The 72,089-nt window shown below is 40.5% G+C and overlaps 3 protein-coding genes across 13 annotated transcripts; all 3 read right to left on the reverse strand.

The window, feature by feature from the left end:
* Window positions 1-3,022: 3,022 nt before the first annotated feature.
* ccdc51 (coiled-coil domain containing 51) lies at window positions 3,023-33,201 on the reverse strand. Of its 8 annotated transcripts, XM_012960634.3 has the most exons (6): window positions 32,765-32,894; window positions 32,372-32,457; window positions 22,148-22,224; window positions 10,095-10,435; window positions 9,127-9,291; window positions 3,023-4,572 (listed from the first exon to the last, which is right to left on the reverse strand). In XM_012960634.3, exons 4-6 carry the CDS (start codon window positions 10,407-10,409, stop codon window positions 3,811-3,813), a joined length of 1,242 nt encoding a protein of 413 aa, XP_012816088.1. In that variant the 5' UTR covers window positions 10,410-10,435; window positions 22,148-22,224; window positions 32,372-32,457; window positions 32,765-32,894; the 3' UTR covers window positions 3,023-3,810.
* A 2,496-nt stretch (window positions 33,202-35,697) lies between these two features.
* On the reverse strand, window positions 35,698-53,043 carry LOC100497175 (deoxyribonuclease gamma). Of its 4 annotated transcripts, none has more exons than XM_004914143.4 (10): window positions 52,938-53,037; window positions 49,985-50,177; window positions 48,001-48,094; window positions 46,645-46,733; window positions 44,257-44,340; window positions 42,573-42,685; window positions 40,848-40,960; window positions 37,952-38,109; window positions 37,132-37,225; window positions 35,698-35,840 (listed from the first exon to the last, which is right to left on the reverse strand). In XM_004914143.4, the coding sequence occupies exons 3-10, from the start codon at window positions 48,079-48,081 to the stop codon at window positions 35,763-35,765; spliced, it is 810 nt and encodes a 269-aa protein (XP_004914200.1). In that variant the 5' UTR covers window positions 48,082-48,094; window positions 49,985-50,177; window positions 52,938-53,037; the 3' UTR covers window positions 35,698-35,762. The 4 variants fall into 4 exon arrangements, with proteins under 4 accessions (XP_004914200.1, XP_004914201.1, XP_002938432.1 ...); XM_004914144.4 differs by having other exon boundaries at window positions 49,985-50,144; window positions 52,938-53,024; XM_002938386.5 differs by lacking the exon at window positions 49,985-50,177 and having other exon boundaries at window positions 52,938-53,043.
* A 9,569-nt stretch (window positions 53,044-62,612) lies between these two features.
* LOC105947023 (tubulin monoglycylase TTLL3) lies at window positions 62,613-71,921 on the reverse strand. Its single transcript, XM_012961739.3, has 15 exons — window positions 71,842-71,921; window positions 71,058-71,081; window positions 70,195-70,236; window positions 68,820-69,672; window positions 68,507-68,587; window positions 67,997-68,090; window positions 67,439-67,488; window positions 66,571-66,693; window positions 66,249-66,363; window positions 65,652-65,729; window positions 65,330-65,507; window positions 64,504-64,652; window positions 63,951-64,194; window positions 63,401-63,836; window positions 62,613-62,968 (listed from the first exon to the last, which is right to left on the reverse strand). The coding sequence occupies exons 6-15, from the start codon at window positions 68,070-68,072 to the stop codon at window positions 62,963-62,965; spliced, it is 1,455 nt and encodes a 484-aa protein (XP_012817193.3). The 5' UTR covers window positions 68,073-68,090; window positions 68,507-68,587; window positions 68,820-69,672; window positions 70,195-70,236; window positions 71,058-71,081; window positions 71,842-71,921; the 3' UTR covers window positions 62,613-62,962.
* Window positions 71,922-72,089: the final 168 nt, after the last annotated feature.

The raw sequence follows: 72,089 nt of genomic DNA on the forward strand, positions 1-72,089 counted from the left end.
AACATACAGGCAAGTTAATTGGCTCCTGATAAAAGTGTGTGTGAGACTGTGATTGGGGCCTTAGATTGTAAGCGGAATTGGTGTGGTCGGCCATGCCATTGGGTCTTAAAGGAAAACTATAATTAAGATCTATATAAAAATATATTGCATAAACAGCTCATATGTAAAACCCTGCTTCATCTAAATAAACCATTTTCATACAAATATACTTTTTTAGTAGTATGTGCCATTGGGTAATCCTAAATAGAAAACTGCCATTTTAAGAACTAAGGGCCTCCCCCTGGGATCATAGGATTCACGGTGCACACAAACAAGCCAAGGCACACATACATGCTAGGCCCCATCAGCCAATGAATGGACAGAGTTCTTCCTTTTGCTCCCACACTACTTCCTGTTACAGTTAGAGCTGCATCACTTCCTGTCAGCTGATCTCTGAGGGAGCACACAGCCCATCACTAAATGGCGGCTCAAGGGAAAGGATGTAAAAGAGCAATATTTACGGATATATATATTCCAGTTTGGGAGATTCTTTAATAGGCCACTTAACATAATATAAACTATCTGTTACATATTCATTCTGGGGGTATAGTTTTCCTCTTACCCCCTAAGGGTTGTGGGGGGCTCACTGTCTCCCCCCCAGCTGTGTTCTGCCCATTGTAGCATGGAAATAACTCTCCGTGAATTGCAGGCTGATGGCGATGAGATCCCAGAGCATTAAATCTATAAAGAGCTTAATCATATGGAGGAGTTTGTTTGCCTCATTGTTTCACTATTCTAAATATTAAAGAGCAGAGAATTAAAGTGATACCAAGGCTAGAATGACACGGGGAGAATTAGGGCTCCCAAAGATTCTCCGTAGCGGTCGCTCCAGCTGGAAGCTATGTAAGTTAGAATGTAAGAAGCATACTGCCCAATAGTCATCCTATTTAGTAAAAACGCCCCACTTTTGGCTCACCTAATCAAATATTTACTCAGTCACACTTACTTCACATTTTCTAGAACAGGCAGCCATCTCTAAAAAGGTATTCTCCCTTCCTTTCCCTCCTTGCTTCATACTGTACATGTGTTTCATTCCCTCCCCCCCCCCTCTGCCAGATCTGCTTCTGATTGGCTGGTGGGCATGTGTAGCTCAGAACAGCAGACAGGATTAAGTTACACACATGCTCAGAGAATAGGAAGGCTGCCGCTGGCACCTACAGGAAGGGGAGAGAGATTTCAGTGATGTCACTGTAGGCTTCACACTGCTGTAGGCTGCCAGCACCATATCTCAGAGAAGCAAGCAGGGATCTGGGAATTTAGATATGCAGTAAGTACTTAAAAAGAATGCCTTTAGATTTACTTTTAATTTATATTAACCTTTCATTGTCCTTTAAAGTAAACTGTTGTAAATATAATTGCTCTTACAATTTGTAACAACAGTCTTTTAGGCTCTCCTCCCCTGCCTGGTAGCTAGGGTATGTAAGTCCTGAGCAACTAGATGCTTTTAACATGGAGAGCGCCTGGACAAAAAGCAAATTGTCCCAGAATATCAATGTCTACATCATATTAAAAGCTAAATTATAGTGAACTACCCCTTTAACTGGCGCTATAGCAATAAGTAATGACGGGCTTCATCTCGTTCTTGAGCTCTCTGCCATGGTGGGTTTTTAGAATGTAGCTGTTTTTGGAAGGATTTTACCCTTCAAAATGATACCCTCAGTTTCCTGTGGGAAAGGCACAGACTAACGACTGTCAGGGGAAAATGGCAGCCAATGACGAGTTCCATAAATATTCTGGGTAAGAAGGAATAACATGGTGCGTGATGTAGGTCGGTGAGACTTGCCGACAACCCAGCAGTTTGGCTTAGAAAAGTGACAGTTTGGCTCAATGTCTGTATTTCTACCCTATCAGCTGTCCCAGCAAACAAATCCCAGCGGATCCAGCTCTCTATAGAAATGGCAAAGCTCCAGCTCTTTGTCATAAGAATAATAAGCTCAGACCTAAGAGACGTTTAAGAGCTGAGATAAGATTTTAACCCTTTAGGTTAGTAATGTTCTGTAATATTGTGTGTTATAAGAGGGCGATGGTTGTGAGGGCAATGTGCTGCGCTCCACAAATACTTGCCCCCAATGCATGCATTAGACAGTCACGGTCAGTCACGGAAACAGTCTCCCATTAATACCCAACAGAAGTTACCATCCAGTGACAGACTGGGCCTCCTAGGGCCCCCAAGAGAACCTAATATACTATCAATGGGACACAGTGGTACAGAGGTTATATGGCTTTATAGTGGAAATAGGAGCTATTAAAAATGTTTCCAAACTGGAACCCACCAGTAGATACTCGGACCAAACCGGTTACTACCTTGTCTCTTTCTTTTATTCAGTTCTCTACTCAGCCCTCCCAAGTGAATGAAGGAAAATGGACAAGGGCTGAGAACCAATAGTGGAGGCCATATTTCTACATAAGTACCCAGGGGTCTGTACCTAGAGGGGCTGTTTATTACCTCCAGCCTACTGCCACACACTAGAGTCTTAATCCAGGGCAGAGTAAGGGGAGAAGGAGCTAGCCCTCTATTCTGTGAGACTGCCCTGTGCGTGAAACAAAGAGAGGGGGGGGGCAACCGAAATACAATCATGTCACTGTGCAGCAATAATTATGTCAGCTTTAGGTCATTTGATTTTGCATGTAGTAAACACTGGTCGACTATAAACTATTGATATCATGGGTGGATGTAAACATGGCCTTATAAAGGTCAAAAAAATCTGTCAACATGGGCATTGAATCAGCAGCTTATGAGCCTCTGTATGGGGCCCTTCTAACAACCTGTTTGACCAATATCTGGCTGCAAAACAGACAATTATCTAGAAAATACGATTAGGCGAGGAGCTTATTGGCAACTCTGCACAGACCTACAGTAAGACCTGATCCAAAGTTTCAGGGACAAATGATTAGATCGGCCCAAGTAGATGGGAGGCCAATTCTTTGGTCTATGGCCAGCTTAACTGCATTCCCCCATTAAAACAACTACCCATCAACAGCAGATTTTTCAAATAGTTTTTACTATGACTTAATTTGCTTGGCATGACCAGAATCACAAATTACTTACAGAGAAGCTGCAACTTAGTACAATTACTGGAGAGCTCTATGTTGTCCTTGTCTTGTTCATGTTTATTTTCCTATAAATTTTCAGTCGGATGTATCGGCATAACTTGCTGTTCCCAGGGAGCTTGATGAATCTGCATATTTGTTTATCAGGAAAGCAAAGCATGCTGGGATTACTTTCCTCAAACACAGGAGTACCCTTGTTTTACCCAGCAATTAATATTATAATATTATTTATTTCCATAGTGTCAACATATTCCACAGGGCTTTACAGAGATTGTTAATCATTCCCATCAATTTCTGCCTGAGCGGAGCTTACAATCTAAAGTTCATATCACAGTCACACACACTAGGGCCAATATTATTATCAGTCAACCTGTCTGTATGTTTTGGAGTGTTGAAGGAACCCAGATACGAGGAGAACAAATGATGTATTGTTCATGTGAAACATAGCAAAATCGTCTTCAATCTTCCTCCAATCAATGTGAGCCATATCAGCTACATTCCTCCTCAATAACTACCTTGCAGCTGGTTTGGAATGGTTCCAGAACAGAACTGTGCCTGTTAGTGTGATTACATCAGAGGTGGGGCAATAATAATTATAAAATTAGATCTTCTGTAGAGGCAGTTGCAACTAAATTCTAAGCATTTAAAATTTAAGAGTTCCAAATTAAGAATAACGCACACTATTTCCTTTATTATTATTCCGGCTCTCTAGAGTGAAGTCTAATTTCCTTTCAGTAAAACATACAGAACAGGCAGCGTTAAAGCAACCACGGTACAAGTGACAGCAGTGCTGTAAAGCGAGTTCCTGTTGATGTGACTGCCCAACCTCTGTTCTGCCTCGGCCAATTCTATCATCACGCCCTGCAGGTTGTCTCCCTGCCCGTCATTCTCTCGCACAGCTGAGGAGAGGATTCGCTCAGCGGGCGGGGTGGAAACCCTGGACTTTACATTCTGCAGGTCAGTAGAAATTCTATTAATGCTGTTTTCTAAGCTGCCGAATTTCTGCTGGATGCTCGCTAGGTGTTTCCCAGTTTCCTGCGAGTATGCCATATGCTCCCTCACAGCATTCAGCACTGGGTCCAATCTAATGGCGGATCCGGGTTTTGCCTGGGGTTCCTGAGACAGCTGGGAAGCTGAAGGCACCATATTCCTCAAAGTGGCTATAAGTTCACCGAGGTCCTTTTGTTGGCCTTTGTGCACCGACGCGTGCTCGTGGATAGCTTCCTGCAAGCTTACCGGTCCCTTCTGCGCTTCTAGCAGCAGCGACTTTAATTCCTGCAACCTTATTCTGTTAATATAGGTGGAACCCATCACCCCGATGAGTGCACCCAACACTGAGCCAATGATGGACCAGTTCTTAGTCCGCTCGGCTCTGGTCCTTTCCTTTTCGTGGCTCGCCCTCACCGAGGCAGAGAACAGTGAAAATTTCTCCCGCTCGCTCTCCTCTGCATTGACATATAAAGCTCTCAGTCGCTTCTCCTCCTGGAAAAATAAAGAATAACATAATGCTTAGCCTTTGGGCTGACTGTTATAGTTCTTACCCAGAGTTCCACTGATTATGAAGTCCACGGTTATCATGTATATAATATATACACACACAGGGACTCAATGCAAAGAAAAAGGTGTTTATTAAAAAGAAATGCAACATTTCGAGCATGGTCTGCATAGGCGGAGGATGACTTTTTTGTTTGGGGAGGCTAAAGATGGCCCAGACACAGACTGACCTACAGCTAATGTGACACTTAGTGGATTCGCTGCTGGTGTAAAAAATTAACCTCCCAACTACCTCTGGCAGTTCCCACTGACTCCCAGGGATACTGTGCAAAAGTGCGGGTGGGGGGGATTTTTTTAACCCTAAAATGCTTAGGATGTAAAAGCATTCATACGTGCACTTCTGTTAGGGGTTCTCTATACATTTGTGTTCAGTTAGGTTAAAGGGGTAGTTCACCTTTAAATTAACTTTTAATATGATGTAGACACTGATATTCTGAGACAATTTGCAATTGGTCCTCTTTTATTTTTAATGGTTTTTTGGTTATTTAGCTTTTTGTTCAGCAGCTCTCCATTTGGTATTTCAGCAGCTATCTGGTTGCTAGGGTCTTATATACCAGGTAGTGGTTTAAACAAGAGATGGGAATATGAATAGTTAAGGGGCCTGCATGGAAAAATAAAACTGTAGCCTCACAGAGCAATACGTTTTGGTCAGTGACCCTCATTTGAAAGCTGGAAAGAGGCAGAAGCAAAAGGCAAATAATTCAAAAACTATATAAAATGAACTAGGAAGACCAATTGCAAAATTGCTAGGAATAGGCCATTCTATAATATACTACAAGTTAACTTAAAAGTGAACCTCCCCATTAGATGTGTTTAAGTTAGCTTTATAGAAAGTGAGGCAGCGGGTACTGACATCCCAGGCACGTTATATACAGCGAGACATAGTCTTTATATACAAACCCAGCAGATTATATACAGTGAGAAGCAGTGGGTACTGAGGGCAGATATTCAGGCCCTGGCACTATAACACTGGCACTGATACACAGCATTGGCCCCACTGTAACTTACTATAAATGAAAAAAACAATGACAAAAGTAAAAAAAAATAGAATGTGTAAAAAACCATAACAAATATATAAAAGCACAATGAGCTTTGTCAGGGGGAAAAATTAACTTACCCTCCATCTGTTAGGGTAGGGGATATTATAGATGTCAGGTGACAAAAATCAATATAATTCCAGCTAGTGGGTCAGCCTTTAGAACATATACAGTATAGTACCTGTGTATAGTACCTGGGTATAGTACCTGTGTATAGTACCTGGGTATAGTACCTGTGGGATGAAAACTGCAGCAAAGTTCAAAGCTGGTTCATGGGTAAACTTACAGTCTGCAGATTCTTCTTTTTTTAAGTCTTCATTTCTGCAGTTTGCAAAATTTCCCGATCCCTGTCTGCATCTGTGTCTTGATTGGTCAATTTTACTGTCTGTCAAGAAAGCTGTGCTCTGATTGGAGAATATACAAGAAGAAAGATCCAATCAGAGCACAGCTGATTAGAGCAGAACCCGGAGCTTGCAGGGACATTAAGAAGATTTGCAGGACAGCGCAGAAACAGAGCCAGGTTTTTTTATTTTATTTTTTTATTTTTAGGGTGCCAGAGCAGGTTTGGGGAGGCTTAGCCTCCCCTAGCCTTATTGAAAATCCGCCTATGATGGTCTGTGCTTCTTCCTCAGGGACAAACCAAAAAAAAACCTGGTTTGTCCCTGAGGAAGAGCACAGACTGTGGTCAAAACGTTGGAACGTTGAATTCTTTTCAATAAACACCTTTTTTCTTTGCATTAGTTCCCTGTGTGCGCCTTACCCTTTCTTGACATTTTATGTTTTACCTGCACCCAGGGAATTTGGTTTTGTGAAGGGCGTACTCCTCTCTGTTCATTATAATATATATATATATATATATATATATATATATAGCTATATATATCTATATACTGTATATCTATAGATATATATAGCTATATATACAGTGGTGTGAAAAACTATTTGCCCCCTTCCTGATTTCTTATTCTTTTGCATGTTTGTCACACAAAATGTTTCTGATCATCAAACACATTTAACTATTAGTCAAAGATCACACAAGTAAACACAAAATGCAGTTTTTAAATGAGGGTTTTTATTATTTAAGGAGAAAAAAAATCCAAACCTACATGGCCCTGTGTGAAAAAGTAATTGCCCCCTGAACCTAATAACTGGTTGGGCCACCCTTAGCAGCAATAACTGCAATCAAGCGTTTGCGATAACTTGCAATGAGTCTTTTACAGCGCGCTGGAGGAATTTTGGCCCACTCATCTTTGCAGAATTGTTGTAATTCAGCTTTATTTGAGGGTTTTCTAGCATGAACCGCCTTTTTAAGGTCATGCCACAACATCTCAATAGGATTCAGGTCAGGACTTTGACTAGGCCACTCCAAAGTCTTCATTTTGTTTTTCTTCAGCCATTCAGAGATGGATTTGTTGGTGTGTTTTGGGTCATTGTCCTGCTGCAGCACCCAAGATCGCTTCAGCTTGAGTTGACGAACAGATGGCCGGACATTCTCCTTCAGGAATTTTTGGTAGACAGTAGAATTCATGGTTCCATCTATCACAGCAAGCCTTCCAGGTCCTGAAGCAGCAAAACAACCCCCGACCATCACACTACCACCACCATATTTTACTGTTGGTATGATGTTCTTTTTCTGAAATGCTGTGTTACTTTTACGCCAGATGTAACGGGACACGCACCTTCCAAAAAGTTCAACTTTTGTCTCGTCGGTCCACAAGATATTTTCCCAAAAGTCTTGGCAATCATTGAGATGTTTTTTAGCAAAATTGAGACGAGCCATAATGTTCTTTTTGCTTAAAAGTGGTTTGCGCCTTGGAAATCTGCCATGCAGGCCGTTTTTGCCCAGTCTCTTTCTTATGGTGGAGTCGTGAACACTGACCTTAATTGAGGCAAGTGAGGCCTGCAGTTCTTTAGATGTTGTCCTGGGGTCTTTTGTGGCCTCTCGGATGAGTTGTCTCTGCGCTCTTGGGGTAATTTTGGTCGGCCGGCCACTCCTGGGAAGGTTCACCACTGTTCCATGTTTTTGCCATTTGTGGATAATGGCTCTCACTGTGGTTCGCTGGAGTCCCAAAGCTTTAGAAATGGCTTTATAACCTTTACCAGACTGATAGATCTTAATTACTTTTGTTCTCATTTGTTCCTCAATTTCTTTGGATCTTGGCATGATGTGTAGCTTTTGAGGTGCTTTTGGTCTACTTCTCTGTGTCAGGTAGCTCCTATTTAAGTGATTTCTTGATTGAAACAGGTGTGGCAGTAATCAGGCCTGGGGGTGACTGCAGAAATTGATATTGAAATTGAAAATTGAAATTGATAAACCACAGTTAAGTTATTTTTTAATAATCACTTTTTCACACAGGGCCATGTAGATTTGGAGTTTTTTTTCTCCCTTAATAACGTAAACCTTCATTTAAAAACTGCATTTTGTGTTCAATTATGTTATCTTTGACTAATAGTTAACGGTTTTTGATGAGCAGAAACATTTAAGTGCGACAAACATGCAAAAGAATAAGAAATCAGGAAGGGGGCAAATAGTTTTTCACACCACTGTATATATCTCTACACACACGCATATATAAAACCAACATATACATACGGATATTCCTGCAAGAGAAGACACTATCCATAGGTGTATGTTGCCTCTCAGCTGTGACTATGACTTATTACCTTTTTTTCTCACCAAGGCCCGGTTTCACGCCACTGCTCTCTAGGATTTGCCCTTGGGCAGGGGTGTGATACGGAGCCTTGGTAAGAAACTAATGCACTATTGTAACTTACTCAATTAAAAGGAGAGGTTTGGAAAATAAAAAAAAAAATTACTATTAAAGAAGACTCAGAGGCTGATTGGTTTTCAGAAAGGACAGATTAGACTCTTTATATAAGATGGCATCAATGAAGAGTTGCCCTTTATATGCTGGCAATATTCTCAAACAAAAGCCTCATGAGAGACCATTAACTAAGAAATGTAAGGACATGTAGAAACCCCACAAGAAAAATAATCAGTTAACAGCCATTCTCTGACCCACTTGCCCCCACCTCTCTTAGGAACTGATATTGGCTCTTGGCTTACTGAGCATGCTCAGTTCACCCCCTCCAGTCTAGCAGCCAATGAAGAGATGGCACTGCTGGTTTCCATAAAATCTCTGCTCTAGCTCAGCACTCTGCTGGAGAAACATGTTTATTCTTCTAAACTTCCTCTCCTGAGCTCAGCTTAACCATTACAGTGCTCAATCCAAGCAGAACATTTTATCAAAGTAAGTTCTGCCTGTGTAAGCCTGCATTCTTCATTGTATTAACTTTTCAAAGTTGCCAAAAACCTCCAGGTGCTACACAAGAGACCACTGACTAAGAAACTTAAGGTGGTCAAATACAATGTTTTATCCTCCTTCTATGCTTTGTTAAATTACTGAGAATTTTCCATATACAGATCAATGGCCTTACTCCATACCTGCAGCAACTTGTGCTCCAAAGTTGCCAATTCCAAATACTGAATGTCCTCGCGGGAAACCCGGTCCAGACGATCTCGTACCTCCTTTAGTTTTATCTGCTGGGCTTCCACATTTTCCCTGGATTCTCGTACTATGCCACGGGCCACCATGAAATCTCTCTCAGCCTGGCGTATAGAGCAGAAGGCAACATTACAGCTATTGCAAATACTTATTCTGTGATGCATTACAGGTCAATCTAAAAGCAGGTGACCAGGGGTATGACAGTGGGGGGAAGTGTACCCTATGCCTGCTGGGGGGCCAGGAGTGTAGAGGGTTTGCTAAATGCTGTGTAATTTCAATACATAAACACAACATAAATAAACTTCTGTAAAGTGCTTTAGGCCCCAAAATGATTTTACTGTGGAGTCTAGTTAAAGGGGAACTCTGGGAGCCCCACACAACACAGAAACCACTTATATACCTAAATATATATATCCAGCTGCAAAACAGTTCTTCTCTTTCTGCATCATTTGAAATCCTGGCAGGGGAGGAGGGACTAAAACACTGATGTCACACTACTTCTCCACAGTTTAGACAGCATGCAGGAACTACATAACCCACAATGCATTGCACTTTGATGTCCCTTTCCTTATTGAAATCACATGTGCAGGGAATTGTGGGATTGGGAAGATACAGGCTGAAGGCAGGCTGAGGGCAGTTGACTTCTGTTACATTTTGAGTCTCAAAGTAGTCAGCCAGATCCGCTGACTATAAATATAGGTGCCTTGCCAGGTATAGTCTGGGAGCTGGCAGGTTAGGGTCAGGTCAACAAAATGTCAACCTGCACATCACTAGTTACTGGCCCTTTTGACGCGTGGTCCTTGGGGAAAAAACAGCACAGCAGCAGCAAAATATTTACACATTGCTCCTTGTTTTCTGGCACATTTTCTTTTGGAATGAGACCACCCCGAGGCCTGAGGAACATTACCTCCGTCACTTTCCCTTGGGCATCTCTGACTTCCACTAGGCCCACAAACTCTTCGTATCGGTCCCACCAGTTCTTCGCAGTGGCGGAGACGCTCTTCATGGTATTTCTTCCTATGGTTCTCCCTGCTGCTTGCCATCTTTCCAACGGACTCACAACTGGATTCTGGGCTTGGAGTTTTGAATCTGGCTGTTTATTAGCAGGGGCGCAGTATGTTCTGATTCTCAGCTGGTTCAGGCCAAAGTGTTGCACAAAACGGCAGTGAGGATTTGCTTTGAGGCATCCATTCAAAATGTAAACAGTACAAATGGGCCTCATCGTACTCCTGCCTGTGAGCTTGTTGGCTGTCGCAAAGAGAGAGAGAGAGAGAAAGCTGTTCATTTAAACATAAACTGGTAGTTTTCCATTAATAAATGTGTATTATTCTGAGTACACACAGAAGGAAAAGTCAGCCTGCTGGCATCATAAACATCCTGCTATGCTATTTCATCAACCCCCTAAATCACCTAATGGTGACATGGGCAACCCAAAGTATAGTACTAGCAGTGCTGTAACCCTGTATTGAGAAGTCCCTAAACATATGATTCCCAGCCCATTGTCTGAGGTTTTGCCAAAATTGAAGCTATTAAACATTAACACAGAAAAATCATTAATGAGGTTGACACACCGTTCAAGTTCAACCTTTTAATTAATGACCAGCTGAGGTGGAGGAAAGCAGTAAAGAAACTCGCGATATGATGCTGAGCATGTTAGGTGGTAGATTTTATCTTTGGGTTTTTACTATACCCATGGTATTAGTGCTGCCTGCCCTGCAGGATTTACAATAATGATTTATGATATATATGCCATTAGGGATGGAAGGGTCTCCATATACACATATTCCTTACAGCAGTGGTTTCCAAACTGTGGGGCTGCACCCTTGGGAGGGGGGGCTTGAGCAGTACTGGGCAGGTGTGGCTCAAGATGACCATGATACACAAAATACTGCTTAGCACCAGCAGGCACTTAGTTCCGGAATGCCATATAAGCCTGCATTTTTCAGCAAGAAATTTATATATTATATTATATATTATATTTATATATTATAAAATGTGCATTGGTGCAAAACTGTCCCCATCGGGCACATTTTATTCCTGGTAACACCTTTACTTTATCCCCCCCTCATGGTTTACTAATAGCTGATGATGGGATATGTATATAGCATTATATGGTGGGACATCTTGCTGAAGAAATATACCAGTCACTAGCTGAAGGAGTCAGGAGCAGAGAAATGTGTTCTTCAGAATGAAATGTGCTTCACCTACTGGAAGTCTGATGGATGAGTCTGGGTTTAGCGGACGCCACTTTTGTGGCAAAGTAATAATTGTCTTGGGCCCCAGGGTGTCAATAAAAGTAACCATTAATACTACACAATGCAACGGCATTCTTGATAATTCTGTGCTTCCTTCTTTGTAGAGTCAGTTTGGGAAAGGTTCTTCCCTGTTCCAGCACAAATCAAGGTCTGTACAGAATGGGAGTAGAAAAACTTGACTGGTTTCACAGAGCCCTGATATCAGCCAATCTGAGGCACCAGCTGCTAGCCTGACCTCCCTAGTGCGCATCTAGTGCAAGCCCATCCCAGAGAAGTGAAGGCTGTTGCAGCAGTAAAGGGAGGCCCAACTCAATTAAGTCCCTTGGTTTGGAATGAGCAGGTAGGGATGAACCAAATCCACTATCTTTGGGTTTGACTGAACCCCAAATCCTTCAAAACATTCTTCCGAACACTAAACCAAATTCAACTTTGCATATGCAATTTAGGCAACTGAAGGGTTAAATAGAAGAAATAAATAGAACATTTTTTTACGTCCGTGTTCACATGACCAATTGTCATGTGATTTTAAGGATTTGGCTCGGCCATGCACTTGGATTCAGCCAGATCCTAATCCTGCCGAAAAAGGCTGAATCCTGGATAGCATACTGTAGCACAGGGATCCCCAACCTTTCTTACTCGTGAGCCACAGTCAAATGAAAAAAGACTTGGAGAGCAACACAAGCACCATAAAAGTTAATGGAGGAGCCAAATAAGGGCTGTGATTGGCTATTAGGGGCCTCTATGCACCCTATCAGCTTACAGGGGCTTTATTTGGTAGGAAATCTTGTTTTTATTCAACCAAAACTTGCCCCCAAGTCAGGAATTCAAAAATAACTACCTGGTTTGGGGCACTGAGAGCAACACCCAAGGGGTTGGGGAGCAACATGTTGCCCCTGAGCTGCTGGTTGGGGATCACTGCTGTAGCATATATTTCAAGGGAGACATATGGTTGGTAGTATGTAATGCTGGTGGGACATACTGCTGCAGTAGCGCCCTTGCTGGAGTGATATATACTGTAGCTTTTGCTGTAATCTACAGCCTATTGGACACACTGCAGGAGAAACACAAGTTACTGTAACATTCTGCTTGTGGCAGAGTTGTGGAGTCGGAAGCAATTTTGGGTACCTGGAGTTGATGTCAGCAAAAATAAAATTAAATTGTCATAAAAAAAAATACAATATGTTACAATATCCTATTTCCCAGATAATAGCCCTAATAAAACCCAGTGTGTAGTTGTTTCACTAGTGTGTAATTCAGTTTAAACTGTAGGTTTAGGGAATGTTTGTAGTTTCTTTAATAATAAATAAAAAGCCACAAGGACATAGTTATAGATTTAGAGCCAAACTTGAACAGTATCCTCATTCCTGTTGGCAGTGCCAGGCTTGGGTGGCCAATAGGGCAGTGTGCCAGCTCCCTAGCCAGTAGTTCCTTGGTTTGTTCCCAAAAGCAGGCACCATCTTCATACAGCTTTAACATTGCTGAGCTGCGGCTCAATGAAATGCCCTGTATGCTGTGTTCAACGTGGAAAATACATTAGTATATTAAAAACATCTATATATATATATATTATATAGTATATCAAAACCGAAGGATTTATGTACTGACTCCACGGCCTTGGCTGATGGGACATGCTTCTAAAAACTCTGGTATGAAATCTCTTGGTGTTGTACTGGGTATACGTTATGGGCAGCATTCAAACAGGGTTTGGCCTCAGTTTGGGGGCAAATCTCCAAAATTTGGCTCCTAAATTTCTTTTAACCCTTCCCAAAACACAGTGTGTAGAATATAGTATTAGTATAGTATTATCCAGAAGGTTTAAACCCCAAAGTACACAAGGAAATATAAGCAAGTTGTCAGTGCAGTGCTTTGAATCATACTTAAATCTGTGTATTTTTTACAAAAATAAGTACTTCCAAGTAAAAACTTGCAGATTTAATTCAACAATGGGTGCCTTTTGGCTTTCCTCATTGAACTAACCTTTTCTTGTCCTTTAACCTCACACACAAGCAAACATACACATGAGGTCAATGCAATTAGAAAAGACCACCGATTGCCTAAGAGGTAAGACTAAGGACAAATGACCTGTATGGTTCTATATTTGCCTCCATCCTCTCAGGGTGAACTGTGCCGATCATACCTACTATTCTTCTGAATGGGAATCCTGATACAGTAGGCAAAGACTAATAGAGAGTTAATCTCAAGCTGCAGGCATACCTTCAGTTCTATCAAAAGCGTCCTTAAGTCTCCCCATATTTCTCCCATTCAGATGATCAGAAGCCTCATAGGAAAAAAAAATGCTGTGCTCTGTAAAGAAAGTTCCCATAATGCCTCGCTCCTGCACCAAGACCAAGACCCGTGTACATGCTCAGTGTGTAAGACTATGAGGAAGCTTCCTGCTGATTGGCTCAGATCACACATTCCTAAGGGGGGGGAGCAGGAGGGAGGAGAGAGCTGCGCAGACTCTGGCACAGGAAAACAGAGACAACAAATCCTGTTTCTTTTGACAGAGAAGTCAGTGCAGCGTTTCTGTGAGTGCTTATGGCTGTATTTACATAGACCTTTCTGGTAAAGCTTACTTAGTTTCTTTACTTCTCCTTTAACCTGTAGCAACCAATCAGTGATAAACCTTTTTCATCCAGTTGCAGGTTGAGTAATGAAAGCAAATACCTGATTGGTTGCCAAGAGTTACTGGCCAGGTGCAGATTTGCCCAGTTTTTATATGACGCTCTTTGAATATTCACTCACATTTCTACATATGTTTCATTTCTTATTGTTATAGAGATCTACTGTATCCAACTCTTTTCCGTTTGGAATATATTGCTGGTGAGACATGATGAAAAGGTGAAGGTATAAAGCACACATAGCATAAAGGTCAAAAATATAATTCTGTGTGCTGCTAGGGTTGACTATAGATAAACTGCATCATGGAAAACAATGAAACATCTTTCTATAAATCTACATATTGCCCTTACTGACAGAAGCCTAAGGGCCTAGTGCATTGGCTCTCAACATTCCTAATGCCGCAACCCTTTAATACAGTTCCTCGTGTTGTGGTGACCCCCAACCATAAAATTATTCCTAAGACCATCGGAAATATGTGTTTTCTAATGGCCTTAGGTGACTCCTGTGAAAGGGTCGTATGATCCCCAAATGCGTCCCGACCCATAGGTTGAGAACCGCTGGCATAGTGTCTTACTCCATGCACAATGTGAAAGAAATGGAACATCCCATGTTATTGCATAATAATCATTAATGTGTGCCATAAACTAGGTTTTTCCCAAAGATTGATAAAAAACAACTGCTTGTAGATCCAGGTAGGCTGTCTAGGTCAGACCGCTCCAACCCTGTGTGGCCCTACCCTAACAGATATGGGGGTACATAACTATTTGGATATAATATTATCACAATATGGAATCAATTTATGGTTAAAATGAAGGTAAAGAAGGTTTCTGTTGAATACCAAACTGCTCACAGTAGATTTGGTTTATACTGAACCTGATCTAAATCCAAACTTCATTGAAAAAAGACAAACAAAAAAGCCAAGAACAAGCCTGTTAACAAGAAATTCAAATCTCTTGCATTAATTAGCATGTCTCAATTATACGGAAATACAACCAAATGTAGAAATAATTCCAGAATTTAGTGAAGCCTCAGCTTTGTTCCAACATTTGTGAACCAGCTATTACTTGGCAATAATGTTACCAATACATATAAATAAATAGGTTTTGGTCCAAAAAATTTTTTGCACGTAAGTTAGTTACATTTTTTTATTTGGAAGTTTTGTTTATGTAACTACACATAGGTGCAGATATTTACATTTCGTATTTCGTATATGGACAGTTCCCACTGACTTCTACATTACCTCGCCAGCTGTTAGGGCTCTGGCACATGGGGAGATAAGTCGCCCGCGACAAATCTCCCTTGTCACGGGCGACTAATCTCCCCGAACTACCATCCCACCAGCGAAAATGTAAGTCGCCGGTGGGATGGCAATTTACCCGGCCCCCCGCTGTGTCCTCACCCCTGGCAGCGAGAGGACTCAGTGGGGAGCAGGACGGGGGAGCTGCGAGGGAGGACGGACAGCGCGAGGACTCAGCGTTAAGTAGGAGGGAGGAGTTGGGAAGACGGACGGAGTGGGGGGGGAGCTGGAAAAGGTAGGACAGAGGGAGGACTCACCAGGCAGCCGGGGGAGGGCACTTGCGGAAGAAAATGCAGGAGTGGGTCATAGTTTGACGGGGGGGGTGGTTGTGGTCCGACCCCCAAACAGTCTGAGGGGCCATTGAACTGGCCCCTTGGTAAAGAAGTTTGAGGACCCCTAGTCTTGTGTATACCACTTAGATAATATACAACTATTTACAACATAGTTATAAAAATGAAATCTAACAAAACATATTTTCAATGAGTATTAACACATTCACTATATGCCAACATGAGCTCACAAAATACAGGTATCGGACCCCTTATCTGGAAACCCATTATCCAGAAAGTTCTGAAATACAGAAAGGCCGTCTCCCATAGACTCCATTGTAATCAAGTAATTCACGTTTTTAGAAAAGATTTCCTTTTTCTCCGTAATAATAAAACAGTACTTGTACTTGATCCCAACTAAGATATAATTACCCCTTATTGGGGGCAGAACAGCCCTATTGGGTTTATTTAATGGTTAAATGATTCCCTTTTCCCTGTAATAATAAAACAGTACCTGTACTTGATCCCAACTAAGATATAATTACCCCTTATTGGGGGCAGAACAGCCCTATTGGGTTTATTTAATGGTTAAAGGATTCCCTTTTCTCTGTAATAATAAAACAGTACCTGTACTTGATCCCAACTAAGATATAATTACCCCTTATTGGGGGCAAAACAATCCTATTGGGTTTAAATAATCTTTTTTAGTAGACTTAAGGTAGGAGATCCGAATTACGGAAGGACCCCTTATCCGGGAAACCCCAGGTCCCAAGCATTCTGGATAACGGGTCCCATACCTGTACTGTATTTTTTATTCTTGTACTATAGGAGTTTTTCTGTGCTTTCCATATAGCCTTTAGACCTCCGCTTTGCAGCGTACCACTGTTTGAGGGAGAAAGGTCGGCACCGAGATCCAATTATATTGCAGACCGCCAAACAAGATTTTCACAGAGTCCGACATTATATCTAAGAGGTAGCTTTCACGATCCTCAGATTTGGGCACCCATTCGCTCTCTTCTACTTTGTTAAAGGTATCCCCAGTGTTCAAATTGGATAATTCTGGCCATATTACAGAGGTCTGCTCTCTGGGCACATTGCGATTGTATGAAAGAGCCGCCAGTATAGTACGCGCATATAGTTCATCAATACTCAAAGGTAAATGTTCCGACTGGCATTTCTCAATTGTCCTGTAAAAAGCCTCCAAATCTCTGGTGTGACAGAAGGTTTCTGTCTTTGAAATATCATCCAGCAGAAGGGGATCGTTGATTATTTCAGCCAGGGCTGCATGGGCAGGGTGATCTGAATGGATCCACTCTGTGTTCTTTTCTTCCATTTTTGAAATCCTTTCATGCTGGCACTTTTGGTAAAGTTTAAGGGACGGAAAATGGTGCACATTTGCAACATGGAAGAGAACCGACTTCCATTTATCAATCAAAAGATTAACATTCTGTTTGCAGGTTTGGGCGGACCACCAGAGATGGTTTGTGATGGCAGGAATCCATCTGGCTATGCTCCCACATTTCCTTTTCTTGCTCGTCTCCTCTAGTCTTTGAGCAACGATCTTGCAAAGCTGCCAAACATCCAGCTGGTGTTCAATATGTGGATATTTTATCTCCATAAGTTTTCTGATTCCGACATGCTGATCGGTGGCAATTATTTTCACGTTAACCTTGCCATAAATTAGTTGATCAAGACAAATTTGCAATGCTTCTTTGCCAATATCTCCTAATATACTTTCTGGACCAAAGTGTTCAGGTTTGAAAGAGACAATTTTTTTGGACATTACATCCATCATGGAATACATACAGTACTTATTGAAATGCCCAAGATTGATGACCTGCCTACCTGTTGCTAGCGCAACTGGATTTTCTGCCAATTCCGCTTTTATTTTACCTTCTTCCAGCCTCCACTGAGAGTCCACTGCTGGAAAAAGATACGCCTTTTGATATTCATGGTATGTCTTAGGTGAGCTTGCTGGTATTCCAAAAATATGAAACATTTCTAGAACTTTCTTTAATGAAACACTGCTTAGTAGAATCGTAGAGGCCATTAAAACATTGCCAATGGATATATTTCCAAACACTGGTTGTGCACTCCATACTAGTGAATTGTGACCACTGAGGCAAGTTAAATGCACAGTTAGCAAGCTTCCATCTACTTTTTTTTCAATGTGACTAACTGGTGCTTGACAAGGTGGCAATTGTGAGTGCTGGCAACGAACAAGAGAAAGTAATATATCCAAGGAGTCTTCAAACACTATAAATTTTTTCTGTTTTACAAAGTCTCTTTGCACAACAATTGCACTGGGCTCCTGAAATAGCCTACTCGGACAAACACCAAGAAATCTACCTGCTTGCTCCTGTACTGTTGGTCTAACCACATTCGATATGAAAGATTTGTTAATGGTTTTTTTAGTTGATTTTTTATGGTACAAATGGTCCATCTCAGCAGCCCAACCCTTTACTTCTTGAGATTCATTTTTAGTTTCAGTTTTTAAAACCTTTGTCTCTACTTGTGGATCAGTCTGTGTAGCAACATCTACTTGCATTGGCCAGTTGTATGTGTTGACTGAAGCGTCTCTTCGGAAAACCCTATCATCAGTTTGCGTATGCACGGTGACGAGTTTTGAAACTATACGTACAACAGCGGCAGAGGTAGATGGTACTTCATCTTCTACTCTCAGTCTCTTAGCTGGCGGTAATGATATCTGACTGCAAACAACAGCAGGTGGCAGTATTATTGGAAAAATTGTTGGGACGGCATTTGGTTTTAAGGTGGTTTTCGAACCCCTAGCCATATAGCTATCCCTTGTAAAGTGACACGAGCACATTCGGTAATTTGCTGTTTTCTTTCCTTTTAGAATTTTATCTGCAAGGACATCAATATCCCCCAAGTCCTGACCAGTCTGTAACAGCCAGTTCTTTATCAGATTTATATTATTTGGAAAAGGGTGAAGGACGACATCTGGGTATTGGATCTTTTGTCCACTTTTGTGGCGACAACCCTTCACTATGCAATTTGGCATTTTAACAGCACCTAAAATATGAAAGTAAACATTTTAAAATGTTTCAGTTTATGGTACAGGTATAGGACCCATTATCCAGAATGCTCAGGACCAAGGGTATTCTGGATAAGGGGTCTTTCCGTAATTTGGATCTCAATACCTTAAGTCTACTAAAAAATCAATAAAACATTAATTAAACCCAATAGGATTGTTTTGCATCCAATAAGGATTATTTATATCTTAGTTGGGATCAATTACAAGGTACTGTTTTATTTTCACATAGAAAAAGGAAATCAGTTTTAAAATTCTGAATTATTTGATTAAAATGGAGTCTATGGGAGACGGGCTTTCCGTAATTCGGAGCTTTCTGGATAACGGGTTTCCGGATAAGGGGTCCGATACCTGTATTTTAATTAACCCATGGCTAGTTCAAATGAGCCAGTCGTTTTCAAGTGTAAAATAAACAATTATATTTGGTAATGGTTTACTAATAATGACTTTACTAACAGTACTAGCTTTATAAAAGCCAACTGGAAGACATTTTGGTAACATGGTTCAGAAATAACTTCCTATTTACATTCAGTGGAGTCACCAGAAATATGACATTACTTGAAAACAAGGGAAAGCCATGTTTTACGGTAATAATTGACTTAAGTAATGGGGTGGCCGACAGGTTTGTAAATACACTAAATGATACCTTTTTATTTCAGGTAGTTCAGGAACCTACTAGAAAAGATACTCTTTTAGATATGCTAATAATTAATAATACCGAATTTATCTCTAGCATTTGCGTGGGTGAGCATTTAGGGAACAGTGATCATAACATGAAAATCCTTTAGGATTATATTGCAGAGACAATTGTGTAAGAGAGTAACGAAAACACTCATTTTCCTTTTAAGCGCGCAAACGTTGGCAGTATTCCTACAATATATTAAATGGGAACAACTCTTCAAGAGGTTAAACACAGAATGAAAATGGAAGGTGTTTAAAAATGCTGCTTAACAAATATAATGTTTAGGTTAGTATATTCCCCTAGCAAGCAAGGAAAGGATAGAAGCATTAGCGTTGAGGTTTTTAAGGAAAAACAAACATTTAAGGCAGTGGTTCTCAACCTTCCTAATGCCACAACCCTTTAAAACAGTTCCTCATGTTGCGGTGACCCCCCAACCATAAAATTATTTTCGTTGCTACTTCATAACTTACCTCCAAAACTGCTGCTTTTAACAGAGTAGCAGCTTTCTACACAGTAGCTGCTCTCTACACGTGTGACTGGTCCGCATAAATACATTATGGTGCCAACACTGTCACATACACTTGTATTTGTACGGGGTGTATGTGATGGGGTTGGCGCGATGATGTCATCACCCAGGGTATATGGGCGGACCCGCCTGGACACGGATAGAGGAGCGGTGTCTCAGTTCCTAAGACCATGAGAAATAAGTGTTTTCTGATGGTCTTAGGCGACCCCTGTGAAAGGGTCGTTCGACCTCCAAAGGGGTCCTGACCCACAGGTTGAGGACCCCTGATTTAGGGCATTCGAGTTAGCAGGGACATCTATGACGTTATAGATTAAGAAAGCCAATAAAGCAATCAGACATGCTAAAACAGGGAATGAAAAGGGCATTGTAGCGAGTGGTAAAATAAATTCAAAATTGTTTTTAAATATGTAAATAGTAAAAAAAATTAAGCAGGAAGGGATGGAACCCTTAGTAATAGAGGAAGGTAGGAGGAACTGGTAGATGAGCACAAAGAAAAGCAGAAATTTTGAACATTTCTGAGTAATCAGTTAATAAAGGCTTTCCTTTTTAATAGATACGATTATAATAATATAACTATTGACGGACGGTGACTCAGGAGGAAACAAGAGAGATTAATGTTAAAGTAAACAAAGGTCCAGGACTGGATACTATTTGTCCCTGGGAACTAAATAAGCTTAGCTCTGTGATTGTCAAACCTCTACTTTATTTACCAGGACTCATTGAGGTCTGGCATAGCCCCAAGAGACTGGTGAATTGCTAATGTAGTTCCGTTATATAAAAAAGGATCTCAGCCTGAAAGCAATAGGCCTGTTGAGCTAAGGCCACACAGTGCAGATCCTCAGCCTGCGGATGAGCACAGGATAAGAATCTGACATCAGTGGTAGGAAAGCAAGTGTAGTAATAAGGGATAGGATAGTTGAGTACATTGCAAATCACAATACTATTGGTTTATGCCAGCATGATTTTTTTATGTAACAGATCTTGCCAGACAAATTAAATTTCCTTCTAAGGGCCGTGACAGACGGGAAGATTAGTCGCCCGCGACAAATCTCCCTTGTCACGGGCGACTAATCTCCCCGTCCAACACGGCCCTTAGATGTTGTAAATAGAGATATAGACACTGCTGTGGCAGTTGACTTCATTTACACAGAAGGGTACTGTTTAAATGAATGATAACTGGCTTGGAAATTAATATTTGTAACTGGATAGAAAACTGTCTGAAGGAGAGATTACAAAGAGTGGTGGTAAATGGATTACTTTCTATTTGCACCAGTGTTGTTAGTGACCCTTTGCTTTTTAATTTGTTTATTCTTTAGGTTGGAATTGTAAGTACTCTCTTATTTTTTATGATTAATTGTACCAAATTCAAGATGTTGCCGGTTTGCAGTGCAATTTGACTAAATTAAAAACTGGGTAGCAATGAAGTTCAATGTGTCTAAATGCAAGGTTATGCACTTTGGTAGAAAGAACATAAATGTAAATTATGCACTAAATGGTAGTGTGTTGGGGGCTTATCAAAGAGGGATTTGGGGATTTTTATGAATAAACTAACTCTAGCCAGAGACACTAAAGAATAAAAGGGATGAGAACATAATTCTTCCTCTTTATAGGTCCCTGGTAAGGCCTCACCGTGAGTATGGGGGGCAGTTTTGGGCTCCAGTCCTTAAGAAGGATATTAATGAGCTGGAGAGAGTGCAGAGACTGCAACTAAACTGGTAAAGGGAATGGAAGGGTTAAACTATGAGGTTACACCGTCAGGGTTGGGGTTGTATTCACTTGAAAAAAAGGTGCTTGCGAGGGGACATGATTACTCTGTACAAGTACATTAGAGGACACCCCTTTAGACTAAAGGAACTGAATTCACATTTGAAACAGGTAGCTGAATGCCCTGCCAAGTGATGCTGTAATGGCAGATTCTGTTATTGCCTATAAGAGGGGCCTGGATGAGTTCTTGAACAAGCAGAGTATCCAAGGCTATTGTGATACTAATATCTACATATAGGCATTGGTATACGTAGTTATATATTTGAGTGTATAGATAGGTTGGTATAAGTGTGTGGATATATTGAAGTTAAACTTGATGGCCCGGTCTTTTTTTCAACTCAAATAAAACTATATAATTGCAGCCTTCTGTTGTGATCATTTTTATCCTTGTGATAATTTCCACTGGATTTAATTGGAAGCAATCTGCAACAGCTTCAGGCCTTTTAATGGAATTAAATTGCCATTAAAAAAATACTCATACAATACTTACTTTAGTAGATTTTAGTGCAGTAGAATTTCTTTTTAGATTGAGTATTTCAGAGAATTTTTTCCACAAAGGCATCCATGCTGTAATCAAACAACGTTAGACAATTTTAGTATCTATTTCAAACAAAAAAATAAAACATGCAGCACTGCTTTTAAAAACACAGGCAGATTTCGTTCAGTTTTTACATTTTATTTTGAAAAGGAAGAGTAAAAGGGGGGACATAAAAATACTACATACTTTCATTGTTACTGTTATTATTACAGTTCCTGCGGTACAAAGTATTATATCCCCAACACCATCCTTTATATTTCCCCCATGCCTTTTACCCAACTAATCGAAGCTTAAACCTTTCTACAAAACATAAAACTACTAAATCTACTGAACACACACACGTTACTTTGAGCTCACAAAACACCTGATATTTTTTTCATTCTGAATCCTACAACACAATCCATTAAGGCACACATCTGGCTAAAAAGTGCTTACATTTGCTTCAATGGAAAATGTCACGAAGGGAAGGCTATTTTTTATTAGCTCAAAAATGCCCTGTTGACAATTGTGAAGCCAAAACCAGCTCACACTTACACTTCCTGGCATTTCCATTCAAGCAAATGGGTGAGAGAAAAGCATCCTTGGTGTAACATTATCCCTGCAGCAGAGCCTCAAGCAATGTAAGAGAGTTAGTTGTGCCACCCACCCTTTAGCCCTAAGGGTCGGACTGGGCCAGTGGGACCCCGGAACAAATCCCGCTAAAGGCCTGTTTCATGCTCAGGATATTCTTTGCTGTGATGGTAAGGACCTCCTCAGCCGGGGTGGTCCTTTGGTGACAGCCCTCAGTGTGCCCCAATACTGGCCTTAGTGAAACTCAAACAAGATAGAGTAGAACCAGTATGTGTCAGCCTGAGGCTAACTTAAAAATTAGAGGTCAAAAGTTAACTCCAGTTAGAGAACTCATTATTAGTTTCTGCAAAAATAATTACATTATCTATATAGATGTCATCACTCAGTATGGTAGTGTATAATCTAGAGTTGTGGCTAGAATTGTGTGGGTACAGTAAGAAAGGGTTTATATGTATGCAGTCATGGGCAAGAATGCTTAAGAATAAAATTTTATGAATGAATGAGTGGAATGAGAATGTGGAAGATAAGTAAAGTGTGTGTAGGATAGGGATTGTGAGCCTGAAGGGAAAGTGTGGGATGGGGAATCCAATGAGCTTACTTTGATAGTGTTTGTGTGTGCATCTATTGTATGCTCAAATGTAAGAGTAAGCATGAAAAACATGTACGTTTTCAAAGACCTCCCTTATGTAGTTATGTACAGTATATATGAAAACAAAATGACATTCTTTAAAAATATATTTTATAGCCGAGTCTAGAGGTAATACTTCCCTTAATAGAGCTACATACTGACTAAGTAATACTTACAGGCAAAGCCCTGTTCTGACTAATAAAACTAAAAGGCCTTGGAGCCCTTACAGTACAACCCCAACCCTTTGTGTTATTGCCCTTATGGGCTGCCCTGGTTCCGCAGAATTTGGGTGGCTGTATATTTACGGGAACCCGTACATATGAGATATTATTCTCTTCAGAAGTATTTGGTCTTAAAGTATAAGGAAACTTAAAATAACTGGTGGGTGCTAAAATGTTAGACAGACAGAAGAAAGAAGAGGATCACTCCCTCGCGGCTACCCTGGGCTGGTGAAAATGTCTAAATATGATGATGTATGGGCAAACTGGGTTTCTAACATCTCTACTAATCTCACCTAATTAACTTAGCTCCAAATGGGCCGAGTCTCCACATGGAATGAGAATCAGTGCAACGAGTAGCCCCGCAGTAAACTATGTAAATAGAGGTTGCCTTGAGACCTAACCCCCTTTCGAACCCAGATCTTTGTTGCATATTTGGCGAGGGGACGGAATTGGGGATTGTTTTTAATGCCATGAAATGCATATGTGACCCTACTGTACATGTCCCTCTGCTGTGAAATGATCATTTGAACTTTGTAACCCTACCTCATAACTCATTCCACTATGTGTTGTTATTTTATTTGGCTGTTTTTTTTTAACTTTTTATTTTCATTTACTGCTTTGTATTTATAAAAAATAAATCAATAAGAAGTGTGTTTAAAAAAAAAAAAAAAAAAGAACAAATAATGGCAAATGGGGCACTTTGGATGTTTTGAGCTCCACTTTTTCACAGCCCAAAATACTGCTCCCGCTGGCTTGCACAGCTGTTGCAGGAATTAAGTGCTTCTAGGTAACCATCACCTGAAAAGGGCAATTATCATGCACCAAATAGAGAATGCTACGGCACACTGCTTAGAACCCTGGTATAAGTAAAAGGGGTGTAAAGGTAAAAAGCCATACTGCATGTACTGCTTGTAAACCTAAACCTGCAATTATACTTCTTTTTAGGTTTAGAAGCAATACATGCAATATTGTTTTTGCCTTTATATCCCCTTTAAAGAATGTAACACAACTACTTTTTTAGTAAAAAAACAAACTTTCAGCCATTTCTCTGTGCCTGTACAAGCAGCACCACCAATGCCAACAAAATTAAGTTTAGAAAGCAAACATCAGCCATGTCTTAAGATTATCACATCTTTGTGCCACAAGCCATGTGATTCCCATAATCAGGATGTGATACAAATCAGGATTTTTGAGATGCACTTTGTGTAGCACTACCTTTAAAGGCATGAAAATAAAATACTTAAGAAAGGTGGTTCAAATAACTTAGTATGACCCATTCCTGGCAACCTGCAATTAGTTTTCATAATTTATTTTTTACAGTTTTTTTTTATTATTTGCCTTTCTTTTCTACATTTTTTTCCACATTTCAAATGGGGGTCACTGACCCCGGCAGAAACCATTGCTCTACGAGGCGAAGATGAAATTGTTATTGTAAAGTTCCCCATACACGGGCTGATTCTAGCTACCGATATTGGTCCCTTAGAGCGATTCGGCAGCTAATTGGCCCGTGTATGGGCACTACAGACGGGCCTTCCCAACCCATATCTGGCCTGAAATCATCCGGATATCGATTGGGCAGGTTAAAAAATCTAGTCGGATCGGGGACCGCATCGGCTCATTGATGCGGCCCCCGAACCGACTTTGCCTATACCCGTCGTTATAATCTGATCGTTTTGGCCCCAGGGCCAAACGATCTAATCAGCCTGGATTCTCCCGATATCGCCCACCCGTAGGTGGGGATATTGGGAGAAGATCTGCTCGCTTGGCAGATCTGAAGGTGTATGGGGACCTTTACTTTTTATTCCTTATCTTTCTTTCAGCCATTTATTCAACCCACTGCCTGGTTGCTAAGGTAAACAGGACCTTAGCAACCAGACAGCTGCTGAAATTCCAAACTGGAAAGCTGCTGAATGAAAAGCTAATTAACTGAAAAAACACAAAAAAATTTAAAATGAAAACCAACTGCAACATACAAAGGTCAACGTGCAAAGTTGCAGAGGTTTCACAATCAAAAACATTGTAATGCTGCTTAGGATATGGATTAAGATTAGCATTTGCTTAAAACAACCATGGTATTTTGGGATTTTTGTTGAATACTGACCAGGAACAAATGAACAAAAAATGCTTGACCTATAACCCCCAATGCCGCCATTTTGAGTCAAAGTATTGTTTAGAATATGCTATTATTGGATAACATTTGCAACAAGTAAAGTAAGTTTTGCTCCAAAAGTATTTGCAAATAATTTGCAATGGAATTTTTATTTGATTGTTTTGTTGTAGTCATCATGGCACATATTCAGTGTTGGTGTGCGCTGTTGTGTACAACATAATAAAACAATTACAAAACAAATCTAAATACAACTTTTTTTAAAAAAATGAAACTGTCAAACAACAATGGAACATTTTTTTCCAGTCTGGTTTCCATCTTGAAAAAACATTCTGAAGTCAGAATTTAACTCCCTTTATGTTCCAGTTCACCAAGCAAGATTTTCACAATTTGTGACGACATATCTAAAAAGTGACTTTCCGCAGCGTCTTCCTGTATGGTATCGAGAACCAGATCTCTTCTTTCCTCGGGGAAAACAATTTTGTGGGGGTTTTCTGCGTCCAATGGTGATTTCAATGGCCCCACTGAGGGCTGACCTCTGTCCAGATCCCGATTATAAGACAAAGCAGCCAGAGCAGTGCGCACATGTAAATCATCAGTAACGGATGATAAATGTCCTGACTGGTATTTCTCAATTTTGCTGTAAAATGCCTCCAAATATCTGGTGTGGCAGAATTTTTCTGCCTTGGCAATGTCATCCAGGAGAATGGGATCACTGATTATTTCGACCAGGGCTTCGTGAGCTGGATGGTTAAAAGGAATCCAGTTTGTTTCCTGTTGCTCCGTCTCTGAAATCCTTGCATGCTGACATTTTTTGTAAAATTTTAGCGACGGAAAACTATGTACGTTTGCAATATGAAAGAGAGCCGACTTCCATCTCTCCATGAAAACATCGACGTTTTGATTGCAGGTTTGGGAAGACCACCAGAGATGGTTTGTGATGGCAGGAATCCAATCGGCTATGATACTGCAATTCTTTTTCTTGCTAGCCTCCTCTAGTTTTCGACCAAGACATTTGCAAAGCTGCCAAATATCCAGCTGGTGTTCGATATGTGGATATTTTATCTCCATAAGTTTCCTGATTCCAACATGCTGATTGGTGGCAATTATTCTGATATCCAGTTTCTCATTAATTAGTTGATCAAGGCAGTCTTGGAATGTTTGTTTTTCAGTTTCCCATAATGTGTCTTCTGGACCAAAGTGTTTAATTTTGAAAGAGACAATTTTTTCAGAAATCACATCCATCATGGAATACATACAGTACTTACTGGAATGCCCAAGATTGATGACCTGCCTACCTGCTGCCAGTGCAACTGATTTTCCTGCAAATGTCTTTTTTATTCTGCCCTCTTCAAGCCTCCACTGAGAGTCCACTGCTGGAAAAACATAAGCCTTTTGATATTCGTGATATGTCTTGGACGAGATTGCTGGTATTCCAAAAACATTTAAGGTTTGTAGAGCTTTGTCTAATGCAGAACCACTTTGAAAAATTGCAGAGGCCATTAAAACATTGCCGATGGATACATTTCCAAACACTGGTTGGGCATTCCATACTAGTGATTTGTGACCCTTTAAGCAAGTTAAATGCACAGTTAGCAAGCTTCCATCTACTTTTTTTTCAATGTGACTAACTGGTGCTTCACAAGGTGGCGACTGTGAATGTTGGCAACGAACCAGAGTAAGCAGACTGTTCAATGAGTCTTCAAACACAAGATATTTTTTCTGTTTTACCAAGTGTCCTTGTTCTGTGTTTGTATTTAAACTACCTGACTCCTGAAATGGCCTACCTGGACAAAGACCAAATGATGCACCCCTTGGGTCAAGAGCATCGCCTGCTTCCTCCTGTTTTGTTGGCTCTTTGGTGGTTTGTTTAACTGATGTTTTCATGCTTGTTTTTATCGGTGCATCATATACTGGATACAAATAGTCTTTATCAGCATGCCAAATCTTTACCTCTTGAGATCTGCTGCTAGTTTCAGTTTTCATATCGTCGGTCTCTGCTGGAGCATCGGTCTGCGTAGCAACGCTGACAGTCACTGGGCAGTTGTATCTATTGACCCAGGGGTCATTTTTGAGAATTCTGTCATCAGTTTGTGTTTGTACTGTGACAAGTTTAGAAACTATACGTACAATAGTGGCAGAGGTAGATGGTGCTTCATCTTCTACTCTCATTCTCTTAGCTGTTGGCAATGATATCAGACTAGGAACAGAAGCAGCCGGTGGTAATGTATCAAAAATTGTTGGAACAGCATTTGGTTTTAAGGTGATTTTGGAGCCCTTAGCCATATAGCTATCTCTTGTAAAGTGACGTGAGCACATACGGAAGCTGGCGGTTTTATTTCCTTTCAGAATTTTCTCTGCAAAGGCATCAATATCCCCAAAGTCCTGACCAGTTTGTAACATCCAGTTCTTTATCATATGTATATTATTTGGAAAAGAATGAAGAACAACATCTGGATACAGGATCTTCTGTCCACTTTTGTGGCGACAACCTTTCACTATGCAACTGGGCATTTTCACAGCACCTAAAATAAGAAGAAAAAAAAGCAATTATTAAAAATTATGTTTATGATTATTAACAAGTGAGTTATTATTTGCATGCATTTAGAAATCACCAATATATTCAGCAAATATGCCAGCACCTTGTACTCCATAGGTTCACTGGAGATGCCAGAATGCCCAGTCCCTTGGAGTACAGAAAGCTGAAGAGTCGTTTATCTCTTGTATTGGTTAACAAATGTATTTTTGTATATAATCTGTATATTTAATGTATACACCCAGCTACTGTACAGTACTGCAAAGCATGTTGCTGACTTATAAATACATAAGGAGAGAAACCAATAGGGCATTAGCATCTCCCAGCTGGACCGGGGGGATTATGCAAGTTTAAGAGTGGCCAACGATGTATTTCTATAGGCTAGAAACATGTTGGTGTATCCTTCTGGACAATGACCATCTTAGGGACTGTATACAATAATAAGCTCAATGGAGAACACAGCTCAGCTTCACGATCCAGTAATTTGGAAAACTACCAAAAAAAGCCTTGGTCCCTATAAGGCAACTTGGCTTTTTTGTAACCAAAAGTTCCCAGTTGTTATCCCATTTAGGGGAACAGGAAGATCCAGGGGCGCTGCTGCCATAAGGCAAGTTGAGAAACTTGCCTCAGACAACAGTGCCACCAAAATTACCAGGGGTGGCAAAAATCCACTCCAGGTAAGTTTAAAAGCGAAATTTCTGAGGTGGTGCAGCATTAAAGGAGTCGTGTTAGGGCAACTCCGGTGTGAGAATCGCCCCGGGCAGATTTTCTCATACATGTATAAGTCTAAAACTCAAATGAAATGTAATGGTGGTAAAAGTGGTCCAGTACAATACTTACTCAATAGATATCAGTGAAGGGCAATCTTCTTGTTTATATTCATCAGATGATTTGTTTCACAAAACAGTTAATACTGTAATCAAGCAACATTAGGCTTTTCTCTGCCTGCGTATAAACAGGCTGAGAAAAGGCTGGTCCACGGAAATGAGAAATGATTCATTTTTGCACTGTGATCCAATCCATGTGCGGGCTGATGGGACGTCGTTGTGCACTGAGATCATGAAGCATATTGGCCTTTTCTCTGCCTGTGTAGCAACGCAGGTGGAAAAAAAGTCTAGTGGGCCATTGGCCTAAAATTGTAAAGTTACATTTATTAAAAAAAAAAAAAAAACAGTATATCAATATCAATACACCTGGTTCTTCTGCAGTCTGAATGCAACAACTTCATACTTCAGAGCTGAATTGTGACCCAGGCATCACACAAGGGCTAGTAGTAGGATCGTTTCTTAATAGAGGAAAATGAACTCCCAGGCTTGTCTTAAGACCAGTCTCAATTTTGAAACAACAACCCAAGTTGGAGTAAGAAATACTTGAGCTTAAGTTGGTATTTCTAAAGCTAGATGAGACCCTATGAACCAGCAACAGTTTAATGAATATGTGGGTAACGGAGTATTTTATGAAATATTGGGCATTATTTTTCCAGGGTGTGTGTATGAGATGTCACTGTGTGTGCAAAAGTGCAAGGTATAATTGTGTAATTGTGCAAGAATGTATCAGCATTAATGTAAATGTTTTTGTGCAAGTATACACTTCGATTTATTTGGCGATCGATTGGGATCATAAGGCTAATGCCACACGATGCGTATGGCGTATATCAGAATACCTGAGAATACCTATGCCTGCACCCGAATGAATGGAATACACTCGGGTGCAGGCACACGTAGGCGAAATCCGCAAAAAAGCGCAAGACTGCATTTTCTCGCGTTTTTATGCGGATATCGGCTACATGTGCCCACACGCCAGTGTATTCCGTTCATTCGGGTGCAGGCACAGGTAGGAGGAAATGGGGCGTATGGCGCATATTTTCAGCAAGCATTTTTTGGCTTGCGCATGTTATGGCAATAGCCTAATGCTGGTCTATGCAGACATGTAGGTAGAGAATTGCATCAACACAGTGACTGGATTTTCTTACCAGCCACATCAATTGGGCAGGCTGTTGGGAAATCCCCACACACACAGGTTTGGCTAACAATCTGGAGGAGACAATATCAGCCCACGAATGGCCAATTTACTTGCTCTATTTACTGTGCAGATAGATAATAAGATAGATAGATAGACAGACAGACAAATAATAAGATATGTAATACACATATTTGCTAATATATTTGACCCTTGATGCCAGAAAATGTTTTAAATTCCAAAAGAGAGCTGCCGAACAAAACAACAAATTTAAAAATCACACAAAAAAAGTTGTTAAAAAAAAAAAATATCACTGGCGTATATCAAGTGTGTCAAACAGAAGTAGTCATACAGAATGCATGACAAACATGGTATAAACATGGTTTTCTTTTAGTGCAAAATGTGAAAGAGAAATTAGAGCATGTTTATCAAAAGGCCATAGCATTCATATTGCTGTTCAACTCCTGCGGCCCCAAAGAAAGCCCTCTACCCACATTGTAATTCCCCTACTGTCCTCATCATATCCCACCAAGGTTACTACCCACCTCTCCCCCTTCAATCAATTAAGCTCTGCGAGAGAAAATAAAACAAACACTGTATAGTGAATAGGAGTCCCTATTAATTTTTTAGGGCTCTGGCACACGGGGAGATTAGTCGCCCGCGACAAATCTCCCTGTTCGCGGGCGACTAATCTCCCCGAAATGCCATCCCACCGGCGAAAATGTAAATCGCCAGTGGGATGGCATATGCCTTGAGAGGAAACTTCCACGATATCACTGAAATCGCGCGCCGCGTATGCCATCCCACCGGCGATTTACATTTTCGCCGGTAGGATGGCATTTCGGGGAGATTAGTCGTCCGCGAACAGGGAGATTTGTCGTGGGCGACTGATCTCCCCGTGTGCCAGAGCCCTAAAAAATGAATCCCCTTCAATTGTCCCTAATACTTAAGGGCAAAGACAACATATGGGGGGGGAAGGGGTGGAGACAACATTTCAGGCACCCTCAGTTGTATACCATTATTAACTTTTCCCTGCAACATAAATATCAGGAAATGTAATATATTGTGTATGTGACCCTGGAAAAACATCTTACACAGGGGGACCACTAGCTGGGTGCAATGGTTAGTCCTGCTGCCTCGCAGTGCTGGGCTCAAGTCCAACCATGCCATTATATGCTTCTCGTAATTCGGAGATTTCCGGATAACAGATCCCATTCCTGGGTTCACCGTTACCAACCCTGGATGCTTCAACAAAGCAACATTCTATTCATTTACACATACTTTTCCAAAGGGGGACGCTCCCTTAAATGATTATGAAAGACGAGGCACCCGTATCTAGCCGTACATTTCTAGCCAGCAACATTTGCAGGGACAGAGTAGGGCTGGGCGATATACCGTTTAATACCGAATACCGGTGTTTTTTTTTTTTTTAAACTATATTCATTTTTCAGATACCGCAATACCGGGGTGTCAGGGTACTCACCCGTGCGGCCCGGTCTCGCGCGCCTCCTTGCGTGCACGTCCCGTTGTCCGCGGGACGTTGCGCATGCACGTGCGTCAAAGTGCGTGTACATGTCAAAGCGTGCACGTCCGCGACGCGCCGGTTCTGCGCATGTGTGGGGGGTATTTAAAGCTATCAAACGCCTCCTCCTGTGCTATGTTGTCTGCGGCCTTGCCTGGGAAACTAAGCCTGCCTGATTTACCTTACGACGTTCTGTTGCCGATCCTTCGCTTGCCTGACTCTGATTTTCAATACTGCAGTAATTATTCTCTAATTTATTAGGAAATGGGGTTAACACCTAATCATGCATGGAAAAAAAAAAATACCGTCAAATACCGCGACACCGATATCATTTTGAAAAATACAGTGATATCAATTTTTGGTCATACCGCCCAGCTCTAGGACAGAGTGAAAACCAGGCACATCCCTGGAAGTGCTAAACAGTTTAACCCTTTCCCTGCCAATGATGTAACGCATATTCCTGGGTTCAAGGTTACATTATAGGAAAAGTGCATTGCCTGCCAACAAGCTTTTCCCAAAACACCCAGACTTGCCCCAGTCGCTGGCAGGGTAAGGGTTAAAAGCTGTGCCCACCCTATGTCAGCTTAAAACTCTCTTTGGGCATCACTTTTCGGCCATGCAGTGCTCACTCACCTTGGAGCCTGGACCATAAACGTGGTTTGATCTCTTACTTCAGTCCGGCAGCAGCGCTTTCCCACACTTCAGCCTCTCCCAGACTCCTGACAAATGAGATCAAACACTGGCCGTAAGAAACATGAAGTCTCTGAATGGAATGACCGACTGAATAACACTCCCTAATAGGAAGTGTAACAAGATGGCTTCCAGAGAGTTATAAGCAGGTCTAAAAAATGAGAGTAGCAATATGAACGCTGTGTAAAGGGGCATGAGAGCACCAAAATGGCTGCGGAGTACAAACATGGCTACCAGAGCTAAACCTTTTACCATCGTTTACCTCCCAGTATTATAAGCCCCATACCCTTGGATGCATTATGTCCGAGAAGCAATATAGTTTTAATTGTGTTTTACCTCAAAAAAATGCTGCACGGAGACTGCCTCACTGTCCGTGCAGCAATGAGGGATGGGCGTGTCCTTTCAGTCTCTCACAGGATTGGTCATAGTTGTGAGTGACAAGCCGAACTGTACAATAGCAGCCTAGCCTCATTCCTGTCACCTTCCTTCTGCTCTTAGCTCCCAGCCCAGCAAGCTGTGTCAAATTGTTGCTCCTCATGGTGTATAGTGGAGCTGCAGTGCAGTGCTATTGTATTCTCATTCCCATTGCTTTTATATCCACTTCTGCTGTGTATAACAGCCTCCTGTGGGACATTCCCTCTCCCCTAAAATAGCAATAGCTGTTCCTAGGGCAATGGCAGAGCTCTCAGCTTCTAATTGTAGTAGTGATTGGAGAATACAGAGCTGTTGACCCCTCCAATGTTGTTGGGAGTTAGCCTATTTTCACCGCCAGCTCCAAATTTTCTTTTTATTACACTTTTAATTCCCCTGGTTTTACAAACTGACCATTTTTCCAGAAAGCATGTGCAATAAGCATTCAATGGCGTGATAATTGCTGTGTGCGGCAATATGTGGCACATTTTTTCAATCAAGAATCAATTGAAGTCATAGTCCCCACACTGTGTGTGCACCCCTTGCTCCATGTTTCTCCGTTGATGTCACCCTCGACGGCATTGAGTGACATGGGCACATCGGATTTTACACGCAGATAGTGGAAAATCGGGGAAATTCTTTATAGCAGGGGTCTCCGACCTTTATTACCCATGAGCCACATTGAATTGTAAAAAGAGTTAGGGAGCAACACAAATGAAAAAAGTTCCTAGGGGTGCCAAATGAGGGCTTTGATTGGATATTTGGTAGCCCTATGTGGCAACCAAAACTTGCCCCATAGCCAGGAATTCAAAAATAAGCACCTGCTTTGAGGCCACTGGGAGTAATATCAAAGGGTGTGGTGATACAACATGTTCGAGTCGCTGGTTGAAAATCTCTGCTTTATAGTGACGCAAGGCCGGGGGAGGGAGACCAAAATCAGATAACTTCTTGGAAAATAGGGAGAGCTAATAGGTTTGCAATAGCGCACACTGGAATCATATTGTGCAATTTCCTGTGGGTGACAAAGCCATTGCACTAAAGTTGACCATACACAAATAGGTCCACTGTTTTGGCGAGGTCACTGAATGAGCAGATCTATTCCCACATTGGCCACCTGTGTGCAGGGCCATATTGGGCTGATTCAATTGTTGGACCAGGGCCAATGGTCACATCCAAAGACGGGTCTCTGTCAGGGGCACCAATTTGTTCCTTGTCCACGGGGATATTCAAGCCAGCCTAATAGGTATCTGGTTGATGTTCTGATGTATGTGGCCCATATATTGAGCTTGTATATAGGAAGAATAATGATTTGTGGTCCTCCTTCTGTCAGTTAATCACAATTACCTTTAACTGTAAAGGAAAAGGAAAGGCATTTTGGCATTTTTTTGCCAACAGATTGTCACAATAGTGCAAGAACACTATATTTATTCTGCAGAAAGCTTTACTATACCTGAGTAAACAGCCTAAGGAACTCTCTCTGTTAGTTTAAGATAACAGCTGCAGTTTTAGCTTGGTCTCCATAGCTTCAGTGCTGCATCTCTAGCTGCTGGTAGTCACACAGCACAGTTGGGAGAGGGAGAGATGGGAGGAGGAGGAGAAGGGAAGAGGAGAGAGGAGCAAACTGAGCAGACTCGTGCTGTGCCCTGAAGGATTTTTTCTGAGAGTCTGACAAAGAAGAACATGTGAACCCAAAAGAAAAAAATAAATCCTTTGATAGAGGACTCAGCTTTTCAGTGCAGCATTTCTGTGTGAGTGTTTATGGCTTTATTTAAATAGACCTTTCTGATAAAGCTTACTTTACCTTTCCTTCAGTGTAACGGAGAGGTTGAATCTGCTTTATAATGAATGTTTGTGTGAGCCTTTATATAGCTGTGCTCAGCACTGCTGTTCTCCTCTTTTTTATTCGCTATGCAATGTATATATAATTATTCCTAATTAAATGCTTTAAAAGACCCAGAGTGCAGAGTCCAAAGGAGGTTGCAGAGAGAGCTATTGCGATCTTTGCACTAGTAAAGTAGAATTTGTGATTAAAAAAACAAAAATTCAGCTCTTAAGGTCCCCATACATGGGACGATTATAGTTGCCGATATCGGTCCATTGGAGCAACACGGCAGCTTATCGGCCCACGTTGGGACAGAAGCGAGGGGCCTGGCCAGATATCGATCGGCCAGGTTAAAAAAATCCAGTCGGATCGGGGACCGCATCGGCTCGTTGATGCGGTCCCCGAACCGACTGCCCCATTACCGCGTGTAGAATTCGATCGTTTGGCCCCAGGGCCAAACGATCAAACTCGCCTACATGCCTCCCCGATATCGCTAACCTGTAGGTGGGGATAATGGGTGAATATCTGCTCGCTTGGCAACATCGCCAAGCGAGCGGATCTGCCCGTGATATGGCCAGCTTTAGGGTGAAGACACACAGAGCTACTAGTAGCAGCTATTTGTCACAGCTACAAAAATAGACAATGCTGATCATTTACTGATAATTGTCTCTACGTGTGTTTTAGTATTGTATTGTATTATAGTATTGTCTATGGCAGGGTAATTTCTGGCGTTTAGTAGCCATGACAAGTAGCTGCTACTAAGTAGCTCCATGTGTATTTACCCTTAAAGTTAATTTCTCACCTTGCCTCGTGGCAGGAGCAGCCCTGGGAAAAATGTAGGTTCTTTTGTAGCTATTGAAAGGAGATCAGGAGGTCTGCTAGTGAGGTCTGATGTGCCCAGTGTATTTGCCAAGGTGTTAAAGTTGGGCCACAGCTGTGGAGCAGTGCAGCTGCATTTTTTTAGGCTTTTTCAGAAAAAAAAACTTTGCCTTCAAATGACTTTCGTAACCCAGTTCATATCCACCTACAGAGATGATTCACATTTTTTATAAAATCTGTTTTATTAGACATACAGTATAAACAGAGACATATACTTTAATGTCAGTTCTTCTTTCGTTTTATTCCTTTTGCAGGATTAAATTCTACTTCCACAGGATAGTGATCGCTCACTGCGACAGCCTGAAAATGTAATACAGTGTATTAAATACAGGTGGTTTTGCATGGAGACTACCAAACCCTTTTGAGAGGGATAGACCCAGAGGTGGAACAAATTGGCGTTGGGCCCTCCTGCAAAGAATCTTGTGATGGGCCTAGGACTTGAGCAGGCAATGGGTGCACAATTTCCTCCATCGATAAAATGGCTATAGAGGTAGCTGACCCCACGGTTATATATATGAGATGTTCATATTTAATGTACTTATATAGTACTAAGTACTATGTTTCTGGTTACTCCCATTGTTTAACAAACATTCCAAGCAGAAGTGTAGTAGTTCTTTGGGAGCCATAAGAATAAAGTGTATCTGATCTTGTTTTGTCCCATAGGACACAGGCTCTGATCCTGAGTGTATAACTAAAACCCCTGCCATAAAGCAAAATAGGTTTCTGTTTACCAGAAAGGAAATAGGATTAGTTTGTTGTGTACCAGGATATAAGTCCCTTGGTTCAAGCACAAAAAGTGCCTAGAACCTTAAAAGCAGTATATTAAAATACTCATTTCAAAAATTACACAGCTTAACACAGTATTTCACATTGTTAGCAGCAGCCAAGAAGCAATAACATTATCCCATATTCAGCATAGTCGGTTCTCTTTGTAAAAGGCTAATGTCAAACCTTGTGCAAATATAACTCAAACCCACACATTGGCATATTCAGATTCTATTAGCATTTTTTCCAGCAGAGAAAACACCAGGTGAGACATTAGCTTAAAGATAAAATCACAAGTCCTTTTCAATACATTTCTAGTTTTTTCTAGAAAATGCCAAATTGGCATACAGTGTTCTACAGAAAACTATACTGTAGCTACACAATTCATGTAATAAGGGTTTACTTTACTTACATTACTATTGTGTGAATGTGATAGGGACCTTAGATTGTAAGGTCCATTGGGGGGACTGATGGGAATAATGTATAATCTCAGTAAAGTGGGATATGTCTGCACTATATAAATAGGTAATCATATTAATACTAGCCAGAGCACTAACCAGTCCTAACGTAGGTAACCTGCAATTGCAGTCTCTAGATTTCTAAATCCCGGGCTGATAGTATAACCCCAGGCCCGGACTGGCAATCTGTGGGTTCTGGCAAATGCCAGAGGGGCTGCTGTAAGATGCCACAGTCAGTCACTATTTATTGGGCAGGTGGGGCTGTTTGGGCCTCTGTGTACTTGCAATGCCAGGGCCTATTTTAAACCCCAGTCTGCATCTGATAACCTTTATATAAAAAGCTGCTTATTCAATAAGGTTATACCAACCTCCTCATAGGACATTTTATATTCCTCTTGAAAGTTGAAGGGTTTGGCTGAGTTGGGAACCACGTGTTTGAGTATTGAGCTGTGAACAACAATTCTGAAAAAGTACAAAGATAAATGTCAAGTTTTATATCTAAGCACTGATATTTACAATAGTCATGTTGGAACCATCAGCAGAACATATGTAGCAATTCATGGGGACACATTTATGATTACTCAAGAATTTTTGTCTTAGCATTTTGGGTCTGAGCGTCTGTGAACACAGTTCCCAGCAGGGGGAGCGCTGGCACATACAATTCCTGGCGGGGGAAGCTGGAGGAGCGGGCTGGGTCAGCAGGGGGCTACAGGGCCCCACCTAGGCCAAGGCCCACTGGGTTTTTTCCCCTATGTCCTACTGGCCCAGTCCGACCCTAAGTGCCATTTTATTTTAGCTTTGCACACTGCATTCGGCAGCGTCAATGAATCTTTCAGCATGTTTCTCTGTGGGCTCAGAACAGCCAATCGTCAATTGTAATCTAGGGGTCCCTGCCCAAACGGCTTCCAGGCCCTTTCAATTCAAGTTAATGTAAGTGATCTGTAACATTTTGTTCCCCGCCCACAAAGCTACAAAATGCTGGAATGACAAAACTATTTAAAAAGTCCTGTGTACATTAGACCGATTCCTTTGTATTTCATAGGGGCACAGAAATACATGAACCAACTTGATTGCAATTTTCTGTATAAGGCCTGTGTGACATTTGTTATTCAGCAGCTTCCGTTTATCCACTGAAACAAAATTGCAGAATTTTTGTTTATACATGTCCCAACAGACACACTAACATACCGATCATAGGAGAAGTCTGTTGTGTTGATAGCTGTTGTGTCTGTATCATCGTCAATGAGCCAGTGTAAATCAGGATCTGTCCTCAACCGGATCGTCTTCATTTTTTTGTTTGAAACATAGGCTCCATCTGCATTGAAGTCTCCAAGTAATATTATATTCTTTGTGTGGAAAAATGACAAAATATGTTTTAGTTATCAAAATAGAAATACAGTATTGATTCATTTTACCCACATATGTTCACATGTACCTTTAATATGTACAATACAACAATTAATATATTGTACAGGTATGGGATCCCTTATCCGGAAACCCATTATCCAGAAAGCTCAGAATTACGCAAAGCCTGTCTCCCATAGACTCCATTTTAATCAAATAATTCAGATTTTTAAAACTGATTTCCTTTTTCTCTGTAGAAATAAAACAGTACTTTGTAATTGATCCCAACTAAGATATAAATAATCCTTATTGGATGCAAAACAATCCTAATGGGTTTAATTAATGTTTATTGATTTTTTAGTAGACTTAAGGTATGGAGATCCAAATTACGGAAAGACCCCTTATCCGGAATACCCTTGGTCCCGAACATTCTGGATAATGGGTCCTATACCTGTATTCGTATAAGTTGGCTTGTGAACCAAAAGTGTTAGAGAGCCCCACGCAACACAGAAACCCCTAATCGTAAGTGGATTTTCAATAAGGCCCAAACCTGCTTGGCACCTTAAAAAAAAACAAAACAAAAAAAACTCACTGTGGTCTGATTGGATCATTCTTCTTGTGCATTCTCCAATCAGAGCATAGCTTTCTTGACAGACAGTAAAATTGACCAATCAAGGCACAGATGCAGACAGGGCTCTGGAGATATTTCAAACTGAAGTCAGTGCAGACATAATAACTGAAAAGAAGAATCTGGAGGCTATAACTTTACTTGAGAACCTCAGTAACTCTGAACTTTTGCTGCAGATTTCATCCCACAGGTACTATACAGTTCTAAAGGCTGAATCACTAGCTGAAATTAAATTAATTTTTTGGGCCAATGTTGTGTATCAGTGCCAGTGTTATAGTGCCAGGGCCGGAATATATGCCATTAGTACCCACTGCTCCTCACTGTATATAATCTGCTGGGTTTGTATATAGACTGCGTCACTGTATATAATAGTGCCTGGTATGTCAGTTCCCACTGCTTCTCTCACTATAAAACTAACGTAAACACATCTAAAGGGTTGGTTCACTTTTAAGTTAACTTTTAGTATGTTATAGAGTGGCCTATTCCTCACAAATTTGCAATTGGCCTTTCTAATTATTTTTCTTATAGTTCTTGAATAATTTGCCTTTCTCTTCTGCATCTTTCCAGCCTTCAAATGGGGGTCACTGACCCCCGGCAGCCAAAAACCATCTCTCGTTTAAACCACTACCTGGTTGCTAGGGTAAATAAGACCCTAGCAACCAGATAGCTGCTGAAATATCAAATGGAGAGCTGCTGAGCAAAAAGCTAAATAACGGAAATACCATTCAAAATAAAAGAGAACCAATTGCAAATTGTCTCAGAATATCAATGTCTGCATCATTTTAAAAGTTAAGGCTGATGCCACACAAGGCGTAGGGCTGAAATTTTCGGCAAGCGGAAAACTGCTTGCCGAAAATTTCAGCCCTACGCCCGTGTGGCATCAGCCTAATTTAAAGGTGAACTACCTCTTTAAGTTAACTGATCACAAACACAAATGGATGGAGAACCCCTCACAGAAGTGCACGTATGAATACGTTTACATCTTAAGCATTTTAGGGTAAAAAAAAAACTCTCCCACCCACACTTTTGTGCAGTATCCCTGGAAGTCAGTGGGAACCGCAAGAGGTAGTTGGGAGGTTAATTTTTTTACGCCAGCAGCGAATCCACTAAGTCTCACATTAGCTTTAGGTCAGTCTGTTTATGGCCCATCCAGCTGCAAAACTGTTCTTCTCTTTGTATATCATTTGAAATCCTGGCAGGGGAGGAGGGACTAAAACATTGATGGTACAAACTTTTGTGCAGACAGTATACAGGAACTACAGTTGTGTAATCACAGGCTCATTGCACTTACTTTGCCTAAAGGTTTAAAATTGGTTGGTGGACACAACATTCCTTTTGCTAAAGATGCATGACCTGCGGGCAAACCACTTTGGGATGGAAGCAATGCATATAATTTATTACAGTGAGGTAGCAATGTGTTAGACACCAGTTAATTTGTCCCTGGCCTACAAGCTCTCCCACAAGCCCAAGCTGAAGATTCCTAAGAAACTGGTGACATGGTGGTGTGGTTCTTAGCAAGTTTTCTCCAAATTTGTGGAGTTTTTTTTCCAAAAAGGAGCCCCAGCCAAGATAAAAGGCTACTGCCACATGTGGTGGACTTTTAGCCAAAACTACCCCTACCCTCCCAAAAGCTTCTTATTGCAGGGCTGGCACAATGGCACAGGGGGCAGGAACATCAAGATGCTTTTAGGAGTGTAGGGGCAGATTCTTGGCATGTCTATTCCTGCACTTAAGGGCAAATGCCCATACCTGGTGCACTCTTACCTTCCAATTTGTGCCTGTATGTTACCCAACCACTTAGATTGTAAGCTCTACGGGGCAGGGACCTCCTTCCTACTGTGTCTCATACCACATGGCAATTATTCCCTGTGCATTTATATATATTTATTGTATTTATTATAACACTTGTCCTCCCTGTGTGTAATTCTGTATATTGTAAGATTGGAATAGGAAGTGCTGGAGTTCAGCTGAATCCTAAACCAAAACCAGTGTTTGCAAAAGAAGGATTGCTTGGTCCCTTGTGTCAAGGGTTTCCCACTGACAAAAAACAATCTAATATTTATTTTGGTTACGGGGGCCTCTAACACATGCAAATTCCATCATATTTCATACCTCGGTACCCCATTTCTCTTTAACATGCTCATAGACGTCATACAGCTCATCGATCTCCTGCACCGAGTCCTTTGGAGTCGTGTGTATCGGAATCAGAACGAAATCTTTCAGAGCTGAAGAAAAATGACATTTTGGTTGAACAGGGCCAGGATTAAAGATAGAGATGGATAGAGGTATATAGAAAAAAACAAGAAACTTTTCATTTATGCCCCTATCACATGTAGCAAAAATTGGCAAACCAACAAACAAGTGGCATGATATTTTCTGGTGGCTGAAATGGTGGCATTAGTTTTTTGGTTTATTTAATACAAGAAAGTGGTTAATCAATGCAGAGTGCAGGTTTATTATGCACCCCCACAGTGATTATAATTTCTAGCCTTAGACCCTGGACCAGCAGTCCTCCACTGAAAATGCAGGTTCATGTCTACTGAGTACTGCACCGCCATCTTGTCTCTTGGCAATGGATCCATTGCAGCTGCTCTGGGTGGTGCTTGTGCTCAGCAAAGTAGAACTTTGCTCATGCTTACCTCCTAGGGCATCACAATGGATCTCTAGAACAAGTGACAAATTTTCAGAATGGCACCAAAGTAGCACCCATCATGAACTATGACTGAATTTCAGTATCCTCCAACATAAAGTGCTGGATACTGGTAGGTATAGGGTTGCAACTTCCCAGCTACTTGAACTCTGGGCAGGGGGCTAGGTGGAGACATTATGGAGACAGCAAATCAATGTCATGAAACAGATTGTGTGATGTCAGTGGCGGGGATCATGGCATCAGGGGATGGGACGATAGCTTGGCAATTGGCCGGTCGACATGTCATTTAAGGAGGGTCCTGTCTGGATTTCCTCATTTGGGAAACTGGGCAGGCAGTTTTTGACTTGTTAAAATCAGGTCTAGGTCAAAACCAGTCAAGTGGCAGCCCTAGGTGAAGCATAGTGGGACTTTGTGCTCAAATTAGGATTGGACTGAGTGATTACTTGCACAACACTATTTGCTGTGTTATGTTTGTGGGTATACCCAGTTGGGATTTTAATCTCTATATAAGGACATACTATCTGATATTCCCTTCCTTGTATTCTAACGGTTCTGGAGTTTTTATGTATTATGTTTGGCACATATACCTCTCAGATTTGGTGAGTAGGCAGTCTCCCCAGACTGGAACATTGTACTTTCCCTTATTGAGTTTTTAGACACGGTGTGTGGTTGTGTATGCAGAAATAAGAGATCCACTTATCTACATATTCTACACCAGGAAATTTCTTTTCACTTTCCCACAAAGTTTTATCTCAATTCTATGTGACATTCCTGCAAGGTGAACTTATTGGGTCAAAGCTGCAATCAAAAAAAGTTAATGCTTGGATAAAGTGCCAATTGGACTCTCTTCTATTTGAAACAGGTGGCAACTCTAGGTAGTTAATTCACAACAGCCATAGTGCAGCAGGTTACAGCATATTGCTCAGTGGCATCATTAGATGCTATTGGGCCCCACAGCAAGTCCAATTTAGAGCCCCAATACATTGGTAAGTTGGCCTATTCTACCAAGATATATTGAAATTGCTATTTAATATGTGCCTTACTAGGCCCTCTGCGCTCCTGGGCAACCACAGGGTCTGCTTTCTGTGTGGTTAAGCCCCTCATACTGCTGAATAGAGTGTAGCCCACAGGCAGATGATGGAATCTGCAGAATGGATATACAGTTTTCTGAAGGGCATTTCCCATACCAGACTTTTTGGCTTCAAATCTGACAATGAAGGGTTCTCGGGCGAAGGAATCTTCATCTCCATGCTGCATATCTTCATACTGATACGTGTCCTTCACCTTCACCTGCTCCTCCCTGTAAAACAGAAGGGGTTTGCAGCATAATGTGCTGTGGGATTCATTCATTCAATCACTAAACGAGGCATATTTTATAAAGCAGCCTGGGGGAAAAAGTACCAAGAGCAACATAGACATAAGCAAACCCTTTAGATAAAATTTGACTTCGGTGTGTAGGCTACTTTTTCTACATCTTTCCAGCTTTCACATGGGGGTTACTGACCCCACTAGCCAAAAAACTATTGCTTTGAAGGCTACATTTTTAGTCTTATTGTTAAATTGTGTTTCCTATTCTACTCATATTCAGTCTCTCAATCTAACCACTGTCTGGTTGCTAAGGTAAACAAGACCCTAGCAACCAAACAGCTGCTGAAATTCCAAACTGGAGAGCTGCTGAACAAAAAGCTAAATAACTGAAAAAACTACAAAAAAATTACAAATCTGATTGCTAGTAGAATATCAGTGTTCACATCATACCCCATTTAAAGGCATTTGGCTGACAAAAAGAGTGAGAATTACTACTCTGTAAAGTAGCTGAAGTAGCTTTATTGCTCAGAGTCTTGTTTGTTGTCCCTTGAAATAAAGGGGTTGTTCACCTTTGAGTTAACTTTTAGCAGGGTCGGAACTAGGGGTAGGCAGAAAAGACACGTGCCTAGGCTGCAATGGTGATAGTCAGAGAGTTTTTTTAGTGTCAATAGTTTTTTGGCTGCCGGGGTCACTGACCCCCATTTGAAAGTTGGATAGAGTCAGAAGAGAAAGGCAAATAATTAAGACCAATTGAAAAGTTATTGAAATTACGAATTGAAAACCAGGCCATACACAAAAAGAGACACTAACAAGGAAAGAGCCTCTGATGATATGTCAAGCTGGCCATTCATGTACTCATATTTTGTATGATTTTTGGACCGTGTGGGCTCAGAATTATTGTCCCAATAATTAGATAATTTTCGTACCATGGTGGTTGGTCGTTTAAATGGATGGATGAGTTAAATTTGGTTTGTGTACCGATAAAATCTGCGCATGTATTGTGTATCTGACAATATCCTTGGGGGCCCCACAATAATTTCCAGGAAGTCACATTGGATGATTGGTGCCTGCCAATCATTTCATGTTTAGAACATCCTCCGATTTTTTATTTTTAGAGCTTTATCCTACAATTAGGCTGAATGTTAGTTTCAGACCATTGCATAAATGTACGACCAATATCTGAACGTTTGTCGAAAGAAGACTAAAATCTGAAGGTGTATGGCCGGCTTAAGTCTCTGCTATTTACAGAGGCAAAGCTTTTTCGGTTGGGGTGTTTTCAGGGAGAACAGATGAGATCCAAAATTCTTGGATACCCCCCTTCTGTCTGTGGACACCGATACCGGCAGAAATATCTCCTTATTCAGTGAATGGCAAATGATTGTTATTAGGAATGAGTGGGTAATTGCTATACTTTTCTTTGAGAGCGTTGCAGCAAACGCTACCCTACACAAGGGAGACGACAATCTAAATGCACAGAATTAGTTTCCGGCCTTACAGTGATAAATCACATAACGTGCCTTCAATTATGAACTAAATGGAAATCATAAAGAACCTGTTTCTTACCGATAGACAAAGAGGTATTGTTCCTTGTATTCTTTTCTCCCCAAAGGCGTGCTCAGAATGTAATTATAACGTTCGTCACTGCAGCTAAACAACGGAATGCATAATTAGCACTAATTAATAGTTCAAGTCTATTTTACTGAACTGGAATTATAACAATAATAGTAATTACACCAAAAACCATATAGACTGATGCAACAACTGGGATGTTAGTGGTGAGGCTGATAATTCCTGCTAGGAAACTTCTGCCCCCACCTCACCCTATGAGAAGATCATCACGGCCCAATGAACTATAACCTCAGGTTGAAAATTCTGTGCCTACGAGTTATAGAACATGTACAGGAATAGTAACCTTGGAGGGAGGAATTGGAGGGGGACATTACACCACTGATTAAGAGAGATTTTAAACAGTAGCTTTTCCTCACCTTGGCATTGTGGTCAGTGATCGGATCATGCACTGTGTAGGTATGCCACTTAGCCGTCTTTTGACCGGTCTTGTGGGTAAATCGCCAGCTAGGGCCTGCACCAATATTACAATTTTACCGGGAATGTACTTGATAGAATATTTGTAATACCCTATAAATTCCTCCCTTCCCTGACCCTCTCTGCTGCCATTTGCCCCCCTTATAACCACAGGCCTACCTCTGCACCAACTTTTTTTGTGCCTAGTCTGCCCATTTTCCAGTCCCAACCAACTTTTTTCCACCATGCCTGCCCATTATCTCATCCCATCCATTATAGCCCTGCCCTCAAGTGACATCATGCCCTGCTATCAAGTGATGTCATGCCCCGAGGAATATGGAAGGCTGGTATTGGGAAAGAAAAAAGGTGTCAGGCCTAGCACTGGGCCATATGAAGGCCCATCCTATACATCGATTTTCAAACCTAAATGATTTCTGGCCAAATATTGGTAAGGCATGTCCGTTGGGGGCCTCATACACAGGCCAATAAGCTGCCGACATCTGGAGGGACTTAGGCAGAACAACATGATATGTACCGGGAAATCTGTCTGCAGCTTTTATTGTTTCTTTGGTGCTCTTTGTTGTGTTTGTGTGTGACTTATAAAGTTTTTTTCAAGAAAGTGTATCTGGAGGAGTAAAAAGAAGTCTATGGCCATTCTGGCAGTGTGTAGAGGGGGACAGTAGTGTTCATAGGTAGGGAAAGGCCAAGAGTCCATGTTGTGAGCGACTAACTGTGCTGCACACAATGACCGGTACAGAATGTGGCTGCCATTAGACAGTGTTGTAGATCGATAGAGATTGTATAATATAATTATCCCCCCTATAACAGACAGGGGGTCTGCTCCTGTAAGATACGTGCATGCCTGAATGACAGCAATTTTTTATACCGCTCAGTTCATAGAAAGGTGCAGAATGATCACAGAATGATTAACGTTTTGGTTTAACATCCCCTCTAAATTTTATGAACATAGTGGGGCTCATTTACCAATGCATCGCAGCGCTGCAATAGTCGCAGAGGCAAAACTTTTGCCCTGCTCATAAGCATATTTAACAGTATAGCGCAAACAAGGTCGCTTAAAGTTTCATGCGCTAGTTTTGACGCAAACTGCTGCACCATACAAACATGCACATAAGATGGCGCAAACCTGCACATATGACGACGCAAAACTTGTCATAAATTGTGTGCATAGATGGCGCAAACTAATGCTCTAATAAGCCCGCACCAACTACATGCTTCCTAACTTACCAACCCAGTCAATTAGTTGTTAAATGGAAAAAAGATATGAAAGGCTCCATCACATTAACAAGGGAAACTGCATTTATAGATTAGAACAAAGTAAAAAAAAAGGTAAATGTTATTAAAACATTGTAAACAAATTAACAATTATATTTTATAATAATGCTAATTAACATATCATAAATCTGAGAAACCTTAACATGGTTTTATTAATGACATACCTAAATTAGTCTATCGTAGCGCAAATCTGCGGATATACTAGCGCAAATAGTGAAGAACGTGCAGTCAGAACTATGCCACAAATGAACAGGCGTAAAGATTTCAATGCAGCCATGCCGGCGCAAATCTGCCCCTATATACGCAAATAGCACATATATAGGCGCAAAGTGCACACACGCAAAAATCAGGCACTCGCCCATAGCCACACCCCCAAAAAACACGTTGTTGCTTGCGACATTATTGCCCAGTATTTGCGACATGGGCATAAAAAAAGAACTGGCGGAAAAATAAATGAACCGACGCAATGTAACGCATATGCAATTGCGTGTGCACACAAAATGGCGCATAATCATAATTGCGTCGGTTTGTGTGCTGCGATGCATTGATAAATGAGCCCCAGTGTGTGCGCGTGCACAGAACATTCCTCCTCTGAATACTTGTGATTATTGTTCTATGGATTGTTCCAGCACTGACCTGTTCAACTGCTCCACGAGCTTCTTGGCTGCTTTTTCCTTTGCATCAAACACTTCTAGAATCACAATGATGTCATAACGCGCCGCAATCTGAAAGGAGAAGTGAGATTGGCTTGTGGGGGCTTTTCTGGGGCATTATGCTTTCATACATAACCATGTGCAAGGGAACGCTCCTATTAGAGATTTATCCCAAAATAGAAAAATATTGTCCCTATATACTGCCTGTATTGTGATCCCATTGTGGTTTCAGTGGTCTAAATTTACTGTGTGGGCATACAGCACTGCTGCCTGGGGATAGGTTTACACAAGCAGCACTGATAACATACCAGATAACAACCAATGAATCACTTTCATGTGTGTGCTAATGAGCTGGGGCTTAAGGGCTCTGGCACGTGGGGAGATTAGTCGCACAATAGTGAGATATTACTGGCACAATAGTGTGTTTCTAGCAGCTGGCCAACGCTACAGTGTGGTTTAGACCGAGCGCTGGCGATTTCTTTCTGTGTTTTGAGCACTGATAACATAGTTTATCTAGTTAATAGTTAAACACTATGGCATGCAAGGGTGAAGATAATTGTTGATGCCATCCTATTGGCAAGTGCTGGGCCAAGAGGTACTTGCTCCCACTGCTGCAGCACCCACTTCTGGCTTAATACCTCATTTAGCTCTCACCCACTCCTCCCATTACTTATGGCTGCAAACTACTCCTGCTTGCCTTTTCAGGAACTTAGAGAATTATTGGAGTGCTGAGACCTGCCGCTTCCCCCATGAAGCATTGACTGCTTTAGGTCTGGACTGGGTTTCAAAATAGGCGTTGAAATTTCAAGTACACAGAGGCCCAAACAGCCCCCCATCAGCCCAATAATAGTTACTATCTATGGCATCTTACAGCAGCCCCTCTGGCATTGCTGTTGTGCCCAAGTCAGACTGGGGCTTCAGAAGCCCACTGGGGCTGCAACGTCAAGGGCCCTCCTCCCGGCACCCCAGCCCATCCTCCCTGCTTTGTAGGGCCCACCAGGTTTTCTTCCAGGTGTTCCGCCGGCCCAGTCCAACCCTGCATTGTGTCCCTTAGTGTTCTTACACTTGCACTTCAGGGATAAGTAAATGACCCCTGAAATTTTTGGCCCTCAGCATTTAATTCCTAGAAAGTATCTTATCTTGCTCCTGCGGCAGAGTGTTAAGGATAAAAAATAGCCCTTTACTGTTTCTTTTCTTCCCTTACTGCAGTAGAAACCAACTATTCTTATTAGAACCAATAGTCTCATTTACTGTTTTTGGCTAATGGCAGCCCAGATTTGTGAGTGTTTCATAGCAGCTGTAGCCAGAATAGTGTTCAACCACAGGTCCTGTAACCTACCTTGGTGATAACTGCGGAGACCTTGGGGTCTGAACATTTCTTCACTCCAAATCTCCTGGCGTTAAATGAAGCAATTTTCATCTTAGTACAATTTCTGTGTGAAAAGGAGAATAAGCATGTGAAACACATCGCGTTACATTTGTGGTGCATACCACAGTTCATTTTCATTCTTCCCCTTCCTGTTTGTAAAATGCTGTTCTTAAAAGAAATGTGCTGAACTACAGATTATAAGCCTCTTAACTGGAAGGGGTAGATTGTAAGGTGTGTGGGTGTTTGTCTGAAAATACTCTGGTCTTTGTTGAAGGACAAGTAAAGCCCCTGAACAATGTAGAACTCATCTGAGCACATTGCAATTTACATTCATTTTTACGCTCTTTAGTTTTCATTGTGTTAGCAGTTTGACACTCCTTATATTGTCATTTTCAACCAAGAAATAGACTTTTTTCTAGGGTAGTCAATCCCCCCTCTAATATTTATGTGGGCTGGACCAAAACTCATAGGACACACACGCTTACCCACGGGACCCGCGTGTTTACCCATGGGTTGGGTGGGTTTGGGCAAGCAACATTTTTGGGTCACAGGCAGGTTTGGGCTGAACTCCTTTCAGCCTTACAGCCCACAACCCCGCTTAAGCCTCTGGCAGGAATGGGGTAGGGTGGGGCTGGAGCAGATCTATAAATAAAGCTGGATTGCTGGGTCTGGTTGGGTGCAGGTTGGGAGTCGCACATCACTACTGTGTAAATAGGATCTTTTGCACTCAGTTTTAAAAACTGTGCATAATTAAGTGAGTGGCTCAGAATAAGTACATAATTATGTGTTTTGACACAAAATTTGTTGTGCACACAACAATTAAAGGGGAACATTGATAGAGAGTAGGGCCACCAAACTAGTGTCAGGAGAAAACTCTTGAATGAAAGCAAAGGTCACTATTCCTTCTCTGGGATCCATCCTATAGGAACAGGGGCAGAGTGTGTAGCCAGGGACCCTATTGAAGAGAATATCAAGGAGCCCATGTTTTGGTGAGGCTCCCTTGAATTGGTCCGACCAATATCCTGTGTGTAGGTATTCTAGGTGTACAAGGTAATAAGGGTTGGTGGTTGAATAGCATATAGCCCTTTCTGAGGAACATAGTGAGCTAAGTACCCTACATCAGAGGGGAGGACACAAAGGAGTAGACTGAGGTTATTTCCTAGTAATTTTCATGAGATGTGCCCTGTAATGAGCAAATGCTGTAACCCAGAGCTATTATGTGTATGTATTGCAATCTAACTTTAATTGAAATTATGGCACTCAAACTGCCATGCTGGATATTTTCCACCATCCAACAAAATATGCAAGTACACGATTGTAAGCTCTTTTGGGCAGGCCTCTCTTCACCTCTTGTATCGGTTATTGATTGCTTTATATGTTACTCTGTATGTCCAATGTATGAGACCCACTTATTGTACAGCGCTGCGGGATATGTTGGCGCTTTATAAATAAATGTTAATAATAATACACACATCTAAGTGGCAATATTAATCTATGGTGGAGTAAGACATAAGGGTTTTTGACAAAATTCTTATAAATCATTAAAAATTATAAATGAGAATAGCCAAGCAAGCATTTTAAGTTATAATTTGAGGCTGGGCAGCTGGGGCATGGTTCTAATTCAGTGGAAGATTGTGTTGGATCACAAACACTTGGAGATTGAGCCAAAGTTGCTTCTATATCACCAGGAAAGTATTTAAATCCTCATAGCACTTACAATATCTTTCATATCATCAACATAATCAATGTATTACAGTTTTAATTGTTTGACTGGTCACTTGTTTTTTACAATCAAGATATTGATGATTGGTCATGTAATTACTCAATTTATCACTACCCTGACCATTTTCCTGCTTCATCTTTACTCATGGTGATTAGCCACCTCCTAATAATTGCAGGAAATTCCCTTTAATGAAATTAATCATGTCCTGTCAAGACCTGCTATAATTATTACCTTCAGGAATCATTGGTGTTTCATTAGCTGTTTAGATTCATATTTGTTTGATACAGAAACTGCCATGCAAGTAACTTATGCTGCCCACACACATTCAGAATTTTGTAGTCTTCCAACGTACGTTCGGATGGATCGTCTGTTTATATGCGATGATCTAAAACTGACATTCAGACTGAAATTGTGGGATAAAGCCCTAAAAATAACAAATGGCAGGATGATCTGAACATGAAATATTTGGCAGGCACCAAACGAGCGAAAGTGACTTCCATTGTAGGCCCCCAAGGATATCGCCAATTTGACTAAACGACCTATCACAAGGTATAAAAATTATCGGGACGGTAATTCTAATTTGAAAGTCTTATATGTGTGCGTGTATGGAAGCTTTAACTAAAGAACCAGAGCAGCATCACAGGGCCACCATTACATTTTAACTGGAGAAGAAGGGGCCTAGCGGGTATCACAAACTTACGTAGCCAGTATGAAGGTTATTGTACAGGTATCAGATCTGTTATCCGGAGACCCATTATCCAGAAAGTTCCAAAAGTTTTAAAAATAATTTCCTTTTTCTCTGTAATAATAAAACAGTACCTTGTATTTGATCCCAACTAAGATATAATTACCCCTTATTGGGGGCAGAACAGCCCTATTGGGTTTATTTCATGTTGAAACTATTCCCTTTTCTCTGTAATAATAAAACAGTACCTGTACTTGATCCCAACTAAGATATAATTACCCCTTATTGGGGGCAGAACAGCCCTATTGGGTTTATTTAATGGTTAAATGATTCCCTTTTCTCTGTAATAATAAAACAGTACCTGTACTTGATCCCAACTAAGATACAATTAATCCTTATTTGAAGCAAAACAATCCTAATGGGTTTATTAAATGTTTAAATAATATTTTAGTAGACTTAAGGTATGGAGATCCAAATTATGGAAACTCCATGTCCCAAGCATTCTGGATAATGGGTTCCTTACCTGTACTTACAACCTGGAAATGTTACATACCTAAGATGCACCCACATGCTTGGCTATTTCAGGTAAAATAAATAGAAACCCTTTCTAACAAGGAGTTATAGTTTCACTCTACGAGCAAATTCAGCTGCTTGAACACAAGCTCTGTCTTGTTTTGCTTCTTTCCTAGAACAGTTGTATATGGTTACACAGCCCTAGGGCCAATAGCGCTCTTCTGTCATCCCAGGGAATTAACAGCAATCCTCATTAAATGATAGGTGCAGGCATACCCATACACAAGAATTCTTATGAGCCATGTTTACGCAGGTGTGCTTTCACTCTACTAAGCGGGGAAAAAAAATGCTGGAGCGTGCATATGAGAATATAAATATGCTTTTTATAAAAGAGAGATACATTTAAGGTTAGACTTTTTGATACATATATATATATTATATATGTATTACAGGTATGGGACCCATTTTCCAGAATGCTCGGGACCTGGGGTTTTCCGGATAAGGGATCTTTATGTATTTTGGATCTCCATACCTTAAGTCTACTAAAAAATAATAAAAAATGTAATAAACCCAATAGCAGTGTTCTGCGTCCAATAAGGATTAATTGTATCTTGGTTTCCGGCCAAGGGATCCTATACCTGTATATATTAAGTCCAAAAATTCCAGCACTCCAAATATAGAAAAAAATGATTAATTAAGCCAAAACTGCAAAACTATACAAATTAGATGCACACTGGGGAGTATTTCTTAATAAAAACTTTCTTTTATTAATCATAGTTAAAAGCAAAACAGGGCGATGTTTTAGTCCTCATATAGGACCTATATATAATAGGACACCATTTTCCATTAAAAATAATATATAAACCTGAGAACAACAACTCAGCAATCATTGTGCAGCTTTCGCCCAGGTTAGCAGAAATCCCACCCATCAAGGGAAAGGGGGCAAAGGGGATCCAACCATGGGTGCCATATACATATAAGCTTTTAAAAGGAGGTAGTAAAATACATTGTAGGAAACATCCATCCCTAATTGCATTGTTGTAAAAAGCAAATACATAAAGAAACTAATGTATCTATGATTCAAAAACATATAAAAGTGTTCATTTAAACCATAAGGGGCTAATGTATTTAGTTGATTCAGTTTATAAACCCAGTGGGTTAAGACCCCTTTTAAATATATTGCAGTTGATCAGATACCCCACTTATAGGGCTACAGGTTAAATAGCAAATAAGCTCTGTAGAGCACCATTATATTTTATGGAATTTTTCTGCTATGTAACCTGAGCCTTTTCTCCTTTTAATGGTTCCCACAGCTACAAAGCCGCTTATTTATATAGTACCAAATAGCTACACCAGTGATTTCCAGACTGTGGCTATGTTTCTACAGTACATATATCTATTGATATACCCTTGTTATGAACTAGGGAAAGCCCTGATAAAAATAAAACATCTACAGGAGGTTCAGCCAACACTGCATGGCATCCAGCCATTCACTGCTGCATCTGCCAAGGCACCTTGTACCCACTGATAAGGTGCATCTGAGGACTACATTTTCAAGAACATTTTCATCTATCTAGCTATCTATCATTTTCTTTCTTTCAAACAAACACATATATAAATATACATGCACATATATAAATCTACATAAAACTAACTGTATCTTTGGATATTGTGCCTTTCCATGCAGAATTTCAGCCTCTCAATAAAGCATAAAGGCATCTACCTTCACAAAATACTCTAAAATAACCTATTTGACCACTGGGATGCAATGTTAAAGTGGAAATACATGTCCTACATTAAGTGGAAAGCCATATGGAGGGGTGGGAAACACCCGGAGCAAGTTAATAAACCTGGTAATACCACATACTGTATAACAAAAATACCATTTTTAGTACCATTGGCATTTGCATCTCCTTACTATCCTGGTTTATTCACCTGTCTATCTATCTATTAGCCTATCAGGATTTACCGATAGAGTGAACTTACAGTTGGCTGTTTGCCTCTATCCACCTTCTTAAGGTCACGCACAGGAATAAATGAGGCAGAAGACACTGCTGAGAGCCTTAACCAAGGCAATATCCAGACCAGCAGAACTGGTTTGTGTTCATATGATAATAGCACTAACACTGTTGTGTAACCTGATCGTTATCCATACTGTATGTGAAAAGGAATTCCTGCTGTGAAGACATTGGCTTAGGCTCGTGTGTTGTGTATTGTAAACTTATGTATTTCCCCCAAGGAGAGACGCCCGTCATTGCCCTTGCTGTCTACCATTGAAACGTATATCATTGCTAGCGATCTCCACCCTTTGTTCTACATAACAATAGTTTGAAAAGGGGAATATAATAAATCAAATTTTCCCTCCCAGCTAAAGGTAAACTAGACTTCCCCCATAGAATGTAACCTCTAGCCCAGGAGCCCCCAATCTTTTTTTTTTTTTTTAAATATTAAATGTTGGGGAGCAACACTGGCAAAAAAAGGTGCCAAAAAAGGTCTGTGATTGGCTATTTGGTAGCCCAATGTGGACTGGAAGCCTAGAGGAGGTTCTGCTTGGCAGTACACGTGTTTTTTATGCCTCCTAAATATGTCTCCAAGCCAGAAATTCAAAAATGGGCACCTGCTTTGAGGCCTTTGGAAGTGGTTGGTGAGCAGCATGTTGCTCGCGGGCCACTGGTTGGGGATCACTGCTCTAGCCCCTTTGCCCCCTCCTCAACTGTATTCATCCAGTGACCAAAAAGTAAAGGGCCTCTTAGCTAAATTCTAAGCTGACATGGTGAAATATATACTGAGGTTGACCGTTTTAGTATCATTTAATCCTCCATTCTTCCATGTCTGTCTGGCCACAACCTTACTTATACCCTTTCCACTGCCCTTCTGTTAAGCCATAAACCCCTCATAAATTGCCAGAAAAAGAAGTGGCTGAGCAGAAAGGGGTGTGTGGCCAGTCAAGGGTATGGGAATATAGTTTTAAACAGCAATAGGTGCAGTGAGAAGCCTAACACTATGTATTGTCCCTGCACTAAGCACAATGTAAGAGAAATAGTATTAGTAATTGCATGTGTGAATGGGAATTCTAACAGATTAAAAGATGTAGAACAAATGTTGTCACAACAACCTACTGCACCTTGTGTCTACCTGCTTCTCCTTTTCGATTGTAATCTCTTTTGGCCAGGACCCCATTTAAATCTTGTATTTGTTTTGGTTGTTTTAAATAAATACATGATAATAATAATAATACTGCCTGTGGGTGGGATGGCAGCTTGCACCTTATTGTAGAGTCCTGCTATGGGTCAGGTATTGGATGGGCAGGTAAATGCGAATACATGTTGGGGGGTTGCAGGTCCAGGTTGGGCAACAAAATAGGCTTTTCTGTCTCTCTGGGCAACTTTTACCCACCCATGTGTAACATCATTTCTTTTTCATGTTGACCCCAATTCTTAATTTATGGTGGGTAGCAGATTGGGTGGGAGCAGGTAAAAATACAGGCAAAGGGTTTATGTAAGCCCACCCAGTTAGACTGCTGTTTTTATTTTTCCATTATTATAATGCAATGTTTGTTGCATTATGACCAGGGGGAATTGCCCACAGATATGGCACAGGGGCAATAATCAAGCAAAACCACCCCTTCCCCTACCCTTGACCAACATTTTTGGTAATTTAGACTGCAGTCAGAGGAGCAACTGGTGAATCTCTGTGTTTCCTGGGAAAAATAAAAGGAGTCAGAGCTCTACAGTTCTTAAGTAGGACATAAGCAGATCCAAATGCTTGTTCCCATGTCCCAAAACAAGCAGATCATTGGCAACTAATACAAACACACACACGTGGAACAGCCTTTCCCATTACAGTTTTTCTTGTTATTCTCTAATGAATTGTTTGTACCAATGGGGCCCCTTCATGCCCAGGGTATGACTGTGTCATTTTTTTTGTGGCATTGCACATAAATAGTAGCCTGTTGCACAAATGGCTGTTTTGTGAGTATCTTTAGAGCCATCTTGTGGGCAAACAGAATATTTTTGCTTTGCTTAAATCCATCAGTACAGGTATGGGACCTGTTATCCAAAATGTTCAGGACCTGGGGTTTTCTGGATAAGGGGTCCTTCTGTAATTTGGATTTCCATAACTAAAGTCTTGGGATCAAGTACAGGTACTGTTTTATTATTACAGAGAAAAGGGAATAATTTAACCATGAAATAAACCCAATAGGGCTGTTCTGCCCCCAATAAGGGGTAATTATATCTTAGTTGGGATCAAGTACAGGTACGGTTTTATAATTACAGAGAAAAGGGAATCATTTAACCATGAAATAAACCCAATAGGGCTGTTCTGCCCCCAATAAGGGGTAATTATATCTTAGTTGGGATCAAGTACAGGTACGGTTTTATTATTACAGAGAAAAGGGAATCATTTAACCATTAAATAAACCCAATAGGACTGTTCTGCCCCCAATAAGGATTAATTATATCTTAGTTGGGATCAAGTACAGGTCTTTTTTTATTATTACAGAGAAAAGGGAATCATTTAACCATGAAATAAACCCAATAGGGCTGTTCTGCCCCCAATAAGGGGTAATTATATCTTAGTTGGGATCAAGTACAGGTACTGTTTTATTATTACAGAGAAAAGGGAATCATTTAAACATAAAATAAACCCAATAGGACTGTTCTGCCCCCAATAAGGGGTAATTATATCTTAGTTGGGGTCAAGTACAGGTACTGTTTTATTATTACAGAGACAAAGGAAATTATTTTTAAAAATTATAATTATTTCCTTATAATGGAGTCTATGGGAGATTGCCTTTACATAATTCAGAACTTTCTGGATAACGGGTTTCCGGATAAGGGATCCCATACCTATACCTGTTTATACATACAAGCACAATTCTGCTCTGCTTCTGAAAATGTTCTGTAAACTAGATTATAAATGATTATAAACGAATTGTAAATAACTTGTCATAAAGAATGGTTTTGTTTGACTGCAATTGGTTTATTTTGTACATTTTTAAATTTTTGTCAGGGTTTTCCAGATGACTTGTGTGCCCCTCTCTTGTGTGGCTGTGGTTCTGTGATGGGGTCCAGCTGGCCAGTGCACCCAAAAAAGGTAGGTTGCTATAGGTACTTGCTACCTAGCAGAAAGGAGATGGACTAAGACCATGGGGCACATTTACTAACCCATGAACGGGTCGAAATGAGTCCGATTGCGTTTTTTTCGTAATGATCGGTATTTTGCGATTTTTTCGGCTTCTTTACGAATTTTTCGTTACCAATACGATTTTTGCGTAAAAACGCGAGTTTTTCGTAGCCATTCCGAAAGTTGCGTAAAATCTGGCGATTTTTCATAGCGTTAAAACTTGCGCAAAAAGTTGCGCTTTTTTCGTAGCGTTAAAACTTACGCGAAACTTTGCACCTTTTAAGTTTTAACGCTACGAAAAAGGCGCAACTTTTCGCGTAAGTTTTAACGCTACAAAAAAAGCGCAACTTTTTACGCAACTTTCGTAATGGCTACGAAAAAATCGTATTGGTAACGAAAAATTCGTAAAGAAGCCGAAAAAATCGCAACAAATACGAAAAAGTCGCAAAATGTTCGTTTTCAAGTCGGAACTTTTCCAATTCGGGGCGGATTCGTGGGTTAGTAAATCAGCCCCTAAGACACTGTGCTAAATTCCTTATTCTGTGGTTTGTAGGAAAGGCACACTGTAGGCGTTTTCCCATCTGCACTGGAAGATAATGGTGGCTGAGGGTGGGCTCCTTCCTTACTGGTTATTGTCATATCTCTGGCAACAAATGCTTCCCTTTGCCGTCGGTAAGTATCTATGTAAACATGTATGCAATGTGAGAAATATGCAAGTTACTCTTCATTAGAAATAGCTTTACTACAAGGCTGAGAAGGTATTTGCCCTGGAACCAGCCTTTCAAGGGGAAGTCATTAAATGTGTTATTATTACTACATACATTTTTTTCCGGCTCATCAACTCAGAGTCCTCAGGCTGCGCTTTCACTTCAACTTCTATAACCTCAAATGGTGTCATGGGAATTGTAGTCCCGCAGCTATAGGACTTTTGTACCTTACAGGAGAATTCAAGATGGGACATTTTGCCTTAGGCATAGTTTTCTGATGTATGGGCTGATCCTTCCCTAATTCTAATTTCCTAATTGACTTTACAGCAATCAAGGCAGCCGTTATAGGTGCACAGATATGCAGGGGCACGAGGGGGTGATATATTAACAGTTAAATTTTTTCCGTGATTTAAATAATTTTGTGCAAAAACTCCAAAATTCGAACGTTCGATATTTATTACGTGCAAAACAATCTATGAAACTCGAACTTTAAAACTTTGGAATCTAAAAAAGTTCAGATAAAAGTAATGTTTTTTGAGTTTTTCTTCACTGTTTTATTAAATCGAGTTTATTAAATTTTCATATATTATCTTACTTCAATTCATATATGCTGCAATTGGCCCAACAGAGCAAGGTTTAATAAATCTGTAAAATTAAAAAAAACAAAAAAGCTTTAAAAAATGATCTTATTTCCTTTTTAGTGGCCTTAAGGACTTATCACTTCAGAAGCAGAAAAAGTTCTTACTCAGATTACACAAGTCCAAGTTCTTTACTATATTAGAACCAGTGGGTTTTCCCGAGTCTCTGATTAGTTAAGTATTATTGCCAACTAGGTATTTACCTCCCCGAACCTCATACAGATGTAGCTTGCATCACTCAGCCTGCTCTCTCCTTTTTAATATGGCACCTTGGCGGAAGCCAGGGGCAAATCTAAACTGTTGAAAATTGTGTGAATATACTGTAAATTTTGGGTTGTTTTGGGTCGTTTTGGGTTGATTCAACTTTTGCTAGCATTTCGCTCTGAACCGAGCTTCATCAGGCATGCTACCTCTTTATAGGTAAGGCCTCACCTTGAGTATGCAGTGCAGTTAGTATTATTTCTGCGCGCTAATTAACGCAATGCGTTAAAATTAACGCATTTGGTTGTGTGCTATTTAACGCATGCAATATGCGACTTAACGCATGCGATAATACTTTAGCGAATTGCACTTTTTTGGCGTCAATTTTAACGCAAAAAAGCATGCGATAAGCGTTATTGCACTTTAGTGAATCAACCCTATATTATTTTATGTTTCTAAGTTTCTAGATAAAAGAGGAAAGTGCATTTTATTTCAGTTTCCACTTGTTGTGCTTCTAGAACTGGGCACTCATGGATAGATCATCGTAATGGTGACATGTACAAACAAGCGGATCTTTGCCCAGTTTGGCCATCCACACTGATTTTTAGCCAGATATCGGTCTTTTGGCAAGATCCATACACAGGCCAATACGCTGCCATCTTAATCTGGAGGAACCAAGTCGGCTGCTTCATTGGCCCATATATTGCCAGTTTATGTCATTTATAAAGATTTGTAACAACAAAAACACAAAACTGTGCACTCTTAGGGGCAGATTTACTAAGACACGAACACTTGGAGCATATGTTTGCCAAATTTTTCGTGTCTGCGTGACTTTTTTGACACCCGCACAACTTTTCCGAAGCCCGCGCGACTTTTTCGTACACTTACGCGAAAAAATCAGAAAGGTTTTTCCGCTGTTTACAATCGTTCGGTACGACATTTTCATATCCAATACGAATTTGTCCCGTTCGGGATTCAAACTCACGTTTTCATGAATGTGCCCCTTTGTTACTATTTGGTGCTGTCTATTATTATTATTATTATCAGCCAACAATTAGCAATTGTTCCTGGATAACTGATACCATACATGTAACCCTCTGTAAAGCATGAAAAAATTATCCTGCAAATCCTGTCAAGAATAACTCGTATGTAAAATTCCTGTAATTTCACCTTCCCATTGACTCCAATGCATTTTGGAGAAATTTTGCTGTAGCAAAATAAGCCAGTTTTGCTATCTGTGGGCACAGCATAGGCTTAGTGGGTTTAGGATGCTTGAATTTAACAAATAAAAGTCGAATAATAATGAAGCATGCAATTCCCCCTGATCCCATTATGATCTGGCCATGCCACCCTTACCCCCCTGGGCAAACCACCAACCATTCTCCAACTCTCTCTCCCGAAGCTGCCTGTATCTCAGATTGTATATTGTGGGGCTTAACATTTATTCAGGTGCAAATTATGAGGAGTGGGAGGCTGTGTTGTTACTGGAGCTATATTAATATATAACGGAGACAGGCCAATAGCTTCCTGATGCTGTCACAGGACACAAAGCTGAGGCCAGCTTGAAGTATATTACAATATATGGACAAACAATCCCTGTTTTGCTTAAAGGGGAGGGCATTGCTTGGCAGCTTAATTTGTTTCCTATGGTTGGGTGTCCAAACCTGTACCATGTACTCAATACATTATCCAGCCAATAGGTCAAACCCCTTTTATTTTCTAACAATGCTTTATTAGCCATAGCAGCTACTGCCCGGTATGTCCAGTCTTTCTACAAACCTTTCTACAGCTTTGGTTTGGGGTTTCTGCACATATGCATGCTTTAGTTTGCTTTGCCATATACATATAAGTTGCACACAGGATGCTGCCACCATGCAGAGATATTTGACTAAATTGGAAAACTGGGCAACAAACTGGTGAATGATGTTCAATGTTGTGATATGCTAAATTGTGCCTTTTGGTAGAAATAATATAAATGTTACAGGTATACATTATATGGTAGTGTGGACTGGGGAAGAAGGACTGGGGGTTTTGTGGAAAACATACAGTACTAGTCTAGAAAGCTCATAAAAGGGCATTAACTTGAGAAATGATAATTTGTTTCTTTATAGAGATCCCTGGTAAGGCCTCACCTTGAGTATACAGTGCAGTTTAGGGCTCCAGTCTTTAAGAAGGATATTAATGAGCTGGAGAGAGTGCAGAAATGTGCAACTAAACTGGAAGATTTAAGCTATGAGGTTAGACAGTTACAGTGGGGGTTGTTTTCTCTGGTGAAAAGGCGCTTGCCCAGGCCCTGTGCTTCTGCTCCTCCACTACTCAGCCAATAGGTTCCCTTTATGTTTTAAGTTTCCTGTTTATTTTTACTTTATGGTTTATCGTCATTCGCACACACATATACACATTTTGTTTTTTATTTATCTATTTTTGCTCATATTGGATCGTGGGTGCTCCCACTGCGCAGTATTACTAGATTGCTCACTTTGGGCACCAAATACTTCCCCCTATATACAGCTGTTATTCTGTGAGTCTAGTGGTTGTTGTTGCCTTGTATACTTTTATAGCCTGCACTCATTGTACTTGTGTAATGGCACCGTGCCCTGAGGTATAACAGGGTACTATGGGATATGCGTGGATTGGTGAGAATGAAGGGGCAAATCATAGTGATCTGAAGGTGGGATTCTCATACATTCTCTCTCTACCAGGAATTTATGAGGTGGAATATTGGACATTGTAAAGCAGTACAATGTAAAGCCGGCCTTACCTAGTATATATAACCTATAATTACTATGATATTGTCCTCTTTCTTTGTACTTGTGCAGTTGACATACACATGATTTTGATAGTTCAGATTTACAGGCTACAGGATTTTTGGGGATTGAGACGGTCACTCTGGGCTACAGAATAGGGGATACAGACAATGTCTTGTTAAAAAAGGTTGTGAATAGATCTATAAACTGAAAAGTAGATAATAATTAGAGACAACTTTCTGCCAGCTTGGAAGGTAGCAACTGGAAATTAGGTTCTGGAATTGCCCAGATATATCGTCATAGGCCTAATACAATATGACAACACAGAAATCCACAGGAATGCACTACAAATAATTGCCTTTAGCAGTGATTTATTCTGAGAATAAAACCAAGTGGTTTTAGTGCATCACAACTGAAGGGGGCAAACCCAATGCTGCCCCCCCACCCACCTAATGATGGGATCACTAGCGCCCAGAGCATAGTTTGGTTCTTAAAGGAATCGGGGCAGCCCTAATCTCTCCTATCAACATTCTGACATGGCCCGATATACTCACATACTTTGGGAAAAGTGCTTTTATTTAACCATTGAGTTTTAACAGCCCAAACAGGGATATGTGCCAAACGGTATGTTTAGCAGGATAAAGAATAAATGAATATCATTTGCAGAACTGCTCATTGGGAAGATTTAATTTACTTTAAGTTTGTGTTTATAAATAACCTTTGGGATATCTGGTAATAGTGTCTATTTTGGCCTCAAATATGTTGTTAACTAAAATCCATCCAAATGACTCTTATAATTAATGCATTATAGAAGTAACCTAGTTTACATTGGCTCCCCAGATCCAGGTGGGTGGGAGTCACACCTCCATAACAAGATATCTGTGCTGGGAGTGCTTCTAAAATACCATTTTGCTGATTCTGGTTCCCACTCACTGTATAATTTGCAAAACACAATTGTAGTTTAGGCCTCAGTGTATAATGTAGTGGGGTGCAAGTACCTACAGAATGTTGCCATACTTAATGTGCTTGGGGGCAGTACCCACTGAGATGTGCATTTGTTGGCAGTATTCACTGATTCTCACTGTATGTGGCTGTCAGCATTCACTGTCTCTCACTGTATATAAAGTATTTGGGATGCCAGTACCCACTACCTCAGTGTTCATTGTTCTCAGAGTATACTGTTTGTATCCTGCCTGTACTCACTGCTTTATACTACACTACATAATACATATTTAAATACTGCCACAGTCTTGTGCTTAATGGGCCTCTAGGGGCTGCCTGGCAGTCAGTGTACCCCAAATACCAGGGCCTTGTCATGTCCACAAATTACCAGCACCCACCACTTTTTACTATACAGGTATGGGACCTTTTATCCAGAATGTTTGGGACCTGAAGTTTTCCAGATCAGAGGTCTTTCTGTAATTTGGATCACCTTACCATACGTCTACAAAATAATCTCCTAAACCTTAATTAAACCCAATAGATGTGTTTTTAATCCAATATAGATTCATTATATCTTAGCTGGGATCTAGTACAAGGTACTTGTAAAAAAAAATGCAAAACTTGAATTATTTGATTAGAATGGAGTCTATGGGAGATGGCTTCCCGTAATTCAGAGCTTTCTGGATAACGGATCCATTCTTGTATAATATACTTTGTTGCCAGTTCCCTGTGATTCTCACTATACAATGAGCTTGGGGTGCAGAACCCACTGCATTTTCTGTATAATGTGCCCCAGATGGTCCAGCCTGAATTGTGTGAAAAGTACAATCAATCATGCATATTGGTACAATATTCATAACAAAGCTTTGCAACTTGGGCCCCATTTACCAGCACTGGGAAATCACATGCAATTCATAGTATTTAGCAGAAAATAAAGCTATGATTCTGGGAAGCACACTGCATTGTGGGTAAGTGCCTAGAGGGGACCATGGCTGGAACCATTCTCCCAAATACCCATATACCAATAATGAATTTGGATTAATGATACAGTTGAATTACTTCCATATTACAGGTATCCTGCAAAGGAATGTCAAAAAGCCTCCCCTGGTAAATGTAAGAGTCACATTTCCACTTTTAGAGCAGAGAGTAGAATTGCACCCCCCATTAACTAGCTCCAATGCAAGAGAAGTAAGCAAGGGGGCAGTATTGGGGATGCTGCCTGAGGTGGCAACAGGCATAAAATCAGCATTGGTTTGGAAACAAGTAGAGTTTGACCTCTGTAAGAACACGGATCTCTGGTAGTGTTAAAACTTTATATTCCTTTATTTAGAAGAATTTGGGAATAGAGTTCCCATTCCACATTGACATAAAGACGTCTGTTGATCATAGATGTTTCAATATCTTGTATATATAAGTCTTCTGGGCAGCTCTAGAGATATTTCCTTTAAAACTTTACAGTTCCTGGCAGCCAGGGATGACTTCCCCTTGCAGTAGGCCTTATTAATAAAAACCTGCTGTATCGGGGCCCTCCACCCACCCTCCCTGCTGCCAGCAGTGTCGCTGCATAGGGCACTAGAGACACAGAACAGTACTTCCCTGGTCCATCTAGGTTCTGTGTCTGCTTTCTTTTTCTTTTTGGTATTCCAATTTTAAGGCTACAAAAAAGGACATGAATATTAATAATAGTACAAAATTAAATTTAATGTTTCCACTGAATGCACAATATGAATCATGTCACTCTATGGACAGGAGATGTCAAAGGAATGCACTGCACTGTATTTACCACATTGTCATCTTATTGTTATTATTATTTGTGTATAGCTCTACTAAATATATGCTGTAACTGGGTGAGATAAATAGTGCCTTAATGTTGCTTCTCTATTGCCCCATCTCCAGGGCCCATCTAGGAGAAGGGTAGCATGCAGTTACAAGTACTAAATGGATCCTATCCTTGGCCTGACCTTCTCTCCTGACAAGGTTTTAAAATATATAGCCCATTTCACTGCCCGAGGGGCCACCTTATCCCTTTGTATATCCAATGAGTATATATTCCTATTACCAGTATTCACCCCTTAATATAAATGTACCTGTTCCTGTATAAGCTCAAATGCTCCTGTGTCGCAGTTGGGATCAGTTTTTCGGTCAAGGACAACTTTTAGGATGTCCTCTAATAGATTTTTAAAGATCCCTTCAGTCACTTCGGAGGGTGAAGATAAATCCGGTCTGAAATTGATCTCAATCAACCACGGCTGAAAATCCTCTCCGAACATGAAATCAGCACCATAAAAGTCAAAGCTGTTTTCTCTTTTATACACTGTATCCTGACAAGCCTGCAGAGTGTGAAGCAGGGCTTTCTTCATCCCCGGCATCATCACCTCTTCATAGGCATGTTCTGCACCTATCATACGTAGGTACTCCTGCATTCGTTTATTGGACCATACATTGATCTCTGGTAGGTCAGGGTGACGATTTGGAGCGTTTGTAAGGTACTTCTGTATAGACCTGTTACACAGGTGTATGGATCTGCAGCAAAGAAAGTACAATGGTCAGACTTTGTGCTTGTATATTAATTAGGTTAAACTTTGTATAATTTAACTTTACTGTCCAATGGCTTTTCTAAATATTTCAACTACCTACCTGTCTAGATTCTCCAAGTTGAAAGGCTGTGATGAGAAACGAATGTAATTCACCTTATAGAACCAGATTGTTAAGGGTTCCCAGTCCGTTACTAGGAAGAACTGGCGTACATCAAACTTAGTTTCATAAATAAGAAGTGGCCTCTCGATGTACTTTTGAATCACCCATCTCTTTTCAAAAGAAGAGCATTGAGTGTCTTCCACATGATCGATTATGTCGTTCAGTCGATTCATGCACATTATATCTGTGGAAAAACAGGTGTAAAGTTAGAATGATTCTTTCTATAAGTCAGTTTTAAATTCATTTTTAGTTTGCCTTTCTATCGTGAGGCAAATGCAGCAACAAAAACTAGCAGCCAATAGACTGCAGAAATGTACAGATTACTTCTCTACCTCAGCAATTAGAAGCAGGACCTTGTTCATAACATTAATAAATAAACCCATCATTTCTAATGCAAAGAACAGTAGGGGTAGGAAAGCTGGTTGCTGGGGACCCTTAAGGGCAACTTATTTTCTTAATGTCATAAGATTTTACAGTCACCATGTTCTCTTACCTCTTCCTTGAGAGAGAAATGCTGGTTTAAGGATCCAGATATTTCTTTCTCCATCTATATCCAGCTGTGGGTGTATTGCCTTAATCTTATGTAAGACACTACAGCATCGGTCAACATGTGATGCAGAATTTTCAATGTCGGCACCATCACTGTAACAATACATGGGAAGGATTCAGCGTGAGTTTGGCTTAATCACTGACTTATTACACCACAGTTTTGAGTAATAGTATGAACTAATAAATACATTATCTACAGTAAATCAACTTGTAGAGTCCTTATAGCTTGTCTAAGACTGAAAATTTCCAAAAAGACTATAGCAAGATAATAGAAGGGCTCATTTATTAAAGCACAGGTAAGGGTCATAAGACAAATTGTCTTATGTGTCATTTAGGTGAGCAAGGTAGGACACAATTAATTTGCAAGTTAGTGGAAGGCATTGGGTGTTGGCCTCCCATAAGGCATTGGGTGTTGGCCTCCCATAAGGCATTGGGTGTTGGCCTCCCATAAGGCATTGGGTGTTGGCCTCCCATAAGACATTAGGTATTGCCCCTTCCCCTTTGTACCTGACAGCACTACACTCCTCATCAGACAAAGAAGCCGGTACAATGTTGAGACAGCAGGTTAGTTCAGTGCTGGGCCCAAAAGGGTGTAATAATATGATTACAGCACATGTGAGATTTATAAATAAGCCCCCTGTGCCTTTATGGCCAATAGGAGTTATTAGAAATGAAAAACAAAAAAATTGAATAGGAAAGATATATTCCAGAATTATGCGCCCACTGTTATTTTTTATGATTAATAAAAATTCTTTTTCAAACAAACTTACTGTATAACTCGATAGTAGCGCTCTCGAAATTCTGTCCAATCGGTATCCATTTCTTCGCATTCCTTGTCTATGTCGTCATTTTCTGAGATACCCAGGCACATTTTACAGATCTTAAAGGCTGCTAATATAGTTTCAACTGGAACTGATTCAATTGAAGTGCAGCCGTCAGTTGTAGTTTCTATAAAACAAAAGAGAAAGTACGGTATGAGATGGTTAGAGAGCAAGTGGGAGCAAACTGTATATTTCATTTTTGAGGCAATTATCAACCCACACATGGCCATCTCAGCACAGGCATTGGGCAGGGCTGCTGCTATTCACTTACCTTCTACTTGAGAAGTCTTCTGGTTTCTTCTTATAACCCATTTTAAGATACTACGGGCTGCAGTTGCCATGAAATCATCTAAATAAAGACAAAAAAACAGAATTTTATCTCTTACCCATAAAGTGATTAATCATTCAGCAATTTAGCTACTCTATATCTTGTTATATAATCACACAAAATGTTGGGTTCTTAATAAAAGCTTTTTTGATTTGATTAGTCCCGTTGAGTGTAATATCTATTATTTTTATGGTTACTCTTATTTGCACCCAAGCAATTTATACTTTTTTGGATTGAGTGCTCCTTCCAGTGGATTATTGTTATATAATCAGATACAAAACTGTAGGGAACATATTAAACTAGTAAGCACAATATGAGCTTTGGGAAAGTGCCCCTGAAATTATCCATAACTCCCAACGTAATGTTCGTATGTATTGTCTGTGTCAGACTTGGGCCCTGCTGTTTATAGTCTTGTAAGCTATGCAGCCATTACCATTTGCCCAATGTTTTTGAGAGTTATGCCAAAATAAATATTCATTTGAAATGATAAATATGATATAATTATAAATAGAAACAACATAATGTTGTAGGTGCTCTCACCAACGAATAACTGTTTCCCCTTTTTCTCTGTTAGGTCATAGCAGCGTGGGAAGAATGTGTCCGCGTTCACATCGGTAAACATCCGTAGTCTCTTTAAAGTCACACATAGTCCCGCCTAGAACATAGAAAGCACATTTAGTGGCGAATTTCCCATGATCATAATAATAAATGTCTCATTACAATCACTGCATGTGATTTACTGTTATGCTATAAAGGTAGGGGGGAGGGCAAACACCAAAGAACATATGGGGCCCTATGTCCTGTAGATTTGTACTGATATCAGTGTTGCAGAGATCCTGAGCAGCTGAACAAATCGACTCACCTTGCTTGTAAAGCAGTTTATATTGGCAAAGAAGTTCAGAATCTGATCTTCTTCTAGAAGAGTGTAGGGAAGACCAAAATGTACCCAGATGAATGTGGGCGTTACAGCATAAGGAAGTGTCACCTGAAAAATAGAAACATAAATACACAGAATTATTTATAGATGGTAAATGCACCAAAATGTGGTAACAAATGTTATATTTTACTTTTGTTATAGGACTTTCCCTACCCCAGATGGATATGAGTAGGCACAGTAATGTCTCGTTGTTACTGCTGTATTATAGATATTGTTAACTTAGTACTTTGTAAGCGTGTTTCTCTGGCCCCCAACACAAGTGCCATTATGCAAGCAGGGGCAGTGCTCTGTTCAGGCGCTTGATTGGATGTTGGGTTGAAGGGAAACACAAACCAATACAGTTTCATAGGTTTAGAGATAAGTTATGTGGTTGTTGATCAAATTAGTTGAGGTGTACTACCCAATGGATAAACAGCTCCCGATTTGATGGTAAAATCAAACCTGCCGATTGACTTCTAGCCAATTTTAGGCCAGATGTTGGTAACGTGTGCCCACATATGGGCAGAAAACTTCTGAATTAGTCTATTGGACCCGAATTGGCAACATAAATCTGCCCATGTATGGCCACCTTAATATGACTCGGTGAAGATGCAGTTTTGATACAGTTGCCCCTCTTTACTAAGTCATATTATTGATAAAAATGGTTTGAGATCCCCTCACAGAAATGTATGGCCATGCAGTTTAGAAATGACTCAATGTTGCGTCACTATTCGCCAATATGTTGACAATTTAAGATAACCCATTTATAGTTTGTTCAGCTCTTTGTCTTGTATTTACTGAGATCTATATTTACCACTGTATCACTGTCTGGATCACGGAAAGAAGTGTCCTCGGCCCCAGCATCTGTTATGGGAAAAGAATAAGATCGGTATCAGTACGGCAGTTAAATAGAATGCACAGAATTTTCTAATAACGCCGGCTTCTTCCAATGTGTCTCTGTGTCTCAATGTGTCTCTATTATTTGGCAAGCTCAATTGCTTTAAACTTGTCTGTACTGGGCTTTGTACATTGTATCTATGAAGGATTTCATTCTTCCAGGTTGCAAAGAATACTTGTTTCTTCCATTGGAACTGATATTTACTGTGAGAGATCACACTGGGTGATCGCGGCGGCGTGATTTCGGCAAATCGCCGAAGTTGCCGCGTGAGGCTTTATCGGCGATTTGCCGAAATCACGCCGCTGCGTGTGCCATCCCACCGGTGACTTACATTTTCGCCGGTGGGATGGCAGGTGATGGCAACTCGGGGAGATTAAGCGCCCGCGAACAGGGAGTTTTGTCGCGGGTGACTAATCTCCCCGTGTGCCAGAGCCCTTAAGGTGATGGCACACTTTCATTCTTACACTGACTTACCAATGGTACTTGATATTTTCCGTATCCATCCTCTCCTCTCCAGGCCCTCCTGGATGCCTGGTCTGTCAAAATGCATCCAAAAGATTTTATTTTCCTGATTTTAAAGGAGATACACATTAATTTATTTACTTTTATAAAAAGATATGAAAACCCCTAACTCTGATACAAATCCATTTTTTTTGGATTGCCTGTTGTGTCGTGTAATCTCCCAGAATTCAATATAATGGATTGTAATGTAACACAATATAATGGATGGGGGGCCTAATCAGCATTCATTTTGTCATTGTTAAACCGCTGCTGGAGAGATCATATTCCCTGGGTCTTAGGCAACAGAATTTGAAAAGCAGCTTGTAGAGGGAAAAGACTCTGTCCATGAGTAATTTTTGGCCGGTGTATCAGCTGAACAGTGGTTTGTGAAAATTGTGCGATTGCTTTACATATCCTTATATTTAACAGCATGGGGAACACCATCCCTTACATACAAATCCCTGGTGCGCATAGATCACTCACCTGAATCGCTTTTTCCAACCGGGCTTTAAAATATATCCGGTGCTCCGCGTATTCCACTGATTGGGCTATCGCTTGTTGACACTGTGAATGGGCAAAATAGATTTGGTTTGGTTATTGCAGGCCTCCCCTGTTTGATTTATTTAGTAACAATGGCAATATGGCACAACACAGCAGTACTCGGTATAAGCACCAGGATAGATAAAGGAAACAGAAATAAAACCTAAAGCCTTGTTATAGACATTCAAACTTGCATGATGTATACAGGCGCACACAGTATATCTTAGAGAGCAAATCCACAGATATTTGCTTTTACCTGATTTTCACTGTCACCGTCTGTATCAGTGTCTGTATCGCTGTCTGTATCATCACTGTCTGTGATGTCCTTAGCGACTTCATCTGTTATGGAAAAATGGCAACAAAATTAGTCCAGCGGTCAATAACATTGCATGGAAAAGTTCCAGTGAATATATATATGGGTGTGCTAGGGAATATTATACAGTCCCTTTAATGAACAAATAATTTTCACTTAATCATTAATTTTTAATATGATGTCAAAACAAACTGTTTGAAGGCTATTGAGTTACTGGGAGCTGTAGTACAGCAACATGCATGTTGGGCATCTTGAATGTAACCTACAGAATACTTGGTTCTTACTGCAAACTGAATTGTAATGATGGTATACAGTGCGTATATGTGAGAGCTAATCTTTAACTGCCATTGGTAGATATATACAGCTGGAGGCGGCTTCCATGCCATTGGTACCTACTGCAGGGAAGTTGCACCCAACTGTACTTTATCTAATTGTTAATTAAGAAACTACAGAGCAGTTAGTGATATTTAGAAATCCCGATACATTTTGATTGTAGCTAATTCATCACTATCACTATTTAAGAGTTTCCTCATACAGACTTACCTAAATCGAGGGCTATTTTCTTCAAACGTTCCCTCCTCTCCTCTATGCTTTCCTTCTGGTTTTCCTCTTTGCTTTCCTCCTGTCTTTCCTCTTTGATCTCTTCCAGACTTACCTTTATGTCTTCCTTCAGTCTTTCCTCTATGATTTGTTCCAGACTTACCTTTATCCCTTCTTCCATTCGTTTCCCCGTGCTCTCTTCCAGTCCTTGCTGGATGGCAGGGTCGGGATATTCAGTCCTCGGAATTTCCATTTCCTGTTTGGTTAAAAAGAAGAAACACACAAGTTCATTACATTGCAAATAGATAGTTTTAACATTTAATTCTGGTATAAATCTGCTATTTGTTTATTGATTTTTCTGGTGAAAGTGACTCTCAACTTTGATTAGTGGTGTTCATGCATTTGTTTGGATAAATGAAGATGATCTTCATATTCATATTCTATCCAAATTGGTTTGACCTTGGTCATTAAGTCTCTCTATTTCCAATAATTTACTTTTAAATAAGTATTTTATTTAGATGGGAAAGGCCTCTTATTGGGGGAGTGGATCTGGCAGGCCAAGAGGATCCCTATATAGAAGACTATCTAATAAAGCCTCCTGCATAGGGTTCCTTCTGTCCCACCACTATGGGGACACAGTACTGAGCTGTATGGGGATTGTCAGACAAATTTGCTGCATAGGGAAATGCCAAAATTAAATATTTTAAAGAAAACATAATGTTGTCTTAAGCCATGTAACACAATGGTGTGTTACTAAAGCTGATGGTTTTCTGCTTACCTGGTAGACTTTCCTCTCCTCTGAAAATACCTCCATGGGAATCTGGTTAAAAGAAGAAAACTAGTGTTAGTATGTTATAGCATTATAACCAACCGGTTAAGCTGGCCGTGCACGAAAAGGGGATTTTAAAATAGATGGAGTCAAATGGGCTGATTCAGTTATTTCAACCTCTTGCCAAGATCAGACCATAATAGGGGGCGATGTTGATCTGACCCAATGCTATCCTAGTCCCTGACAGGTTTTTTTATAGCTAGCCAATACCTCAATCTACTGACATGGTCTGGGGCTGTAGCTAATGGTCAGCTTTAGCACCAATGCTTTAAAGACCAACATTTAGGGGCTGATTTACTAACCCACGAATCCGACCCGAATTGGAAAAGTTCCGACTTGAAAACGAACATTTTGCGACTTTTTCGTATTTTTTTCGGCGTCTTTACGCATTTTTCGTTACCAATACGATTTTTGCGTAAAAACGCGAGTTTTTCGTAGCCATTACGAAAGTTGCGTAAAATCGCCCAATTTTTTCGTAGCGTTAAAACTTACGCGAAAAGTTGCGCCTTTTTCGTAGGGTTAAAACTTAAAAGGTGCGAAGTTTCGCGTAAGTTTTAACGCTACGAAAAATCGCCAGATTTTACGCAACTTTCGTAATGGCTACGAAAAACTCGCGTTTTTACGCAAAAATCGTATTGGTAACGAAAAATTCGTAAAGACGCCGAAAAAATCGCAAAAAATACGAAAAAATTGCAAAAAATACCGATCATTACAAAAAAACGCAATCGGACTCATTTCGACCCGTTCGTGGGTTAGTAAATGTGCCCCTTAGTATATTTAATTCTCAATGATAAAGGCCATTATGTGCCTACCTTTATTCCTGATTCCTTCAACTCCTAATTAAGAGAGAAAAAACACGTTAGCATTTCATAGGCAAATGTCATTTATCAGCAGGAAATACTTAAATCTGTACTGTTTAAAGCCCTTCGCCTTAGAATTATTTGATTAAAATGGAGGCTAAGGGAGATGGCTTTCCTGTTTTGGAGCATTCTGAATAATGGATCCTATATCTGTACTGTTAGCATCAGCAGTTGTTTCCTACAGTGAGATGTAGGTGACTAATCCCATGAAACAATATTAAATTAACCCTGATGGTCAAGAAGTAGTTAAAATATTTTTACACAACTTAACAGAAAATATATTCCCTGCTTTTCTTCCGGCCTAGGTAGAGGCCCTATTCCCAACTCCCTACTCACTGGAACCTCTGTTACATTAAATATGGGGTATTGCATCCCTTCATTATAGTTAAGCTTATATAGGGGGTCTTGTAATAAAAGCTAAAATAGGTCTATAACCCACAGCTAGATAACATTAACTGGTCTCATTTGTTGCCATGGGTTACAAGACCTTGTTAAACATCTTTAAAAAAAAATGATTAGTTGGGTTTACCCTGCAATAATCTATGCATTCATACTTTATACTGTAGTTAATATATTTGCAGCAATTTATGTATTTAGTGGGGGGGGGGGGGGGTTGATACTGAGATAAAGCAGGTAATGGAATCAGCACTCATACGGTTCCATTCCAGCAATCAGCGCTTTAATAAGAGTGCTGCTTCTGGTGCCCTACAGATATATAATAGAGAATAAAACTCACTGGTTTGATACATGGTAAGGAGGAACACAAAAAATTCCACAATTGCTGTGATTTAGTCTTGATTGCAGAAAACATTTTCTGTGGAGGCAAAAGAAAAATGAGACATTAATTTCGAGCTTATTGGGATTTCATAAAATATTGCTAAATATTTGCATATAACGATATAAAGTTATTCAGCGCTATGGCCACAGGGGCCTTGGTGCCAATTATCATCTGTGCTTCAAATTAGAAATAAAAATGACATCGAT

Source organism: Xenopus tropicalis, chromosome 4 (genome assembly GCF_000004195.4).
Source record: "Xenopus tropicalis strain Nigerian chromosome 4, UCB_Xtro_10.0, whole genome shotgun sequence".
In the NCBI taxonomy this organism is placed as follows: domain Eukaryota; kingdom Metazoa; phylum Chordata; class Amphibia; order Anura; family Pipidae; genus Xenopus; species Xenopus tropicalis.

Bases quoted from the DNA above. Each gene is read 5' to 3' on its own strand.
- LOC105947023 (XM_012961739.3), bottom strand. From the start codon at position 68,072: ATGCATTTTGACAGACCAGGCATCCAGGAGGGCCTGGAGAGGAGAGGA. The intron at 65,730-66,248 runs GTGAGAGCACCT...GTCTTTATTTAG, and splicing joins GGGGAAACAGTTATTCGTTG to ATGATTTCATGGCAACTGCA. The intron at 65,508-65,651 runs GTAAGTGAATAG...TTTGTTTTATAG, and splicing joins GAAGACTTCTCAAGTAGAAG to AAACTACAACTGACGGCTGC.
- LOC100497175 (XM_002938386.5), bottom strand. From the start codon at position 48,081: ATGAAAATTGCTTCATTTAACGCCAGGAGATTTGGAGTGAAGAAATGT. The intron at 40,961-42,572 runs GTATGGGAAATG...ATTTTTCTTCAG, and splicing joins ATTTGAAGCCAAAAAGTCTG to CTCTGAAAGATTTCGTTCTG. The intron at 37,226-37,951 runs GTATGTTAGTGT...GTACTTTTTCAG, and splicing joins ACAGACTTCTCCTATGATCG to AATTGTTGTTCACAGCTCAA.
- ccdc51 (XM_012960632.3), bottom strand. From the start codon at position 18,655: ATGCCAAATTGCATAGTGAAGGGTTGTCGCCACAAAAGTGGACAAAAG.